At 41.6% G+C, this 60,948-nt stretch overlaps 1 protein-coding gene across 1 annotated transcript; it reads left to right on the forward strand.

The window, feature by feature from the left end:
• Positions 1 to 31,827: 31,827 nt before the first annotated feature.
• LOC130131527 (immunoglobulin-like and fibronectin type III domain-containing protein 1) lies at positions 31,828 to 60,490 on the forward strand. The gene is made up of 20 exons (XM_056301243.1): positions 31,828 to 31,960; positions 32,210 to 32,349; positions 32,693 to 32,792; positions 33,374 to 33,455; positions 33,578 to 33,770; positions 33,934 to 34,047; positions 34,175 to 34,343; positions 34,547 to 34,819; positions 35,009 to 35,380; positions 43,777 to 43,892; positions 44,900 to 45,041; positions 45,134 to 45,427; positions 45,631 to 45,933; positions 46,956 to 47,135; positions 47,260 to 47,388; positions 47,492 to 47,571; positions 48,672 to 48,864; positions 50,658 to 50,951; positions 60,063 to 60,383; positions 60,486 to 60,490. Exons 1-20 carry the CDS (start codon positions 31,828 to 31,830, stop codon positions 60,488 to 60,490), a joined length of 3,633 nt encoding a protein of 1,210 aa, XP_056157218.1.
• The last annotated feature ends 458 nt before the right edge of the window (positions 60,491 to 60,948 follow it).

Raw genomic sequence — 60,948 nt, forward strand, 5'->3', positions numbered from 1 at the left:
GATTTTTCCATGGGCATGTTACAGGAGCAAGGATATGACTAGCTGTGATTCACTAGCAAGGACCACGCCACACAAATGTGAGTTTACAGGTTTAATGAATAGAGGAAGTATTGGATGATGGGGAAGAATGATGGAAGTGAGGGTGAGGTTGGATGTGGAGGTTGTCTGATTACGCCAGTCTGGGACATCTTCACATGCGGTGGATGGGGAGTAGGAGACTCAGGGTGGGGGTTAAATCTCAGGTGACGATTTTCCCAAGCTAACTCTTCTTCTTTCGGCTTGTCCCGTTTCTCAGGGGTTGCCACAGCGGATTTTTCCCCTCCATAGCTTTCTGTCTGACACGTCCCTCTCCTGCAGTCCAACACTCCTCATATCCTCATCCATCTTATCACACCATCTTTTCCTTGGACTTCCTCTTTTTCTTTTGCCAGGTATTTCCATGTCTAACACTTTCTTTCCTATATAGTCTATGCCTCCTCTCTGTACATGTCCAAACCATCTCAATCTTGTCTCTCTGTTTCTTATCCATTCCTCTGATCTTGAATGTAGCTCTTAATTTCTCTTCCGGTCTTCTCTTATCACTCCCAAGGACCAAATGCAGCATGTTTATCTCTGCTACCTGTAATGTAGATTCTAGCCTCTCTGTTATTGTCACGGCTTCCAAACCATAGAGCATGACAGGCCTGACTATTGATTTGTATACCTTGCCCTTTACCCTCAACAGCATTATTTTGTCACAAAATACTCAAGTTACTTTTCTCCATGAATTCCACCCAGATTGTTATTTTCTTGACTTCCTTCTCACTGCCACCTTCTGTCTGTATTGTCGATCCTAAGTACTTGAATTTGTTTGCTTCTGGGACATCTTCTCCTCCTAAGATCAATACTGGACTTTCTACTTGTCTATACACAGGTACTCTGTCTTTGTTCTGTTGAGCTTTAGTCCTCTGATCTTTAGTGCTTCTCTCCAATCGTCAAGATCTCTTGCCAAACTTTACTTGTCCTCGTTTGCCAGCATGATATTATCAGGAAAAAGTCATGGTCCCGGGTGGCTATTTCTTAAGATGTTCTGTGAGGCTGTCCATCAGTATCACAAACAAGAAAGGGCTCAATGCCAATCCTTGATGCGGTCCTACCTTTACCTCAAACGCACTTGTTGTTCTCACTGCACATCAAACTATGGTTGTACAGTGCCTGTGCATGTCCTGAATTATGCTGATGGGATTTTCTGCCACTCCCTTCGCCCTTAGGGAATACCACAGCTGCTCTCTTGGTATTCTGGCATATGCCTTCTCCACATCAATAAATACACAGTACAACTCTTTGTCTTTCAATGTGTCTTTATGCAGGCTCAATAATCCAAGTAAATCAAATCAATTTTATTTTTGTAGCCCAATATTACAAATTATAAATGTGCCTCAGTGGGCTTAACAGCAACACAACATCCTGACCTTAGACCCTCTCATTGGATAAGGAACAACTCCCTAAAAAAACCCTTTAACAGGGAGGAAAAACAGGAAGAAACCTCAGGGAGAGCAACAGAGGAGGGATCTCTCTCCCAAGACGGACAAAGTGCAATGAATGTTGTGTTTACACAATTTACACAATACAACATTGAAAGAGGATAACACAATCATAATGGACTTATAAAATGTATGAAGAATATGATGCACAGGATGCCAAGCAGTGTTCAGACACCAGCGAAACAGTCCAGGACCCAAGCCATGCGACCAGCATCATCATGTAAAAAAAAAAAAATTATATGGATTTATAAAAAAAAATGTAATGAGGGGAATGGCAGGCAGCGTCCAAGTGGTGACCACCATCACCACGGAGATCTGGGAGGAAAACCAACTGCATGTGCACACAAGAGAGACTCACATGGCACCATTTGCACACAGAAAAAGAGGAGAAGACATCGTTCACAGAGAGAGAAAAGACATGTGAGAGAAGAGAACAGTTTGCAATAGTCATTAGTCATAATCAACAGTGGTTAGTAAATTCAGTGAGACAGAAAACCGACCCGCCATGCAGTACAGGTAATGAAGCACTCAACTTAAAGGGCAACTAATTGTAAGCTAAGGCAAAAAGATGAGTTTTAAGTTTGGATTTAAAGGACTCTGAAGACTCTGATTGTCTGATGGTAGCAGGCAGGTTATTCCACAAGAATGGAGCCCGATAGGAAAAGGTCCTGCCACCAGCTGACTTCTTTTTAACTTTTGGTACATACAGGAGCCCTGTGTTTTGAGAGAGAAGCGCTTAAGATGGAATGTATGGTTTAATGAGATCAGACGAGGCAAGCCCGTTTAGGATTTTATAAGTCAGCAGAAGCACCTTGTATTCTGATCTAACATGGATAGGAAGCCAATGAAGAGAGGCAAGAATTTGTGTAACATGGTCAAATTTCCTAGATTTAGTTAGGATTCTAGCAGCAGCATTCTGAGGCATCTGAAGACTTTTAGTACTAGAATGTGGCAGACCTGAAAACAGAACATTACAGTAATCAAGTCTGGATGAAACAAATGCATGAATTAGAGTCTCTGCGTCAGCCATGGAGAGAAAAGACCGAATTTTAGCTATGTTACATAAGTGAAAAAAGGCAGTGTTGGTGATTTCTTTAATGTGCTTATCAAAGGAAAGGCTGGGATCAAACGTAACACCAAGATTTTTGGCTGCCACACTTTGTGAAACCAGAGTTGTCGATTTTCATCGTTACTTGATCAAATTGGTGCCTGTGTCTAGCAGGGCCAATGACCAGCATCTCTGTTTTATCCTAATTTAAAAGCAGAAAGTTAAGTGCCATCCAGTTTTTCACAGTAGCTAAGTAGGCCTCTAAGTTAGTTATTTGAGTATGATCATCAGCACTTATAGGCACATACAGCTACATATCATCAGCACAGCAATGGAAATGTATTCCATAACTGCATATAATTTGGCCAAGAGGTGTAATGTAAAGAGAAAAAGTTAGAGGGCCAAGAACTGAGTCCTGAAGCACACCATATTTAACGTCAGAAATTTTTGATATAGTATTACTATAGCAGACACAATATGTTCTTCTAGATAAATAGGACTTAAGCCAAGACAGAGCTAAGCCAGAGACACCAAAATTACAATTTAATCTATCTAATTGTATACAGTGATCAACGGTGTCAAAGCCTGCACTGAGGTCCAGTAGTGGAAGCACAGAAGTGGAATCAGAATCCATAGCTAGTAATAGATTGTTTACCACTGGTCAGAGCAGTTTCAGTGGAGTGACGGGGCCTGAAAGCCGATTGAAAAGGTTAATATAGATGGTTTTCTTTTATATTGGTCAAAAGTTGTTGATACACACCTCTTTCTAGTAATCTTTCTAGTAGGTAAGAAAATCCAGAAGGTTGAAACTCTTTCCAATAGGTAAGAAAATCAAAGAAGGTTGAATCAGTTCATCTGGATACAACATTTATTTACAGATAGGTTTCATCACTCATCTAAGTGACTGCTTCAGTCTAAACTAACTACAGGTATCCCCACTCTTATAAACAATGCAGTTGCATAACGACCGAAACCAATGACCAGTTTCATATGCAAATATGGGCAAGACCATTAACTAGAGTTTCAATGGCCATGTGATGAGTGATGAAACGTATCTGTCAATTAAAATTGTATCTAGATGAACTGATTCAACCTACTTTGATGTCCTTCAATGTATTTTTCAGCTAAGATCCTTAGTGCAAATATTGCATCTGTGGTACTTCTGCCAGGCATGGATCCAAATTGTTCTTTCCCTATAGTCACTCCCTTCCTAAGTCTTACTTAGGTCACTCTCTCCTATATCGTCATTGTATCTCCCATCATTTGATCCCTCTGTAGTTGCTGCAACTGAGATTCTCAAAGTGCTTGCCTGCCTGCTTCTGTTAGTCCTTCCCGCTGATCTATCCCAATCTAGTGGCAATCTATCTCCCAACAGCTCTCTTGCCTTCATCTTAAAACTTTCTTTACAAGGTTCTACTTTCAGCTTCCACCATTGAATTTTTCCTTACTGCTGGTCTTTGTACTCTAAATTTGCTTCTTGTCTTTATTTGGCAGATCAGTGGTTTATGTTGCTTTGTCACACACTCGCTTGGTATTGCCTTGCAATTCACAGCTTCCCTCAAGTGGCGCTTTCTGCATAAAATGTATTCTATCTGTGTCGTGCTGTCACCACTCTTTTATGCTGCTGTGTGATCTTCCATCTTTTTTAAATATGTATTAACTATAACCATACAATTCCTTGTCACAAAATCAACTATTGACTCCCCACCTGCAGTTCTCATTCCAAACCAGATTTTTCCCATGACATCCTCATCACCACCATTTCCTTCTCCCACATGTCAATTCAAGTCAGCTCCAATAAAAACTCTTTCGTCCCCTGGTATTCCTGCCATTACATTATACATTGTACAGTTGTATCCAGAAATTCACCTTTTCTTTCTAATCACAATCTAGCTGTGGTGCATATGAACTTATTATATTTGCCAGATGTCCATAAAAATCCAACCTCATCTAAATCAGCCTGTCCGATTCCCTCTTTACTTCTACGACTTTCTGTTGTGGCTCTCTGTCTAGGACTATTGCCGCGCCATTCCTTTTATTGTCTGTCCAATGGTAGTATATCGTATAATCTCCTCCAATCTCTCTTGCCTTACTTCTTTCAAATTTGTTTCCTGAACACACATCACTTGTTTTCTTCTTCTGTTCATAATGTCTGCTATTTCTCTCCCTCTGCTTATCACTGTCCCAACATTAAGTGTGGTCATTCTAAAGGATTTCTTCTTCAGTTGTCTCTTCTCTCTTTTCTGTCTTGCTTGTAATCCTCCTCTCCTCCATCTTTTCCTATGCTCCCTAACAAGTCAAGTCAATTTTATTTGTATAGCCCAATATCACAAATTATAAATTTGCCTCAGTGGCAGTCACAGCAACACAACATCCTGTCCTTAGACCCTCTCATCAGATAAGGAACAACTCCCTAAAGAAGAAAAAAAAACCTTTAACAGGCGCACAGTTTCAATCAGTACCCTGTGAGGGCACAGCACCAATGGCAGTCGTTGTTAGCGCGGAACTCGGCCGACCCGATATGTCATTCCTGGTCTTATCAATCCGCATAATGATTTGTCAGAATTTTATGTTGGATACCCTTCCTGACACAACAAATAAACCTATGGACTGGAGCAGAGGTAGAGCACTGGATGCCATCCCAGTATTCATTATTCATGGGGTTGCCCCCATGCCTGTTACTGACTCTCGAGCTGACTATATACCCCCAAAAAGTTGGATTATATGGAGCTCGAGAGAATGGAGACAGTATTGGATGGGTTGACCAGGTATAAGAAGGCTTACCAGGTGACTAGGCATGGCCCTGCTCCAGAACCATAGTTAACAAGTTAACTTCATTAACATCAAGGATAACTCTTCAATTACAAATGATTGTCTCTATGGAAAATCATGACTGCAGTTTCATGTTCTCCATAAGTCTCCTATAGAGGCATACATAAAAAAAAAACACACATTCAAAAAAGTATATGGAAGCATTTTCTTTACAATAACACATCTGGATAGATCTATTACAAAATTGGTAATCAGTTTGTTTTTGCCTAATCGCACTATGTAAGCACAATTTAAATATCACTGACTTTTAGTTATGTATTCTTTTTACATATGGCCTACTGAATTTGCCAGTTGAGAGAAGACAATAGTTGACTGTGAATACTATTAAGGAGAATTCTAATGATTCCCCTTTAACACTTTATGTATGTGAAGAAGATGGAAGTTTTCAAATATATATTGGAGTAGCTGGCGTTGTCTACTGCTCATCTCACTAAACTGCTGGATGGATTTGTGGCAGCATGGCTCAGGAGGAAATGCGGGTTGCCGAGTAATCGAAAGATTCCTGGTTCAAGCCCAGGCTCCTCCAAAGAGCTTGTCAAAGTGTCCTTGAGCAAGACACTGAACCTCTAACTGCTCCTGATGAGCAAGTAGGTGCTTTGCATGGCAGCACCCACCATCAGTGTATGAATGTGTGTGAATGGGTGAATGTGAGCGTGCCTCAAGCTACGCCTGAGCCATGCTGCAGTGATCATCAGCGATCACTCAAAGCGAGTATAACTGTCCTCTCCATTGGGTTGTCTTGTTGGTCTTCAGATGGCTGTACAAGCCGATCTGTGATCCACATACTTTGGTTCAGTGTACACAGGGGAAAGTGTTGGTGGTGGTGGTTGAGCCTTTTTCTCTCTCTCCTTGTGATGCTATCACTTTTTCTGTGCGGCACAGTGGAGTTCCATTTCATGACATGCAACTCCTTCCTGCATGGATTTCTTCCAGGAGTGCCTATCCAGTGCAATGTGTTCTCAGTTGCTTGATGTGATGTTGAATTTCTTCAGATTGGTCTTGATATTGTGCTTGAAATGTTTATTTTGCCCGCCGGGAGCTCACTGACCTTCCTTCAGCTGGGAGTAAAGTTTTGGGAGACGTATGTTGGACATGCAGTTGACATGGCCTGTCCATCAGAGTTGGTGCTACATTATTTTGGTGGTGATGCTAGTCATGTTGGCTTCTTCCAGAACGCTGATGTTGGTGGGTCTGTCCTTCCAGCTGATCCTCAGGATTTTTCATGGTATTGCTCCAGGCCTCTCAAGTACCTGTTGTAGGTGGTCCACGAATTTGCTCCATACAGCAGGGTGGGGAGAACAACAGCTCTGTAGACCAGGAGATTTGTTTGGGCCTTTAGGCCTCGGTCTTCAAAGACTTTTCCTCAATCTGGTGTAAGCACCACTGGCACAACTCAGGCAGTGGTTGACCTCAGAGTAAATGTCAGCTTTTGAAGAGAGAAAGCCTCCGAGGTAGGGGAAGTGATCAACATTTTCAAGAATTTTTTTGCCACTTTTATGGTGGGCTGGGTAAATGGCTGGTTGGGTGGAGGTTGATATATGACCTGGGTCTTCTTGATGTTTAATGCTAGACTCAGGGCTCTGTATGCCTTGGCAAAATCATTCAGAATGTCCTGGAGGTCTTCTGCGGAATATGCTGCTATGGTGCTGTCATCTGCGTATTGCAGATGATGGTGGTGTTGCAGACTTGGCTCTTGGCCATGAAGCTATTAAGGGTGAAGAGCCTGTTGTCAGTTCTGTGTAGGACTGGGATCCCCCATGGCAGCTCTTCACTTGCTCACCCCACTTCGGGAAGGGGTTAGAAAAGGTGCCCTAAAGATAGCCTGCCTCAAACCTTCTGACTGGATTACCATGTCCAGAGGGATCACCACATGTGGCCAGAAACATAGAAACATGAACTTTGCAGCCTGGAATGTGTGCACACCAATGAATAGTGACAGACCAGAGAGGAAAACCATGATCATCACTCGAGAACTGAAGAAATGCTGGCTTGACAAAGCTGCCCTTTCTGAAACCTGATGGGCAGACGAAGGACAACTGGAAGAGGAGAAGGGTGGCTATACTTTCTTCTGGAAAGGAAAAGCTGCTGATGAGCCCAGGATCCATAGCGTTGGATTTGTCATCAGGAACCAGATTATCAGCCACCTGTCTGAACTTCCTGTGCGGATTATTGAGTGCCTCATGACCATCCGTCTGGTGCTTGCCAACAGCCAGATGGCAACAGTTGTGAATGCTTATGCCCCTACTTTAGTCTCTGAAGAGGAAGTAAAAGAGATCACTTACACCTGCTTAGATGAGACACTGTCAAGAATCCCCAAGGAGGATAAGAATATTCTCCTTGGAAAGACTTCAATGCCAGAGTTGGCAGGGATCAACACCTATAGAAGAGTGCTATGGGAAGGAAGGAAGGCACCGAGAACATCAACTCCAATGGAGTTCTGCTTCTTAGCAAATGTGCTCAGTACGACCTCACCATCACTAATACTGTTTTGCCAGAAAAACAAATTTAAGGTGTCTTGGAGATACCCCCACTCCAAACAGTGGCATCTCCTTGATTATGTCATTGTATGAACCAGGGACCGCCGTGACATGAAAATCACGAGGGCCATGATCGATGCAGATGTCTGCTGGACAGATCATCGCCTCATCTGCTCCACAATGTTCATCAAACTCAAGAGGAAAGGAGGGTTCAAAAGAAGCAGATCCGGCCAAGACTGAACTTTGAAAGCCTGAATGAAACTGCCACCCAGCAGCGACTTCAGGCCTCTCTTGGGGAAACCCTCCAACAAGAATATCCTGATGACATTGAGGAGCACTGGAGCCTACTCAAATACACCATCATCAACACCTGCAAAACCAATCTTGGGTACAAGTCCAGAAAACACCAGGACTGGTTTGATGAGAATTACATAGAGATAGAACAGCTCATCTCCAAGAAAAGGAAAGCCTTTTGTGCCTGGCAAAATGATGTAACCTGCAAGGCTCAACGAGTGGCTCACTCCAGAGCCAAGGCAGACATCCAGAGATGGGTGAGGGGGCTTAAGAACTCTTGGTGGACAGAAAAGTATCTGGAAATCCAGCAACTGGGAGACTCGGGTGACACCAGAGGCTTTGTCAGTGCTACTAAGGCTGTCTACGGTCCAAGCAACCATGGCTTAAACTCCCTGCACTCAAAGGATGGACAGGAGCTGCTGAAGGACAAGGAGTCAATTAATGTCTGATAGAAGGAGCACTTCCAGGAACTCATCAACCCCAACAGCACAGCTAAACCAGACATTGCCAGCCACATTCCTCAGAGTCCCATTAGAGAAGACATTGGGGAACCTCCCACCATGACAGAGGTTCAAGATACCATCAGGAGCCTTAAGAACAACAAGGCCGCTGGTCCAGATGGTATCCCAGCTGAGAGCTTAAAGGGAGGTGGACCAGAGCTCCTGTACCACATCCATAATAATAATCATCATCATCATTACATTTATTTAGTACTTTTCTAAACACCCAACGCGCTTCACATTGAAGGGGGTAACTCACTTCAATCACCACCAATGTGTAGCACCCACCTTGGCGATGCACGGCAGCCATTTTGTGCCAGAACGCTCACCACACATCAGCTTGAGGAGCAGAGGGAGGAATCATTGAGCCAATTACGTGGGGGGATGATTAGGTGGCCAGATGGAGACAGCCAGGTTGGGAATTTTGCCAGGACACCGGAGAACCCCCTACTCTTTGCAACAAGTGCCATGGGATCTTTAATGACCACAGTGAGTCAGGACTTCGATTTAACGTCTCATCTGAAGGACAGCATCTCCTTACAGCGCAGTGTCCCCATCACTGCTCTAGGGCATTGGGATTTGATATTTCTTGTTTTTATTAGGATCAGAGGGAAGACTGCGAACTGGCCCACCAACACCACTTCCGGCAGCAACTCAGTTTCCCAGAGGGTCTCCCATCTAAGTACTAGCCAAGCCCATAACTGCTTAGCTTCCGTCATTTGGCAGAACCAGGGTACATGTTGGTATGGCTGTCGGCATACTTATGAACCCCTGAAACAAGAACCAGGCAATGGTTAAAAGAAAATGGTGATAGATTGTCTGAAGCTGTTAGAACAGGACAATGACTATTGACAGAATTTTGTACCATAGATTATACCCAGGGGAGGCTACACCTAGCCTGTATGGTTTACCTAAGATACATCAACAGAATGTGCCATTACGGCCTATTGCTTGTATGATTAGCTCAGTGACTCATAACATCTCTAAGTTTCTGGCATCTATTCTTAACCCATTGGGAAGTAGTAATTCACATCACATTCAGAACACTATGGATTTTGTTGATAAGGCGAGGGAGATTATTATGGAGGGGATGAAACAATGGTTACTTATGGTGTTACTTCTTTCTTCATGTGCATTCCTATTGATGAAGCAGTGGAGGTAGTCTCTAGGAAATTACAAAATGATCCCACCCTTAGAAATAGGACCACCCTTAACACTGACCAAATGTGTCTGCTCCTGAAGCTGTGTTTTCAGTCCACGTACTTCACATACAGGGGGCAGTCCTACAGGCAGAAGCATGGGTGTGCTATGGGTTCCCCAGTTTCACCTATAGTGGCCAACTTGTATATGGAGGAAGTGGAAAAAAGCGCTCTGATGTCCTATCCAGGGACATCACCTAGCCATTGTTCAAATTTGTAGATGACACCTGGGTTAAAATTAAATCTCAGGACATACCACATTTCACTGACCACATTAACCCGGTGGACAACCACATCAAGTTCACCAGGGGGGATGTGAAAAATGACAGGTTAGCCTTCTTAGACTGTGAAATTGTAATTGGTGGCCCTGTGATAAGCTAGTAGCAGAGCCAGGGTACATGTCACATTTGGCATTGTCAGGGTACATGTTTGTATGGCTGCTGGCAACATCCATGCCCTCCTCCTCAAGATGTGGGAAAGAGGTACAGCAGACATGATATTTACAGCACACCAGCTCCTGAAAAAAATGAAGCGAGCAAAAGCAGTCTTTGTACATGGCTTTCATAGACCTGACAAAGGCCTTTAACTCAGTAGACCACCAGGCTCTGTGGCGCATACTATCAAGATATGGCTACCCGGAAAACTACAAACCCCAATTCCTGTGAAGTTGGGACATTGTGTAAAACATAAATAAAAACAGAATACAATGATTTGCAAATTCTTTTCGACCTATATTCAATTGAATACACTACAAAGACAAGATATTTAATGTTCAAACTGATAAACTTTGTTTTTTTTGCAAATATTCACTCATCTTGAATTTGATGCCTGCAACACGTTCCAAAAAAGCTGGGACAGGGGCATGTTTACCACTGTGTTACATCACCTTTCCTTTTAACAACACTCAATAAGCGTTTGGGAACTGAGGCCACTAATTGTTGAAGCTTTGTAGGTGGAATTCTTTCCCATTCTTGCTTGATGTACGACTTCAGTTGCTCAACAGTCCGGGGTCTCCGTTGTCGTATTTTGCGCTTCATAATTCGCCACACATTTTCAATGGGAGACAGGTCTGGACTGCAGGCAGGCCAGTCCAGTACCCGCACTCTTTTTCTATGAAGCCACGCTGTTGTAACACGTGCAGAATGTGGCTTGGCATTGCCTTGCTGAAATAAGCAGGGACGTCCCTGAAAAAGACGTCGCTTGGATGGCAGCATATGTTGCTCCAAAACCTGTATGTACCTTTCAGCATTAATGGTGCCTTCACAGATGTGCAAGCTACCCATGCCATGGGCACTAACACACCCTCATACCATCACAGACACTGGCTTTTGAACTTTGCGCTAACAATCTGGATGGTCCTTTTCCTCTTTAGCCCAGAGGACACGACGTCCATGATTTCCAAAAACAATTTGAAATGTGGACTTGTCAGACCACAGCACACTTCTCCACTTTGCGTCAGTCCATCTCAGATGAGCTCGGGCCCAGAGAATCCAGCGGCATTTCTGGGTGTTATTGATATATGGCTTTCGCTTTGCATGGTAGAGTTTTAACTTGCACTTGTAGATGTAGCGAAGAACTGTTAACTGACAATGGTTTTCCGAAGTGTTTCTGAGTCCACGTGGTAATATCCTTTACAGAATGATGTCAGTTTTTAATGCAGTGCCGCCTGAGGGATCGAAAGTCACGGGCATTCAATGTTGGTTTTCAGCCCTGCCGCTTATGTGCAGAGATTTCTCCGGATTCTCTGAAACTTTTGATGATATTATGAACTGTAGATGATGAAATCCCTAAATTCCTTGCAATTGTACGTTGAGAAACGTTCTTAAACTGTTAGACCATTTACTCATGCAGTTGTTCACAAAGTGGTTAACCTCGCCCCATACTTGCTTGTGAACGACTGAGCCTTTTGGGGATGCTCCTTTTATACCCAATCATGACACCTACCTATTTCCAGTTAACCTGTTCACCTGTAGAATGTTCCAAACAGGTGTTTTTCTGAGCATTCCTCAACTTTCCCAGTCTTTTGTTGCCCCTGTCCCAGCTTCTTTGGAATGTGTTGCAGGCATCAAATTCAAAATGAGTGAATATTTGCAAAAAACAATAAAGTTTATCAGTTTGAACATTAAATATCTTGTCTTTGTAGTGTATTCAATTGAATATAGGTGGAAAAGGATTTGCAAATCATTGTATTCTGTTTTTACTCACATTTTACACAATGTCCCAACTTCGTTGGAATTGGGGTTTGTACATCAGATTATTGAAGCTTCTGCTTGACGACATGTCAGTCACAGTGCTCAGCAACAGCAGCTCTGAGTCAGAGCCCTTCACTGTGCAAACAAGGGTCAAACAGGGATACATCATCGCACCCACCTTGTTTGCCATCTTTATTGCTACCATACTCCACCTCAATGGATCCTAAAGAAGCTGCTCAGTCGTGGGTGCAGCTACCGAAGGGTTTTTTCTGCCTCGTTCCAAGAGCCCAGTGACTGAATCTAGCACCCACTGCCTGATGTACAGGCTCATGACTAGGCGCTTCCAGATCCCACAATCCTGCCCCTGTCGCCACTTGCCATAGGACTTAATCCAAGATGTTATGGTGAATTTCCTTTATGGAGGGCGCCTGTGCGTGACTTTGTTTAACGTGGGGAGACTGGTGCACAGACAGGTCCTTGACAGGTCTGGATCCAGTGGCATGGAGTCCAGGATGACTGAGCACCCATTTCTGCTGCATTCTTCATCTGCCTTCCCAGCTGTTGTGATGCTTCCGTAAAGTCAGCCATCATCCTCCATCTGTTCCACCACTGAAGTCTTGGTTGGATTGCTCTCTGTCAGGGTCCTCCCCCTTGACCTTACCGACATGACTGACCCTACCAGGAGCATAGCTCCAGCCAGCATTGCTCTCAGGATCTCAGGACCATGCAAGCTTCTCCACCATGGCAAGGTGACAATCCATGGAGAAGGTTCAGCTAAAACTGAAATAGATAGTGAAAATGATAGCCATATTGCTATATTACCAGAAACAATACATTACATCACTTTACATTACATCACTATAGTTTCAATGTTTATATCTGTAGAATATATCACAGACATGAAAAAATATAAATATTATTGATTTGCAATTTGTAATGAATAATATACAAATGTATAATTTATAATAATAAAAATGTATAATGAAATGTATTATGAAATTAAATGAAATATTCAATTATTAATGGCCATTATCAAAGGCAAACGCATGATCATATGAAAAAACAGATTTTGTTAATATTATGTTCAGTTTGAGTGTCTATCTGTTAACAGTAAAACCGAGCAGAATAACAAAGGAAAGGGCAACTTTGATTGACAATACTTTTACAAATGCAATTGATGGAAAGATAAAAAGTGGTCTATTAGTGACTGATGTAAGTGATCATTTGCCTGTCTTTACAGTGTTAGAAATTAACAAGTTAAAATTCGGAGCAAATAGGCAGACAAACAATTTGATTAGAATAAAATCACCAGAGGCAATTATAGCTCCTAAGGCAGAACTTTTGAATCATGATTGGCAGGAAGTTTATGTAAAGGATACTAATGAAGCACATGATGCATTTTTGGACACATTCTTGACAATTTATGACCAGCATTGTCCATTGAAAGAGTAACAGACAAAATTCTAAAAAGAGGGGAAAACCATGGTTCACAAAGGGGTTGGAAAAAGCTTGCAAAAAGAAAAATAGGCTATATAGGGAATTTATAAAACATCGAACAAAGGAAAAGGAGGACAAGTACAAAAAAAATTATAAAACAGATTAACATTTATTATGCGATCTCAACAAAAAGACTATTATAATCAGCTGTTGCAAAAGCATAAATATAATATTAAGGATACCTGGAGTGTGCTTAGTGACATGATTAAAAGTGGTAGTAAAAGGAATTTCCCATCATATTTTGTAAGAAAAAAAAGATAATTAAATTATTGAAAATACAGAGGACATTGTAACGAGTTTAATGATTTTTTTTTTTTAAATTTACGTAGGCCCAAATTTGGCAAAGGAAATTAACCTCCCTCCCTACAGATGAAGACAGTGATTTTGATTTTGTGTTTGACAACAGAAATTCAATGTTCCTGGGTGGAGTCTGTGAGAGTGATGTGGTAGAGGTGGTTCGCAAGTTAAGAATAAAAAAAATCCACTGATGGTTATACTATTGATATGTCACTAATAAAAGAGGAAATTGACTGTGTCCTCAAACTATTACTTATATACAGTGCATCCGGAAAGTATTCACACCCCTTCACTTTCCCCACATTTTGTTATGTTACAGCCTTATTCCAAAATAGATTAAATTCCTTTTTTTTCTCATCAATCTACACACAATACCCCATAATGACAAAGTGAAAAAGGTTTTGTAGAAATTTTTGCAGGGGAAAGTGAAGGGGTGTGAATACTTTCCGGATGCACTGTATGTAATAAACCCTTTCAAACAGGTATTTTTCCTGATAAAATGAAAATGACTAAGGGGGTTCCAATCTATAACAATGTTGACAAACATGTTGTATCAAATTAGTGACAAACATAGTATCAAACACATATTGTATCAAATTATCTATGTGATACAATATGTTTGTCCATTTTCTAAAATACCTGAAACATTATTTGTAAATAGACTTGATGACTATATTGACAAATATTAGTTATTGAGGGACCATCAATATGAGTTTAGGAGCAACCGATCGACATCTTTAGCAGTGATGAATTTCGTCGAAAATATAGCAACAGCAGTAGATAAGAAACAAAACACTGTAGGTGTTTTTATTGATTTACGTAAAGCATTTTACACAATCGATCATTCCTTACTCTTGAAGAAATTGGAGCGCTATGCTATAAGAGGTGTTACACAACGCTGGTTAAGAAGTTATTTAAATAATATTTTTCAATATGTGAATATTGAAAACACTGAATCAATTCTAAGAGTAATTTGTAGTGTTCCACAAGGTTAAGTATTGGGACCTAAGTTATTTATACTTCATTTAAATGATATTTCTATGGTATCTAATATGTTGAAATTTGTTACGTTTGCTGATGATACAAATGTATTTTGTTCTGGGGAGGATACGAAAGAATTGCTGAAAACAGTAGAAAGGGAATTGAAAATGTTAAATGGGTTGATATCAATAAGTTATCACTAAATGAAAATAAAACAAAGTGTATGGTGTCCGGTGGTTTTAGGGTTAATTGTGAAATAAAACTGAAGTTAAATGGAGTTGAAATTGAAAGAGTATTTGAAACAAAATTCTCTGGCTTGATTATAGATCATAAACTGTTGGAAACCACATATAGAATATATTAAACAGAAATTATCTAAATCTATTGTTATTTTTTACAAAACAAGGGATCTGCTGAATAGGAAATGTTTGCATATTGTTCATTGATAATGCCATATCTGTCATACTGTGTTGAGGTTTGGGGAAATGTTTATAAAACAAATATAAACTCTATATTTAAACATCAGGAAAGAGCTATTAGAATAATAAATAAAGTGTGTTACTATTAATCTACTAATCTGTTATTTATCTGGTCTTGCACCTTAAAATTCTTAGATATTGTGTATTTAAAAACATTGGAAACACTTTATCGAGCTAGAAGTAAAAGCCTTCCTGTTTGTATCCAACAACTTTTTAAATTAAGAGAAGGAAACTATAATTTAAGATTTAAGAGGGTTGTGTATTTTTGAAACATGTAAAGTGAGAACCAATGTAAAATACAGATGTGTTTCAGTTTTGGGAGTCAAGCTATGGAATGGTCTTAATGATGAGTTGAAATTGTGTAGCTCGCTGTTGAGTTTCAGAAAAGCTTTAAAATGTAAAATAATTAAGTATTACAACTTAGTATAAATTTTTATTTTTTTCTTACTTTTGTAACTCTGATATTCTAGGTTAATTTAAGGCAGTATAGGATAGGCAACAATAAGCCTTGGGCTTCAGCCTATTCCTTTTTCGGTCATTGATTGTTTGAGTTTTGTTGTGTGAAATGGACTGATGTAAAAATGTACGATGAGGTTTTGTTTTTTTTTTCTGTCGCATTTGAACACAAATGTATGACCGAAATAAATCATTCATTCAAACTCAATGTAGAAGGAGCGGGCTGGCAGTAGCAGCGCCACAGCAGCAATGCTGCCTGTGTGGACACCACACACATGTGAGCCACAGCAATTCAGTGAGGTTGAGGTAAGTGGTCTGGACCAGGCCTAAGAATATGACCCTTATGCGATCCCTTTAAAACTACCCGCTAGTATTTGAATCACATGATGAATGATGAATCAAATATGACCCAGTGTGTGATTCAATTACTAAACTGCCCTTTAGTAATTTAATAACACGCTCGGTCATATTTGATTCAGTTATTCTGCCCTTCTGAGATGAGAGGAGATGAGATGAGTTGAGGTGAGATGAGATGAGAGAAATTTAATCGTCCTCAAGGAGGGACTGCTATGTAAACTTCGGAAAATCTATTTCAGAAACAATATTGATACGATACGCAACATAAGACCTACAGAGCAATAAGATTATCCACTTTTTAAGATAAGTAACCTGAGCTATACAGTATATTATACAGTAAATTAATTAAATCATTTAATCGGGTAATCCACAGATTACACCTGTAGGAGTTCGCCAGGACTGCCTATACACCCAACATACACATTACATTTCCATGTGATATCAACCAGACTCATTACTACCATTAAACTGTTATGATGAATGGTTAAATTGTGCTCTGCAGCATTAAATATTAACATATTTAGACAAGGCATAAAATGTCGTTTTTAAAACATAGGTTTAACTCTTGCAACCGTTAACTCCCCACTTACATCATAGAGTTACACAAATTGAGACATCAGCAACAGCAAAAACCCTCCTATATGGATGTCAGTGGAAGAGGATCTTTTCAAACAGGGCATTGCATCCTAATGTGTGTCTATTTGGGGTCAGTGACCTGAAAACAATTTGGAACCTCTGGTGTGACGTACACTGTCAAGCTGTATGCTTGTAATAAATTAAATATTAAATATGTTTGTGCTTTTGACTTTTTTGTGACTCCTAACTTTGCAATACAGATGCTCATGTCAACAAATGCTAATGCCGCTGGGCATCAGAATGAGATGCAAATTCAATGCTTTCTGTGCTTAGGCTTCAAATCCAATGAAAATAAGGTTATGTCTCCTGAAGACATATTCATACATTTTTCGGCATGAGTCAACAATTAATTCTCTGAGGTCCGCCAGGAAAGCTTGTAACCATCTTTGACCTTGTGTCCTCCCCTTGCTGGAGGGCTGTCGTTTAAGTCAGAGACAAAAAGGCAGTTCCCTTCTTGGCTGGCACCATGTCTGAGAATTGAGGAGCTTGCTGAAGTGACTGGTATTCCTGGACATGTATTAGCCTCTACACCAAGGAGGCAGCACTTGAATATCAGATCAAGCTACAGACCCCTTAGAGAGAGAGGATCAGCAGACTGTAAAGGTAAGTCCATTGTTCATCTCAGCTACAGCACCAGGCTCAGTTGGAAGTGTTACATAGAGAAAGTTAAGGTCTCTGCTACAGTATTTGTCCTTAGACTGATTAAGCTGTGCAGTGATAACCACGCCAAAGATAAAATTGTTTTGAGCAGTTCCCTGTTGAATAGGGTATTGCTAATAAAGGTGGTTGAGTTTTCCTGTTTTTGAAGGTAAACTGATGCATAGCTCACTCTGTTTATCAATGTAAAATAGTAGAATGTTTCTACATATCCTATGTGTACTGCTAACCAGTATGTCAAATTTTCTGTAAGTGTACACTATCAAGGTTTGAATAAGGGTGAGTGATATGAGCAAATTAATCTAATTTATACTAAAATGGGTTTTACGTTTACACAGAAGTGGACAATAGTCGCTTAAGTATCTTGAAAATGAAATTCGCATTCAAATTGATTTTATATTATAAACTAATGGGTGTTATTATTATGATGAGTAAATGAAGTTGCTACTCATTTGTCATTATGCATAATCAGTGCTCTAAAAATTAAAATAGATGTGGCTGGATAATTTCAAGCCTTTGAGAATCATTCAGACTTCATCTTAAAACTCAAATTATTCAGTGTAGCTGAAGATGGCATGATTTCACAATTCACTATGCATTTTTAATCTTATGCAAAAATTCTCAAACATGACGAGTGGTCTAGTTGAGAAAATAGTTACAACATTATCTGATGGCGGTTACACCAGTCATTTATCATTGCTGGCTTAACTACTCAGAAAATACCCATCATATCCTGACAAGTGTAGTAAAGCCATTCCTGAAAGATTTGATTACATTCAGGTGTATGTGTTTATTTTTATTTTTCCTGTGCAAAATACAACCAATTTATATTTGTTCAATAACTTGTCTAATTCAAACTACCAAAGATGTTTCAAAAGCTAAAAGGAAAAACACAGTACTAACATAGCCCAAACCTAGCAAAACGACCATCCTCAGCTATCACACTTAGTGCCATCAAGCCCTCAGATAGCCACAAACCTTCTGAACATGCCTTTAGGAGTGTCTTGTATTTAATCATTTTTATGATGTGCTCAGTCACAGGGTTAACTGTCCCGTGCTGCGTTTCAGCACTGGCCAAATAAGCAGGTGGTAGCATTAACATTAGCTTGCAAGGCAAGCTACACAGTCTCATAAAACATAACCCTTACAGACCATTTACTAAGTGTACTGTCCGTTACCATGTACAAACAGCTTCTTTTAAACTTTCTCCACGCAGCCCAAAAGAATGCAACCCTTCATGCCTGTTTACACTTAATTTTTTCTGTGTTGCAAAGAACTGTATTCACATCCTAAAACTTCAGCAGAGTTCAGCAGACTACTGCATGACGTGTAGTGGGAAAACTTGTTAAAATTACAAATTGCATCAATATTTTGTCTTTTTGCATATAGATATTCTGCTATCACGTCTAGCCTTAAATCTATAGTGATGTTTGACACTGAAGCTTATTGACAGCACGTAAATATTCAGTGGTCAAATGGTTGACTTTGTTTAACTACTGCTTAAAACGTGTTTTTTTTTTTGCAGTTCGTGGTGGAAATAGGTGCACAGTAAGCACAAGCAAACAGTTTTCCACAAGATAAATCAGCTATTTTGAGCAGGCTATAGTAAGACTTACTCATCATGCTACATGTGATTTATGGCCATAGGTGATTGGATGATCACAGTTCTATCTGGCATCCGACCGACCATGTGACAATCTGACTTACTCATCTTTCAGCAGCTCGGGTCCCTATCGTCTGTATATGTTACACTGGGTCTGCTTCAGATGTCACTCAAATTAAATTATAAAGTATAGTTGACAGGTCAATCATTTGTCAGACATATCAGAAATAAGGCGTTAAGGTTTAGTAAGCTTGTTGTACTCAATTTCTCATATCGCTAACGACTCATGACACATGAGCGCCACAGAGTACACACTCACTATATTTGAATGAATTAGACATTTTGTGATCATATTTTACATCAGATTCGAAACACTGGAGCAAAATATTTAGAACAGCCTTGTGGGACAGTCACGGTGGTAAAAAGTGAAATAAAAGACAAATAAGTGCTAGCATTAATCAGTAACGTGTTGGTGCTGAGGTGACCTGAAGTTCAGCTATCATAGTAATCAATACGAGAAGTCGGGAACCAAAGAACTGGAATTTGAAACTGTTATAGGTAAACTAGTCTATAGAACTTGAATGCGTTATTCAGTTTTAATACACCTAAGTTAATTAAAGGTCCAGTCTGTGATTTAATTTGATCATATAAGCTCAAGGCTTATTTACATACATATTTAAAGACTTGAAGTTTTAGATTGAAAATAAACATTTTGAGATACATATATACATTACGTTACATGGCATTACATGACATTACATTATCGATATACATCACAGATATACATTAGATGTATAGGTGGTTTATTATGTAACGAAATGTAATTGGTCGGCGGCATGGTGGCGCAGTGGTTAGCGCAGTCACCTCACAGCAAGAAGGTCCTGGGTTTGAGCCCCAAGGTAGTCCAACCTTGGGGGTCGTCCTCTGGGTGGGGTTTGTCCCCATGTCTGCATGGGTTTCCTCCGGGTGCTCCGGTTTCCTTCCACAGTCCAAAGACATGTCGGTTAGGAGAATCGGCCATACTAAATTGTCCCTAGGTGTGTGTGTGTGTGTGTGTGTGTGTGTGTGTGTGTGTGTGTGTGTGTGTGTGTGTGTGTGTGTGTGTTGGCCCTGTGCCTGCCGCCATAGGCTCCTGCATCCCCGCAACCCTGAGTAAGGATAAGCGGTTTGGACAATGAGTGAATAAACATTTTGTGTCTCTCTCAATTGATCATAACTGAAAATATAGGCCTGTTTTGCTCCAACATATACAAACGTTACCAGTGCAAACAAACATTTCGCAGCATCAAAAAATATTAAAAACAGATTTAGTTTTTTTGCTCAGTGTCAGCCCTTGTATTAACATACCTGCTATTCAGTTTGGGAGTCACAGTGGGTTCCAAGCTGGTGTTTTGGTTGTGGGGTAACCCTTTGGTTTACATTTCAATTAGGGTTTATACCAGCCTTTTCCAACCCTGGGGTTGCAATGGGGTCACCTGAAATTTCTGGTAATTGATCAATATAAATAATAGTTATTGTTATAATAATAAAAACACCACATACAATTTAAAACAACTAGATGTATAAATATTTACTTGCAACATAGTATTACTAACTATAACATGATCGAAAAACAAATTTTAGAAAAAATTGCCTGTGTTTTGAATGTCTGGGGTCACTAGAGGTTTGTGACATCAAAGTGGGGTCACGAGCCAAAGAAGGTTGGGAACCACTGGTTTACACCTTTAAACTTTTCCTTTAAACAAACCATCATACCATCATTGGTAATACTTTACGATAAGGGTATATGAATTCATGCATGACTTGTGCATTACTTCAAGTATTAATATCCTGCAAATCATCAGGAATGAACATGAGTTCAAAGTCTTTCATTCATGACTTCATGCATGGATACATTAAGTAAAGCCTCAACTAAGGTGATTACATCAACATGAATTATGGTTTATTAAACATGATCATGATGTATTCTTTATTCGTAAAAAAATCAGACCACTGGACCAAACCCAACCTACAACAGCACAAAGGACACCATGAAATCATTACCAAGGATTATCTTAGTTAATGCTTTAATTAATGTGTTGTTCATGCATGAGTTCATGAATGAAAGACATTGAACTCATGTTAATTCCTGATGATTCATGAGATATTAATGCATGAAGTCATGCATGAATTCATGATAATTCATGTACCCTTACCGTTAAGTGTTACCCAGTTGTTACTTGATGGTGGTGGGGGATTCCATTCTTATGGTTGAATTAGTAGAGTCAAGTCAGGACATCTCAATGAATCAAATGTTAGGGCCTTTAAAATATTTTGAGTTTTCAGTACACGTGTGGCACACGAGTCCGCAAACCTTCAAACTAATGCAATGCATCCAGTAGTTCTTGATGTTGCACTGGAAGACTGGATACTCATTCATATCTTTCTTGCATACTGTGTCCAATAATACTCAGCAATTATACCAAAAGATTGCAAAGTTTACTGTTATTTTATAAGTTTCAACCTTTGAGCCTTGTAGTATCACTGGATAGAGCGAGGCTGATTCCGTACATACCATTCCACATTTCTTACGTACAATTTGATTCATTCAAGCTTTTGAGCTTTGCAGTGTGCAGCAGTGCAAGTCAAGTCACTACATTCACTATGTTACAATTCAGTATGGATCACACATAACATTTAATTCCCATCATCTTGAAAATGATTTGGTCGAATGTGATTAGGTTGTTCATTTTCCCAAAACTACTTCATGACAATGTCATGAGTTTTGAGCTGAAAATTATTTTCTTAGCCTGGGACAGTCCCGCGGGATGTTCTCGTCCCATTTTCTGTCTTTAATTCAGTAGACAGAGAATCTATCCCTGCTCCAATGGAGAATGATTTAGAGAGATATCAATTGCTGCTACAGTATTTAGTGCAGGCTAGTTCATCTACATGTTGATGGCTTGCTGCAGCAGATGGATGTCAACAGTTTTTCTCATTAAGGGTCAACCAGGGTCAAGATTAAACAACTTGTTGGGGTCAGGTCAAGGTTAGATAAAGGGTTGCAAGTCATGTCTTGCAAAGTGCAATTCTGTAAAAAAGTTGGCATGAGTATAAAGATTTATGCTAAAAGTCAAATGGATGCCAAAATTTTATTGCATGTGCACAGTGAGGTTCACAAAAGTTTCACGACTTGTAACTGTACATCAACATGTGTGCATAGGTACAAAAAGACTTCCACAAAAAAATGCATGACCTATTTTTGTTTGGATGTTTGTTTGTTTTTTGCTTGACCTTTCAATAAGCCAATTAAGTGAGGGGATCAGAACTGGCAACCTTGCAGTTCAGACCACATTGATCCCTGACTTGATATGAAATGATATGTAACATCCAGCGTTCCCATTGGCCAGTTAGATAGCTGTGTGAAAACTGTGCCAAAACCCCTCATATTGTGTATGATGTTGACTTGTGCCTGTAATGTAATACGCGCATCAGTTTTATACAAAGTCACAAAGATTGATGTGCAATGCAATTGAACAAAATATGTATTTTATAGATTCACAAATTTGGAATTATTTGCTCAGATCACTTATACTCATTCACCAATGTTCATGTACAAGTAGAGCCATTTTAATACTGTAACGTGCAAGAATAAGTAGACATGTTAGCCCTTGGCTAACGGATCGGACCTTTTAGTCGACTGGTTAACGTTGTCACCCGCGGTGCGGGAGATACGGGTTCGCGCCTCAGCTGTGGCGACGGTTCCCGGGCTGCCCCCCCCCCCAATCGCTGCATTGGTGTCAGAAGTGGGATGGGGAGACCGTGAGGTCATCAGAAGCGCGTGTGCCCAGCGGCGTGAGGGAGCTGATATGCCCGCGCGCTTCCCGAAAGAGGGGGGTAGTGTAACGTGCAAGAATAAGTAGACACGTTAGCCCTTGGCCTAACGGGTCGGACGCTTTAGACTGGTTAACGTTGTCGCCCGCGGTGCGGGAGATATGGGTTCGCGTCCCGGCTGTGGCGACGCTTCCTGGGCTGCCCCCGAGTCGCTACAATACATTCTCAAATACTGATATAAATCTACAAGTTGAGGAACGTTTGTGAACCTCATTGGGCATTTCCAGAAAACTTTTGGTATCCATTTGAGCCCACATGTATCCTTAGCGAAACTATCACGGCGTCCGGGTGGCGCAGTGGTATAATCCGTTGCCTACCAACATGGGGGTCGCTTGTTCGAATCACCGTGTTACCTCCGGTTTGGTCGGGGGTCCGTCCCTACAAACACAATTGGCTGTGTTTGCGGGTGGGAAGCCGGATGTGGGTATGTGTCCTTGTCGCTGCACTAGCGCCTCCTCTGGTCGGTCGGTCGGTCGGGGTCAGTTACTTTAATGCATCCCATAAATGATGGGAAAGCACCTTGAATGGACAGTATATTCAACATGGCACTCTTTCTACATGCTTCTATGTGTGTGTAAAATTGTGGCACTCCTTCTACATGCACTCTTTCTACATGTTTGTTTGTGTAAAATTGAACATCAGCGAGTTTGTTCCAAACACTTCTACTTTTCCTGGTAAGACCGGATGTGTCACCTTTGACCCAGTTCACTTACAATCTGAATGTCTGCAGTTTGAATATGATAGATTTGTTTTGAAAATTTTAAGTTTTTTAAAATCTGACGTTTTAAATATATAGTTACAAATTGTTGGATTTCAACAGCTAAATTCATCTCTAAAGAAATTCAAAACTAAAACTTCATTATCTAAAAATTTAAATGATTGAAATACACCACCGAAAAAATTCTGATATACTAAATTAACATTTAAACTCTATTGATAGCTGTCTTCCTCCATAGTGTTCCCACTAATATACACTACCGTTCAAAAGTTTGGGATCACCCAAACAATTTCGTGTTTTCCATGAAAAGTCACACTTATTCACCACCATATGTTGTGAAATGAATAGAAAATAGAGTCAAGACATTGACAAGGTTAGAAATAATGATTTGTATTTGAAATAAGATTTTTTTTACATCAAACTTTGCTTTCGTCAAAGAATCCTCCATTTGCAGCAATTACAGCATTGCAGACCTTTGGCATTCTAGCTGTTAATTTGTTGAGGTAATCTGGAGAAATTGCACCCCACGCTTCCAGAAGCAGCTCCCACAAGTTGGATTGGTTGGATGGGCACTTCTTGCGTACCATACGGTCAAGCTGCTCCCACAACAGCTCAATGGGGTTCAGATCTGGTGACTGCGCTGGCCACGCCATTACCGATAGAATACCAGCTGCCTGCTTCTGCTCTAAATAGTTCTTGCACAATTTGGAGGTGTGTTTAGGGTCATTGTCCTGTTGTAGGATGAAATTGGCTCCAATCAAGCGCTGTCCACTGGGTATGGCATGGCGTTGCAAAATGGAGTGATAGCCTTCCTTATTCAGAATCCCTTTTACCCTGTACAAATCTCCCACCTTACCAGCACCAAAGCAACCCCAGACCATCACATTACCTCCACCATGCTTAACAGATGGCGTCAGGCATTCTTCCAGCATCTTTTCATTTGTTCTGCGTCTCACAAACGTTCTTCTTTGTGATCCAAACACCTCAAACTTGGATTCATCCGTCCACAACACTTTTTTCCAGTCTTCCTCTGTCCAATGTCTGTGTTCTTTTGCCCATCTTAATCTTTTTCTTTTATTGGTCAGTCTCAGATATGGCTTTTTCTTTGCCACTCTGCCCTGAAGCCCAGAATCCCGCAGCCGCCTCTTCACTGTAGATGTTGACACTGGTGTTTTGCGGGTACTATTTAATGAAGATGCCAGTTGGGGACCTGTGAGGCGTCTGTTTCTCAAACTAGAGACTCTAATGTACTTATCTTCTTGCTCAGTTGTGCAACGCGGCCTCCCACTTCTTTTTCTACTCTGGTTAGAGCCTGTTTGTGCTGTCCTCTGAAGGGAGTAGTACACACCGGTGTAGGAAATCTTTAATTTCTTAGCAATTTCTCGCATGGAATAGCCTTCATTTCTAAGAACAAGAATAGACTGTCGAGTTTCAGATGAAAGTTCTCTTTTTCTGGCCATTTTGAGCGTTTAATTGACCCCACAAATGTGATGCTCCAGAAACTCAATCTGCTCAAAGGAAGGTCAGTTTTGTAGCTTCTGTAACGAGCTAAACTGTTTTCAGATGTGTGAACATGATTGCACAAGGGTTTTCTAATCATCAATTAGCCTTCTGAGCCAATGAGCAAACACATTGTACCATTAGAACACTGGAGTGATAGTTGCTTGAAATGGGCCTCTATACACCTATGTAGATATTGCACCAAAAACCAGACATTTGCAGCTAGAATAGTCATTTACCACATTAGCAATGTATAGAGTGTATTTCTTTAAAGTTAAGACTAGTTTAAAGTTATCTTCATTGAAAAGTACAGTGCTTTTCCTTCAAAAATATGGACATTTCAATGTGATCCCAAACTTTTGAACGGTAGTGTATATATATATATATATATATATATATATATATATATATATATATATATATATATGAAACAACAATTTCCTCTGACAGGGCTCTTGACATGATTGCATGTTGACAACAAGTAAACTGTAAATGTGTGTAAATTGTAAACACAGTTCATCTTATATATACCATGTAGCAATTTTACATATATATCAAAATATGGATTTTGATGACTAGCCCTATAGTGGGGTGGTCAAATACCAGCTTTACTATACACATATTTATAGTGGGGTTTTACAATAGAAACACAAGACAGAGGAGATAATAACTAATACATAGTTTACATGCTGACAGGCCATGTGGTGTTGCTAACTGATGGGTTTCGATGACAGCCACTCAGCACTAATGCCTGTTAACACCAGCTGAGCTCTGGAAGTTTCAAAGCTAATTTACTGTGAATTAGTGTTGATATCTTGTTGTTAATTATGTTTGGAGTATAGATTAAAAGAGCAGCAAAGCATATCAATGTCACCAATCCAGAGCGGGGGAAAAATAGGTTGCAGGTTCATTGGCTCTGGACACCACACTGTATCAGAAATCTCTTATTAAACAGAGTGAACTAATTTCATGTAGTAAATTTGTACTCGTTTGGATACAAATAAAAAAAAGTTTCGAAAAAAATAATTGCCCGTTAGCCATCACAGTTCCTGCATTGAATTTCAGCCACTGCACATTCAATTTGAGAGAAACAGTTCAGATATGTGTTGAAGTGATTATGCTATGAACGCCACTAGCTATCAATAAGTTCGTCACCCGGGCTGCATAGTAATGAAGTATCTGTTTGGAATGCAGTAGCATTTCCCAATGCACACAGTTCATGAATTTTCCTCTTTTTGAACAAACTCATGTTCAAAGTTACTTGACACCAGTGTATCACACCTAGATGCACACTGGCAATACCTAGTGAACAAGCTAGTGTTGCTAACTGCATACTGAAATCATCCAGCTTGGCTCATCAAATAGACATGTATAATGGATTGTATTCAAATCAAATTGCAAAATCTTCAATTGCACTCATTCAAATAGGTCTTGAATTGCTCATGTTTATAATGCACATTTGCTGGCAACATTGAAACGTTCATGAAACAGTCATTTGACATTTCATCTTTAAAGTCATGACCTGCATTAAGGTTTACAATATTTAAAGGTTCATCTCAAAAGTTGAAAATGCAAATACATTGAAACATTGTATTGATGATGAACTAATTTGTTAGATTTCACTGTCAGTCTCAGAAATAACTATTGCCTCACCTTCAGAGAATGACTGAATTTGATGTTGACCTAGTGGGGCTAGTAAGGAAATGCACTTTTGTTTGAATTGCGAGCATGAAAATCCAACTGCAACAAGTGGGGCTGTTTCACCCATTCCACATTGAATTAACATTTGAATTTTGTCTACCATTGAGCAGGGCAAGCATTAAAAATGCAAATGCAATAACATCATTGAATTCAAATGTCATTACGCTCGTAGCGTTGCATTATTGAATGAGAAAATATTTCATGATTATTTCATTACGTTTGGATTTTCATATTTGAAGCCACATTGTCAGTCTTAATGCTGGCCGTCTTGATGTATGCTCAGTAATCCAGGTAAGGAAACCACAGAAAGTTGAATCAGTTCATCTGGACACAACGTTTATTGAGAGAAACGTTTCATCACTCATCTAAGTGACCTCTTCAGTCTCAATTGACTGCAGGTATCCCCACCCTTACTTCTGTGATTAATGCTGGATATGACTAAAAATTAAATGACAAACGGCTATTTCATCAACATTTTGATATTATAAGCAAGTATGTATTGTAAACATGAATACTTAAATGCAGCTGTATTTAATGCAACTGAGTTAACAGAAGCCTATGTGCTGGAAATAAATGAGTTTTGGATCCAACTACAGTCAAAGTTCAGCCATTTTTCTCACAATATCGGCAGGCCAATCTGAAACTTTAACTTAGTGAGGATCTCAACAAGTGCAGCTAAAACACAAACCATGTCAACAGCGCATTCCTCTAACAGACATATTGCCCACATATTTCAAAGGCTGAAGCCAAATGTTGAAAGACACCATCAGGCTGGGGCCAGGCTGTGAGGAAAAGCTATGCGGTTAGAGTTTCTTGGTGTCTGATGTGACATACAGCAATGAAATAATGTTATAATAATGTTATCATGGTCACACCGACAGCTTCAGCTTCTCAAAACCTGAAAAGACTTTCCAACTTTTGTGATGAAAAAAGTGAGTGAGGCTCCAGCTAGGGCATGCTAGGCTTACTAAACAAATAGTAGCATTTCTGTAAATCCCCTAAGCCCCTGTAACATCCATTCCATTACAATTATGTCTTTCATCAGTCTATTTCTGTACAGTGACGCTCATCACTCTTACTTTAGCAAACCATCTGGGTAATGAAAGACTGCTGCTCCACCAGAGACCCCCGCTTTGAATGGATATGACAGACCATAAAAAGAAATGCCTCTGCTGATATGAAATCAGTGAAAAATCATAGGGGAGTCAAAGTCCACATGCCTAGAACTAATGCGTGATGGGCAAAACCTTAAATTAGTCAAGTTTCCCTGTACAGCAGATGAAATAACCAGGCAAGCATGAAATGGTACTCTCCAAATTAAATTTTATGATGATCTTATTTTTGGAGATCCTAAGTGATCAAGCATCAGTGAAGACCGGGGTGCAGGATGACATGCAGCCACAGATGGTCATGTATTTCATTTCCTCACTACACGTGGACCTTAAAAAAGTTTGCAGTTAAATCTTAGCAAATGACAGGTCATGAGAAATAAAGATATATGTTCCCATACCAAGACACTCTTTATACACTCGGATAAACAAACCAATAAATTATCTACAGCTGATTAATGATGATAATAACAATAATAAATATCAATAAAGTCATAGTAGCTTTTTTAATAATATCAACCTGAGGATACTATTTTTCCATTCAACTGTGTAGTCATTGTGTATAAATACAATGCCCAACATCTTTCAAATGTTGGAAAGTTTATTATAATATGATCCTCCAACAATTTGATATTTAAAAGCAAATACAGACATTACCTACCAGTTTTTGTCTGGTCATTCTTAGGTTAAAAAATACAACATTCACAATATTCTTGCCATGTGAGTTATCAGTGAAGAAAACATGGTGTTTGTTTCTGCTTCCATTTATTACAGCCGAGGAAACATTGGCGAGTCCATCCAGCAAGCAAAGTTAAAATGTTGAAAGGGTACAAAGAGACGGATGGGACAGTCTCAGGCCAAGGTAAGCAGTGAAGTGTAATCTAATCTGCTTCCACGTCCACAGATGTCACTCACACGCCACCTCAGATATCAGAAAGCATCCAGCGTGTACGGTGTCGGTTGCTTTGATTAAAGTCTTATTTTGTTAACATTAGACTTGCTCAGCAATGCTTTCCAATGCTGGTATTCCTTTTGCAAGATAAAAATCCCATCCCAGAACTTCATATGCAAAATGAAGCTCTGTTTGCACAATTAAGGCAACCTCATTTTGGCAAATAAAACAATGACCCTTGAGCAATAAATTTATGCAGCTGCTAGGTCGATCTTTGGTTCCCTAAAGGTGTTTGAAACCCAAAACTCTTTTTTTTCAGCTGTTAATGTGTTCATGATTTTTTTTAATATAAAACATGTTTATCCATATTGCAATCTTGACTATAATCTGCATAATTTTGTTTTCCCACGATCGTCTGTGGGAAAGCCTGGTTTCTTGTCGCCAACTAGTGGTTGAAAACATGGTCTGAACTGTGACTTTTTGAGTTAGAGACGTCATCAAGTTACCACCACCCATGCCAGTTTGCATGCCTTCCAAGTGTACTTCACTGCCCCTCCCAAGCCCCACGAAGGGTTGCTGCTTTAAAAAATGTGGAGCGGGTGGAGACAGGCATTTTATGTCCCCTTCATCCAAGAAACATGTTACATGCAGTGGTTCAAAGACATGTCTCACATCAGTTTGGAAAAGAAAGAGAAAAAAGATTGAGAGAAATTGGAGGGGGAAAAAAACAAAGCTTTGGACCTCCAGCCTATGCAAGAAAAGGCGAAGCACAAACCATCCTCAGTCAATGTGTGACATCTTTGAAAAACTGCTCAGCTCCCCTCCAAGTGTAAATAAAAACTGACTGAACGGTGCTGATAAGAGGGAAATAATTTCTGTAAAATGCTGTGAAAAAATGAATACATCTTAAACATACTAGATAATATTTGCGTATTTATGTGCCTGTCTGTTACTTCAAATAACCTAGCTACCTCTTACAAAGTGACAGATTTTTCACAAGGACTTAATACTTTCAGCATTTGGCTATTTTATTATTTTTTGTCTTGGTTGTCTGTTTAATGTATTATTTTTTCTTTTTCTTTTTTTTCAAAATTTCAGAGTTAAACATATTCACTATTTATTCAAGAATATCTGAACTGCTTATGTCAACCAGATATTCACAACAGTAAAACAGGCAAACAAATACTCATAGCTCTGCATACAATTAACTTTTAGATGGTATACCCTATGGACTATTGTAAATACAAAGAAGGTATCACTGGGACAAAGAAATAAATTCTGGACACTCAGATCAAAAATCTGGTGTCTGTGCACATGATCGATACAAATGCAGAAGACAATAGAATACTGTATACAAGGCTTGCTTCATTTATTGTTTAGGACACATGCGTCCACATGTTGATTCAACCTGATAAGAGACTATCAGACTGCTAATGTAGCACAAAGTCACTAAGGGGTATCTCGCTGGCTATGTCATTAGCACTGTTGTCTCACAGAAAGAGGGTCCTGGGTTTGATTCCAGCCCATCTGTGGGAAGTTTGCATGTTCTCTCCATGTCTATGTGGGTTTCCTCCCACAGTCTGAAGATGTGCATGTTAAATTAATTGGATTATCAGGGTGTCTGGGTAGTGTGGTGGTCCATTCCGTTGCCTACCAACATGGGGATCGTCGGTTCGAATCCCCATGTTACCTCCGGCTTGGTCAGGCGTCCTTACAGACACAATTGGCCATGTCTGTGGGTGGGAAGCCGGATGTGGGTATGTATCCTGGTCGCTGCACTAGCACCTCCTCTGATTGGTCAGGGCACCTGTTCAGGGGGAGGGGGAGCTGGGGGGAATAGTGTGATCCTACCATGTGCTATGCCCTCCTGGCGAAACTCCTCAATGTCAGGTGAAAAGAAGCGGCTGGCAACTCCACATGTATCGGAGGAGGCATGTGGTAGTCTGCAGCCCGCCCCGGATTGGCAGAGGGGGAGGGGCAGTGACTGCGATGGCTCGGAAGAGGTAGGTAATTGGCTGGATACAATTGCGGAGAAAAAGGGCGATAAAAAACCCCCCAAAATAATTGGATTATCTAGATTGCGCATAAGTGTGGATGATGTGTAGTGACTATGTGTGAACCCTACAATGGACTGGTGGACTGTCCAGGGCTTCTCTCTGCATATTGTCTGAGACCTGCTTAAACTTCAGCAACCCTGAAATGGATTAAGAAAATGGATGGCTAGATAGTAAGTTAGAAGAATCAGTCAGCACCCATTCAGTTTATCCACTGGACTTTTCTGGGCAATCATCAACACATGATCTGATTTTTCATGTTTTTACCCATTAGTTTATCATTGAAGTCCGAACCATCGTACAGGCCTTATACCCTGCTGACATGTGCTGTTTATGCTCTTAGCCTTAGATTCTGCTTCTGGGAATTTTGATGATAAAGAGGGTAGGTTTGGTTAACAACAACCATGTTAAATTTTGCACCTGCTGACCAAGGCATGAAGAATTGATGTCTGGAAGTACTGAAGTAACAAAGTGTACAGATATACACTTTCAGCATCAAATTTGCTAAGCTAATGGCCAGTTTTGCTTTTTTTAAAAATCTAAGCCAATATTGAAATAAAAGATCTCTGAACACAGCAAACTCTACAGTATCAAAAAGGATAAGAATTGAAAATTAAAACACAGAAGACAGAGAATGGTGAGGATACTGTAGGCTTTGGCATGGCTTTCTAGCCTACTGACCCCCCCACCCCAAATCAAAGAAATCAAGCAAAAAAGGAAAAAACATCATATACCATCTCCAATACATCTTACCCCATGCACTACACTATTTAACCAAAATCCAACATCACCTTCCCTCCTTCCCCAATCACAATAAAAGGGCTCCCCTCCACAAATCCACTAATAAACTCTTCTTCTCCAACATAACTATACAACATATTAACATCTCATCTTGTCTACATTAATGCTGTATTTCACCTCAAAGTTACTGTAGCCAATAATTTATGTTCTAATGTTTTCAGTGGAGATCAAGATGAGATCGAAGGTCCCCGGGGTTATGATCTCCCAGTTTGTTGAGACACTGCCAGAGGGAAGGAGCCACCCAGACTTCACCCGCAAGCCCATTGCCCTGACCATCCAGGAAGGTAGGCATGGTAACAAATGAATGACAGTAAACAAAAATAACACTTAATATTCTGTGACATTCTCTAGACTCCAAGATCAAAAGCTGAAATGAGAAGAGGATTCAATCAGGGAAGGGCAATGGCAGCAGAGCTCTTGTTTTCCAGATGTAGACTCTGGCATCTGTGTTAAACAGCACTGATCAAGCTCAAAGATTAGCCTACATTTAAAGTTCGTGTTTTGAAGTTTTCCGTGTATCCCTTTGTTTATAGGCAAACTGGCATTTTTTAAAGCCATTGTCATTGGAGACCCGAAGCCATCTATAACATGGAGCAGAAATAATGGAGATGTGTCCGATACTTCGAGATATCAAGCCAAATACGACCCAAATTCTAATGAACATACTTTTGAGGCAAGTCATATGACCTATCAAATGCCTGCATGATGCTACATGACACACTGAATTAAAGGAGTTTTCAAAAATAGCACCCCCCCCCCCCACACACACACACACAGAGTAGCAGTGCTCATTAGATTCAGTTTTGGGAAAGGGAGAGCATCCACTGATGCAATGACAACTTTGTGACATTTTATTTCAGTTATTTTAATCTGTCATTCCAGGAAGTCTCAGTTATTTCTCTTGCCATCCACTAACTTTTCATGATAGTAGTTAGACTTCATGATAGTAGTTAGAAAAAGGTAATGGATAGACTTGTATCTCTGCACAACTTATCCAATACTTTTCTTTTTTCCAGATGCCAAATGTTTCATCTGACCAAGCAGACATGTATAAATGCTTTGCCACAAATGAGTACGGAAGAGCAATGGTCACAGTTATGCTCAATGTTATCGAAGGTAAGACTAATTTGCATATTATATATGAAAAATCTCAATATATCAGCGATCACCCATTAACCAGAGTTGAACAATTTCTGTACAATCAAATTCATACATTTCCAGTTTCAAATCAAAACAAAAAAGGCTAGCAACTATAATTGTCTTCTGGCGATCATAATGCCTGCATTGAATTTCAGCAGGCACACGTTCACTCTGACAGAAGCAGTTAGTTCACAGATGTGTGATTGTTATGAGCACCATGCTACCTATCAGTATTGTCATCAGTTGTCCTCAGAGAGACTGGAGCCAATTCAGTGTTTTAAAGAGGGAAAACCGAAAAACAAAAAAACAAAAAAACAAAAACAAACAATTGGCTTTTGTCCTTGAATATAACAGCTACAATAATGAACTTTGCCTCCCTAAAAAAATGGGATCCTCACACACAGGAGCCAGATGGCAGGTGTCCAAAACTGAGGTGCCTCCTGTTAGCAGGACAAATCAAGAACAGTTCAGTTGTATAACATGATCTACTAATGAACTGTAAGAAGTGGGCAGGTTAATAAAGCATCTTCTTTTTTCCTCTTTCACTTTTTTTTCAGTTCTCTATAAAAAAGGCAGAGCCCAGCAACAAGCAGAAGCTCCAGATATCGATTTTAAAGCTATACTTGCAAAGAGGAGAAGGTGCTATACTTTATTGTATAACTCCACAGTCTTGTTAGCATGTCTTTGCCTGAGTCTGCGTGACTTTACATCCATGTATTATGAAGGATATGAAACTGTTGGATCCCCGTTCTGTTTTCCAGTAAAGTTCGTCCTAAATCCGAGCAACCTGAGAGAAAAAAGGGAGAGCTAGACCCTAAATTCTGGGAGATCTTACTTAGTGCTGACAAAAAAGACTATGAGAGAATCTGTGCAGAGTTTGGAGTCACAGACTTCCGCTGGATGCTTAAGAAACTCAACGAGATGAAGAAGGAAAGGCAGGAAGAACAAGCAGAGGTTTGCCATTTTGTGATTTTTGTGCTATTAATTTAAAATATTTTAGATTTCAACTGGTAGTGGGAGGAAACACTGTATCTAAATTCTTTCATTTGAAAGAAGAAAAACATTTTTACACTGGTGTTCAGTTTTCCCCTGTACCTGACTCTTGCTTTTGTCCCAGTTCATCAAAAGCCTGTCTAACCTGAAACAAATGAGCATGAAGGCAGATAACACTGCTTCCTTTGAACTTGACATGGATCTCATTGACCCAAATAGCAGAATATTTCTGTACAAGGTATGTCAAATAATTAAATCTGTGACACAGCAATATTGTTTGTTATAGCAATTAGAGTATTTACATATTTGAATGAACAGTATCTGTACCTCTAAAGGAAACCTGTCATTTTATATTTCCCCCACAGGATGGTGAGATGATTCAATACACAAGGGATGTGGGAGGAGAAATGAAGCACAGCCTTGAGGAAGTGGGGAAGAAGTATACATTTAACATTAAAGGCCTTTTACCAGATGATGCAGGACTATACCAGTTGGATGTTGAAGATGTGAACATATTCTCCACTGACTTCAAAAGTGAGCTCACACCAGCACACCATATATCCATATCCTTATCGTCAAAGTTAACTGAAGGTACACGAGATCACATTTTTAAACTGTTATTACAGTCATTAGCCTCATACAGTGCATACCCAATCATAATCAGAGAAGAGAGCATGTGAGGCTATGGTTCAAATCCCATATTGATTAATAAACATCATTGATTACTTTATTTTTAGTTCCCATGGTGGATTTCTTGGTCAAAATCCAGGAGGTGAAGGCAATGGAGAGAGAAGATGCTGTGTTTGAGTGTGTGCTTTCAAACCCTTTCTCCAAGATCTTGTGGTTTGGCAAGAATTTGCCCCTGGAACAAGGGGATAAGTATGACATTGAGGTTTCAGAAGACAAGCTCATTCACAAGCTGGTGATCAAAGATTGCTTGGTAGTGGACAAAGGAATTTACTCTGCTTGTGCAGGAATAAAATCTTGCAATGCATGGCTCATTGTTGAAGGTAAGTTGTTACAGAATAGTCAAAGAGAAGATTTGCACAGCAAATAGTTGATAATAATCAAACGTGTTTACTAATGTTTGGACACATGATGACAATGGTCAATGATGAAGTAAATGCAATTTTGCACGCTTTTTGCCTTTATGTAATGATATGGTGCAATAATTGTGCAACTTCATTTTATCCATTCAGCTGACAAAGATGCGCAAAAAGGCAAAAAGACAGCAAGAAAAGCTACAAAGGCAGGGGGATCTGGAGTAGAACTGCAAAAAATTGCCCAAGAGCAACATATGAAACTGGAAAAGGAAAGAGAGGAAAGGAAAGCGCAGATAAACGCTGCAAAAGAAACGGCTTCTGCTGCAGCACCACCGTCAACTCCTGAAGGTGATGCTGCACGAGCAGTACCCCCCTCAACCACTGGAGGTAGCACTGCACCTGCAGTGCCCCCTTCAACCACTGGAGGTGGCACTTCAACTTCTGGAGTTACTGCAGCTGCTCCTGCAACTGGAGGAGCCCCCAGTGAATCTGCAACTGCACCCAAAGCACCTAAGGACACCGGACAAGGTAAGCACCAACCGTAGGCTTACGACATGCTAGATTCCCACATAAAGACAAAGCCTGGTCCTAGACCACTGGCCTCCAAGGAAATGCTATCAGCAGAAATGTGGATGCAGATTTTCAGATCAATTAAACACTTTTAACCTGAGAAGTAGGGGATTTGTGGAATCAACTTGTATAGTATTATGCTGGAATGAAAACCAGCATACATACATACATGCGTATGGCGTAAGTGACACAAGGCTGGAGACCACTGAACATTTCAAATTGAAAAAAAAACAAAAAAACAAAAAAACGAATGAGTTAACACCTGATCCTTATGGAATTCAAGGAAACTGGAAAAATGTTTAAGCACAACATAATTTTAGATATTGAATAAAACATTACTTAAGGCTGTCATCTGCATATCAGAAAGTGCAAGCACAGCTCTTTCTGATATGCAGAAACAGCTGTGCATGCACTTTCTGATATAATATGTTTTTCACTTTCATAACAGTCCGTATTGTCTTTCCAAGTATGTTGCCTTCCAAGTATTTAATATACAATACAAGTGCATAGATATCATGATTAATTTATGTTAACAATTATGTATTTGTTTCACACAAAACACTGTCAACAGTTTGAATTCTATAGTATGTATTTAAAATATTTGATGTCAAAAATACAATGACTTGTTTCTTAAGTGGTCGTGGTCACTGATTGATCTTGATGATTAATAGGAATGTCAAAAGTTGATGGAGCAGCAGTGAGTATAGGAGGTTTGGATCAACAGGGGGTGGATGTGGTTAGCGGTGGTAAGAATCTTTGACAACCGTGTTAACCTCTGCATGGTTACAACATTGAATATCACAAGCCATTTGAAATACAATGGCTTCAGTAGCTTGCGTGCTAACTCATACAGTAACTGAGATAGCATAGATCTGTACACTGCAAGCCTATTAAAACAGGAAAATGTTTGTGAATAGATAACTGACTGCAAAAAAAAAGCCTTAGTAGTGGTCTCCACTACAGCCTCCACTTCAGTGAAACTCCTTCATACTAGGGGGTCTTACAATCCATCGATCTGGATCAATGTATTGTTTCTATGATCAACAATCCAATAGAATACATGCAAAGTGAAAACATTGATCCATATTATCATCTTTAGGATATGCGTAAGCTGTAAAATTTTTAAAGTTCAATATCTCGGAACCAATGAGCACACAGATAGAACCTTTTTATCCAAAGTAATGAAGCATAGATGTGCATGGATTATGTTCACAATTGGAAGGTCATCAAGGGCTCTTTAAGTTAACTGATAAAAAATATTTGTGCTTAAACATGAGAAATGTAGCACTTTACAGTGAACAACAGGAGGTGTATATGTATTCTTTTTATCAAAAAGAATAATTGTTTTTAATTTAAATGTCTGGAAGAGCTCAGTAATAAAATTGTCAAATCATATTTTAGTTGCTTTTTGTGAGTTGATATAAATGTAACTGATGGTGTTAAATCGGCATATGATATTGTCTCATATGGATCACAGGCCCCTGAATTGAATCAAATCTAAATCTTATTGTAAAGTTCCACTTACGAATCGGAGACAAGAGTAGAATTCCCAAATCGTTTGGTTTATTAATTCACTCAAACAGCACCAAGATAACACACCGAGGTGCAGCAATGTCTCACTCATAAACGAAAACAAAACCACACCCGAAAAACTACGCGTGTGGGAGGAGTCCGCGAAGGCTATGGAGGAGGACTTTCGGTTGGCCTCAAGGAAGTTCTGGTAAACTATCCGGCGACTCAGGAAGGGGAAGCAGGGCTTGACTCAGGCTGTGTTCAGCCGGGGAGGGGAACTGTTGACCTGGACTGGGGATGTTGTCGAGCGGTGGAAAGAACACTTCGAGAAGCTCCTGAACCCAACTAACATGTCCTCAGTGGAGGAGGTAGAGTCTGAAGACTCAGGGGAAGCCCCACCCATATCCCTGGCAGAGGTCTCTGAGGTACTTAAAAAGCTCCTTGGTGGTAAGGCGCCGGGTGTGGATGAGATTCGCCCTCAGATCCTGAAGGCTCTGGACATTGTTGGGCAGTCTTGGTTGACACGCCTCTTCAGTGTTGTGTGGAGGTCGGGGACAGTACATGTGAAATGGCACACTGGGGTGGAGGTTCCCATATTCAAAAAGAGGGACCGGAGGGTGTGCTCCAATTATCGGGGCATCACATTGCCCAACCTCCCTGGGACAGTCTACTCTAGGGTTCTTGAAGGGAGGCTCCGACTGATTGTCAAACCTCAGATCCAGGAGGAACAATGGATTCTGTCCTGGCCGTGGAACAACGGACCAACTCTTTACCCTTGCGGAAGTGCTGAGGGGGGCATGGGAGTTTGACCAGCCAGTCTACATGTGTTTTGTGGACTTGAGGAAGGCTTACGACCGTGTACCCCGGGGCACTCTGTGGGAGGTACTGCGGGAGTATGGGGTACCGGGGCAGTTGTTACAAGCTATGCGGTCCTTGTATAACCAAAGTGAGAGCTGTGTCCGCATTCTTGGCACAAAGTCAAACACGTTTTCGGTGAGTGTCAGACTCCGCCAAGGTTGTCCCTTGTCTCCAATTCTGTTTGTGATATTCATGGACACAATCTCAAGGCGCAGCCAAGGTGAGGAGTATGTCCGTTTTGGGAACCTCAGAATTACATCTCTGCTCTTCGCAGATGATGTAGTTTTGTTGGCTTCATCAGAACGTGACCTCCAGCATGCAGTGGTGCGGTTTGCAGCTGAGTGTGAAATGGCTGGGATGAGAGTCAGCACCTCCAAGTCTGAGGCTATGGTTCTCTACCGGAAAATGGTGGATTGCTCCCTCCGGGTTGGGGATGAGTTGTTGCCTCAAGTGAAGGAGTTCCAAGTATCTCGGGGTCTTGTTCACGAGTGAGGGTAGGAGATTGAGAGGCAGCTTGGTGCAGCATGAGCAGTAATGCAGATGTTGTACCGGACCGTTGTGGCGAAGAAGAAGCTGAGCCGGGAGGCAAAGCTCTCAATTTACCAGTCAATCTTTGTTCCAATCCTCAACTATGGTCATGAGCTTTGGGTAGTGACCGAACTGGACTGGAGGTCTTCCTTGGGGGCAGAGCGAAGGTCGAGCATGACCCAAGGGAGGCGATCGACCCAGTTGCTGTCCGTGACGCTGGCATGAAGAGTGGCTTTCATAGACCGATGAAACCGCTCACAAAGTCCGTTGCCCTATGGGTTGTACGCTGTGGTGCGGTGGAGCTTCACCCCTGGCCCCTCCGTGACTGCAGTCCAGAGCTCCGACGTGAACTGCGGGCCACTGTCAGAGGTGAAGTCAGTCAGCGTGCCAAACGGGCCACCCAGGACCCGGGCTACCTCAGTAGACGTGGTCGATGACAGGGGAACAGCTTCTGGCCACTTGGTGGTCCTGTCCACCATAGTGAGAAGGTGAGTGAACCTGTGGGAGGGGGGCAGGGGGCCCACAAGGTCCACATTCACATGGTCAAAACACCTCTCGGGCTACAGGAATGGTGCCAAGGGGGGCTTTGGTATGATGGTGCACTTTGGAATGCTGGCACGCCACGCAGGAGTCAGCCCAGGCCTTGATGTCCTTCCTGAGGCCGGACCAGACGAACTTGGCCCCCACCAGCTTAGTGGACGCCTTCACACTTGGGTAGGAAAGGCCATGGATAATGTCAAAAACACGGCGCTGCCAGCCGGTGGACACCATGGGGCGGGGCTGGACCGTGGAAACATTGCAGAGGAGCGTGTCATTGGCGCTGTCAAACACCACATCCTCCAACCGCAGCCCCGTAGCGGCCATCTCATAGGCCTGCATGTCAGCATCAGTGGCTCGGTCTGCAGCCATGGCAGCGTAATCAAGTCCCAAGTGAACGGACCCTGCCACCACCCGGGAGAGGCAGTCAACGACCAAGTTGTCCTTGCCAGCCACGTGCCGGATGTCCATGGTAAACTCCGAGATGGCAGAGAGCTGACGCTGTTGGCGCCAGCAAAGCAGCATTGGCCGGCGCAGCAGCATTGGCCAGCCCAGCCTTGGCATCGTTGAAAGCTTCGTCCGTCCCCGCGGACGAGTCTACATCGCCAATGGCTTCCTTGCCCCACAGGGCCTCGTATAAGGGCAGCATGCGGTGAGCTGCGCGGGGAATGAACCTGTTATAAAAGTTCAGCCATGCCCAGGAACTCCTGCAGGGACTTCACAGTGCGGGAGCGTGGAAAACTGGCGACGGCGTCCACTCTGGCAGGAAGCGGAACGGCTTCCTGCGGGGAGACGCTGTGGCCGAGGAAGTCGATGGACAGGCTAAACTGGCACTTAGCTGGGTTGACTATGAGTCCATGCGCACTGAGTCGCTCGAACAACTGCCGGAGCTGCGTCAGGTGCTCCTCCGCGGATGCGCTGGCCACGAGAATGTCATCCAAGTAAACAAACAAGAACGGCATATCCCGTAGCACAGAGTCCATCAGCCGCTGGAACGTCTGCGCTGCCCCCTTGAGACCAAAGGGCATCCACATGAACTCGAAGGGTCCAAATGGCGTGATGACCGCTGTCTTGGGCACGTCCTGAGGGTGGACCGGTACCTGGTGGTAGCCCCGCACCAAATCTACTTTGGAAAAGATGGTGGCCCCCACCAGATGGGCGGAGAAGTCCTGTATGTGCGGGACGGGGTACTGGTCAGGGGTTGTGCTGTGTTCAGGCGATGAAAATCACCGCAGGGGCGCCAACCACCGTCAGCCTTAGAAACCATGTGCAGGGGGGAGGCCCACAGGCTGTCCGAGTGGCGCACGATGTCGAGGCGTTCCATGGTGGCAACTCCTCCCTGGCGATCGCGAGTTTAGCAGAGTCGAGATGCCGAGCACGTGCGTAGACCGGGGGGCCGTCGGTGGCAATATGGTGCTCCACGCCATGCTTGGCCACCGCTGATGGGAATGTAGGTGTGGTGAGGTCAGGGAACTCTGCGAGCAGTCGTTGATATGTCTCTCCGGCGGCGAGTATGTTTGACAGGCCGAGCGTCCCTGCACCTCCCAGTGTGCACGGGTATGTAGCGAAAGAGACAGCATCGATCAAGCGACAGTTCGTAACATCCACCTTCAGCCTGAAGGCGCACAGGAAGTCCGCGCCCAGAAAGGGAACCGACACCGCAGCCATAACGAAGTCCCAGCCGAAACGCCGCCCGCCGAAACACACCTCCACATACCTGGTGCCGTAGGTACGTATGGGCGTGCCGTTCGCGGCATCCATCGGGGGGCCTTGTCCGCCGGCCATGGTGTCCGCGGCCGATGCAGGCAGGATGCTACGCTGAGCGCCCGAATCGACCAGCGGCCGCCGGCCAGATAAGGCGTCCTTGATAAACAACTGCCTGCTGTTCTCGTCGGCGCTCATAGCTGCTATTGAGCGCCGGCCCTGGCGTTTCCCTGGACGCTGAAGCTGCATGGCGGGCGACACTGCTTGGCCCTGGCACCAAACCTGTTGTGGTAATAACACAGCCCGCTATCACGCTGGCGGCGGGCAGCCACCGCAGCCGCGGTGCCCGCTGCGTCCTCCAGAGGCGGGGGCGAGGTCTGGGTGGGGAGCATCGCATGAACGAACTACTGCCGGTTGGCGAGGAAAATCCTGTCCGCTTCCGCACCCAGAGCGCGGTAGTCTTTGGTGGAGGAGAGGGGGGGCTGTCTAGCGCTGTGCGCACAGGCGCTGGGAGCTGCCGTAGAAAAATATGGGTGAAAATGTAGGAGGGATCCGCCGAGCCCAAAACGGCCAACATTTTCTCCAGCAGCTCAGGTTTGCTATCGCCGAGTCCGTTGAGTGACAACAGGCGATCCGCCTTCTCCATCTCCGACACCTCGAAGAGCCCCATAGCTCGGGCCGTCGTCCGGGCATCCAACGCCGCCACCACATGGAAATACCTCGTAACGTCCCGTGTTATTCCTCCCAGCTCGAACTGGGCTTCAATGTGCTGAAACCATGGCCGGGGACTGTGCTGCCAAAAGTCGGGCAACTGCACCGTTGCTGCTGAGATGCTAGCGCTAACATGAGCCATACCGTTAGCATCACTCGGAGCCGGAGCGGTGTCGTCATCGTCTTGGGTCAACATATTCGTTGTCAACGTGCGGGGTCACCAATGTGGGAGTGCAGCAATGAGGAGACGGAGAGATCGAGTCGAGTATATTCCGTTTACTCGCCACACAAAACAACACAGATAGAGCACAATATCTCGTGGCAAACAGCTAACCGCTAGGCTGCAGAAAGCATGGCTCCACTTCCTGGAAAACCTCAGCAGTGCCTACGTCAGCACTCTGAGCGTCTGCCTTAAAGGAATAGCAGCCCCTGGTGAATATATCCTCAATTGTGTATCACCACACTGTATTATTTTTGGACTAGGTCCCTCCATGATTGCTGCCTCTGCATTGGCCCCTGCTAGCCTGTCGCGTCCTAACAGGATGCCAGGTTTGCGCATTGCTCTCGAAATCACCCAATCATGTTTCAAAAACAAAACATAAGTTCTCAATATCTAGAAACAATCAGATATTTCATTTAAAAAAAAAGTCAAGTCCCTCTGAGCCATCTGCCTCAAGTCTAAGTCAAGTCTCAAGTCATGAATACCAAGTCAATGTCAAGTTGAGTCTTTTACCAGTGTGTTAGTCAAGCAAGTCTCAAGTCCACAAATTTGCGACTCGAGTCCCCTCACCTCTGCATCGCAACATATGGAATCAGATTCTTCACTACATAAAATTAGATTTTCATTACAGGTTACTCAAGTCTGAATGAAATAAATGCCATATGGTCTGTGAAAAAAATAGTACTGCCAGGCAATACTTGTTTGAAAAGTAGTATTGCCATGGCAGTACTACTTGTTTGAGAAGTTGTGTTGCCTTGGCAACCCTGGTAATACTGGCGGTAGAGGCCTGTGCTGCAGCATCCTGTACAGATTTGGAGAGTGAACATTTGATTCTACCTTGCCTAATACAGTATTTATTCATCTGTCAAGAGTTGAGGAAAATAGATGGACACAGATGACTGTAAACAAAGAACTCACAATCTTAACTTACACGATGTCTGCATATTTTACCAAACTTAATAGCAATCATAAAGCAATTAAATTATCTACTTTGAAAGAAACCATATGAATATCCCTAATATAGCACTATTCATCCATCGGGGTTGAGAACAATTTAAATGTCACCATCTAAACACATTTACAAATTTAACCAAACGAAATAGCAAGCACAAATAAATCAAATCATAGGGAGATGTAATTTTAATTTAATGTAATATACACAAAATGAGTATAATATATGGACTACATATTAACAAAAATCTATAAAGACTACTCACAAATATATTTGATCACGGATTGTGAATAGTTGATATACGATGTAATACTAGTAGTTTTTAGTTAAATATAGTACAGCAGCAGTGGTAAGAGAGACTTCACGTTAAACTGATAAATATGTATATTATAAGAATGTGGGAGGAATCATGTGTATCATTCACATAATATTTTTTGGTGTTTGGTTTGCTGAAAGGCTAAATAGGAGTGCAAGTCCATGCAGGCAAAACTCCGGATGAACAATGTGCAGTAGCAAGAGGTGGTACGGAAGATTGCTGAATTACAACAATAATAATACTAAAGAACTTGGAATATCTTTAGAAAAGTTTTCTAAATTTCTCACTTATCTATTATTATTAAATATCAATTAAATTACCAAATACCCCTTCACATGATTTTATTGTTTATAGCATGGTTTAATGTTGTTATCTCATGTAGCTCTTATCATAAATGCAATAACCTTCACTTAAGGGGAAAGTTGGAAACAAATACATCAACAACCATTGATTGGCAGTGTATGCCAGGGAATTTATATTATTGCGATCCCATGGTCCACAAGGATGCTTACATAGAGGACATTATTTGTGTGCAGTCTGTAATGCCACCATTTGTGTTTGCTCCTTATTGTGCTTGCTCTGTCCTGTCATGAGCTTACATTTTAAGATCTATCGATCATAAGCCTCAGAACTAGATCACAATCCTGATACTGGATTCGTGTGTTTTGTCACCACAAAGGAAATGTACACTGCTCTAAAACCTGTAGATGCTGGCTGACATAGATACAGTTGTAATCCATATTCTTGATTTTACTAACTTCTCATATTGTGCTTAAAGGTAAAACCTGAACAGTTAATTTTCTTCAGTGTGCACTACACTTAAGGTAATATATTACCTATCAGAATATATTAACATTGTTAAATCATTTTTACTATTCAATGGCAGAGAACTACATTGTGTTGGCATTTCTATTATCTTAAGTTATTTGTATCTGTATCAATCTAGTCATCAGCTGTTACTTCTTCTGCATAAAGATGTTAAAGTGGAAAGTAATTGTAGGTTTCATTTTACATAGAACATGGAATTGCCTGTGGACTCTCTGATACATACGCTATTCGTGGCCAGCCAGATGAACTCACTGTTAAGATGAACTCCCATTGTGATGGAGACTGGTTCAAGGATGGAGAGCCGGTGAGCCTTTCTTAAACTCTGTAGTCAAAATTACAATTTAGATTTCTTCTCTTTCCTTTTTTTTAAATTGGCATTGTATTTATGACTTGTAGCTGTGTGAAACAATAAAATAAGCCTGGATTTCTTGGCATCTTTGGCAATTTAATTACATTACCACAAAATGGTAATGTAATGTAATGGCAGTGGGTTTTCTCCGGGTGCTCCAGTTTCCTGCACCATCAAAAGTAACATGCATGTTAGGGTTAATACTCCTGTCTGTACCCCTGACCAAGGCAATGGGAAAAGAACTGGAGTTGGTGCTCAGGCACAGCATGAAGGAGGCAGCCCACTGCTTCAAGCTACACAGATCACAGCTAGGATGGGTTAATTTCCAGTAACTGAATTTCTCCAAGGGGATTAAGAAAGGAGGGGTATGGTGGTGCAGTGATTAGTGCAGTTGCCTCACAGCAAGAAGGTCCTGGGTTCAAACCCCAGGGTTGTCCAAACTTGGGGGTTATCCCAGGCCATCCTCTGTGTGGAGTTTGCATGTTCTCCCTATGTCTGTGTGGGTTTCCTTCGGGTGCTCTGGTTTCTTCCCACAGTCCAAAGACATGTAGGTCAGGTGAATCGGCCATACTAAACTGTCCCAAGGTACAAATGTGTCGGGCCTGTGATAGCCTGGCAGCCTGTCCAGGATGTCTCCCCACCTGCCACCCAATGACTGCTGGGATAGGCTCCAGCATCTGGCGACCCCAGTTGGGATAAGTGGCTTGGATAATAGATGGAATACATGGATTACCAGAAATACCATGGTCAAATTGCTAGTGCCATCTCATATACACTTGGTATATTATGAGTCTGCATGCAGAGAAGGGTCATATGTGGATTACAAGTGTTTGACAGAGAAATAATAGCAGGAAGGTTTTGTTTTCTTCCTTTCCTCAATATATTGAATATTTTATGCATACATTTTATAATGAAAAGCAAAAATACCCATGTTTTTAAGGTTGAATGATTTATCTTACCAGTTAACCTCCAAAGACGGACGCAGCATAGCCAAAGATGGAAATGTTCACAAGCTGACAATTGAGAGCTGTGCATATGATGACGCTGGACTGTATCGGTTTGTGTCAGGGGAACACAGCACAGAAGGAAATGTCACAGTTGGAGGTATAAATCAATCCTGATCCATTCAAAATACCAGTTAAAGCTACACATTAGCTTCAACATCCTTAACAGGCCATACTCTTGGTGTTTCATAGATGTGCCGGAGTTTGACCCTGATGATCTTCACAAGTTCTCGAAACCTGTGATTGTAAGGGTGGGCCAAAATGCCACTTTCAAGATGCCCTTCTCACCTCAGGAGTCTTTGGTGATCAAGTGGTTTAAGGATGGTGCTGAAGTGAAGGACGGTGGAGGAGTTAAAATTGTGAAGGAGCAAAACCTCTGCCGATTACTGTTCAGAGACTGCCTGCGGACAGACACGGGAGAAATCAAGATCCAACTCAAAAACCCATTTGGCGCTGTGGAGGCCACATCTCAACTAATTGTCATTGGTATGATAACAATGGGAGAAAATCTGATGAGGAAAGTGAAAAATATAACAAGTCCAAACCTGAACATCTCCATTACTTTGATGGTGCAAGAATCCCCTAATCTTCTGGTCCACAGCTGTTGTTTAAATATGTAAGCTTAGACTGGTTCCCGTGGTGGTTAATGTCTCTCTAATATATATTTGGTACCATGTTTTTAATTACAGATAGACCAGGTCCCCCTGATGGACCAGTGGAGATTGTGGAAACCTCCTCTTCTATGATTGAAATGAAGTGGAACCCTCCTAAAGACGACGGTGGTTCTGCTGTCACCAATTATATCATAGAGAGAAAGCAGGCAGGTCAGAGCCTGTGGACAAAGCTTGGGGACGTCTCAGCTGACAAGACCACCTTTAGAGACAGGAATGTGGCTCACACCAAGAAATACAACTACCGAATCTACGCCCAAAATCCCGAGGGTCTGAGTGACGCACTTGAGACAGCAGAAAGCATTATGGCAGGCATAATGAGTAAGCCAAGGAAGAAAAAAAACAAAAAAACAAACCAACATCTCATATTCCCCAGTGTATCTCACATTAATTTCTTTCATGCCGTTTATAATAAATGAAAATGCCCCTGAGCCAGTTTTTATGGCGCTTCAAATCATTTATCAAACCTGAATTATTATTCTTCAATTAGGCAGTGGAGAAAGCCCACTCTCTTCAAGCATTCTGCATCTGGGTCATTAAGTTTCTGTGACTCCAAGAAGGAACGTTTTTGATAAAAATCCTGCGGTACTTGCAAATAAACAGAAATATGGGGCAGGCAGTTTTATCATTGTAGCTGCTAAGAGGGTGCAAATTATATCGCGGCCTTCCAGGGAGCTCACTTATTGTACTGGGGGATGGGTCTCAGAGAGGACTTGTAATGAGTCATTGATAATAAAACATCCATGATGTAAGCACTCATACTCGTATATATATATATATATACATATATACACTCACACACACAAACACACACACACACACACACACACACACATTTATTTATTTATTTATGTTATTTTTTTTATCAGCAGATCTGTGCCTCACAGACAAATATTGAAACAAACATCACCAACATGGCCAAATGGAATATAGCATGATAATTTCCTGGCAAACAAGTGATGGATAGGTCAAATGTGAAGACCACACAGCAATAAAGTAGTCTGTAACCCACAGATACATGAGCCTGATAAATATAAACTTCAAAATAGTCAGTTTATTAATGCACCACAGTTTGAACAGTGACTGTAGGAATGGCACAGCTGTATCTTCATACTCGTCCTCATTAAACTCAAGAATTTTTAATTTGAGAATACATGTGCAACATAATTACTATAGAAAATAAAGAAGTACACACATAAAGACTGGTAATAAGAAAAAAATATATATATATAAAAATCATGGCTGCTACTGTATCATATGAAGCCCAGAGATTAACAGTCACTAAAGTTTTCAGAAAACCCTATACAGAAAACACTGACATTTGACTTGCTGTTGTCACTTAGTACTCTCTGGTCCACCTGGAGCCCCCAAGATAGCCAGTACATCTAAGACCTGCATCAACTTAACCTGGACCCCTCCAGTGGATGACAAAGGCATACCAATTATTGGTTACCAGGTGGAGAAACGCAAGAAGGACACAAATCAGTGGATCGCCTTGAACACAGTGAATGAGCCGATTGAAGGTCTGTCAGAACAACTGGCTGCCCTTGGTTTGCCATAATTTTAATGAGGAATCAAGGAATGTGATCCTATGTGAATGTTTCAATGTTGCTGTTTTTTCTACATTTACATGTGCTTCACCTTCAGGTGAAAACTATGCGGTTAAAGCTGTCACTGAAGGAGCAGAATATGAATTCAGGATTTCAGGCATCAATGAGTCCGGTGCTGGTGAGCCAAGCCCCCCATCAGAGATGGTGTGTGCAAAGAATCCTAACAGTAAGTCACAGAGGTCTCAGAGATCTTACCATTTAGTTTAATTATCTCGGGGGGTGTTGGCAATTGATGTTTCGTATTTCACTTTGTACCTGTTTCTATCCAGTGAGACCATGTTTTAGAAATCCAGAGGACTTCATTGTTGTAAGGGCGGGAAATTCTCTGCGTGTCAAAATAAATTTTGAGGTATGGATCAGACACTGACAAATTATTTCTTAACATTCTATCCTATACACTGCTATAGGCCCAAATCTTAATTCAAACATCAAGCAAAGAAAATATTGCATCAGAGATATTTCAATTTTGAAATCGCAAACACACTTCATATTTGTAATTTAGATTTATATTTTTCAAAGAAGGGGCGGCATGGTGGCACAGTGGTTAGCACGGTCACCTCACAGCAAGAAGGTCCTGGGTTCGAGCCCTGGGGTAGTCCAACCTTGGTGGGTCATCCCGGGTTGTCCTCTGTGTGGAGTTTGCATGTTCTCCCCCTGTCTGTGAGGGTTTCCCCTGGGGGCTCCAGTTTCCTCCCACAGTCCAAAGACATGTAAGTCAGGTGAATTGGCCATACTAAATTATCCCTAGGTATGAACGGGTGTGTGGATATGTGTTGGCCCTGTGATGGCCTGGCGGCCTGTCCAGGGTGTCTCCCCGCCTGCTGCCCAATGACTGCTGGAATAGGTTCCAGCATCCCCGTGACCCTGAGAGCAGGATAAGTGGTTCAGATAATGGATGGATGGATTGATTTTTCAAAGAGGCGGCATGGTGGTGCAGTGGTTAGCGCGGTCACCTCACAGCAAGGTCCTGGGTTCGAACCCCGAGATTGTCCAATCTTGGGGGTCATCCCAGGTTGTCCTCTGTGTAGAGTTTGCATGTTATTCCCGTGTCTGTGTGGGTTTCCTCCGGGTGCTCTGGTTTCTTCCCACAGTCCAAAGATATGTAGGTCAGGTGAATCGGCCATATTAAATTGTCCCTAGGTGTGACTGTGTGTGTGTGTGTGCGTGTGTGTGTGTGTGTGTGTGTGTCGGCCCTGTGATGGCCTGGCGGCCTGTCCAGGGTGTCTCCCGCCTGCCGCTCAATGACTGCTGGGATAGGCTCCAGCATCCCGTGACCCCAATTTGGATAAGAGGTTTGGATAATGGATGGATGTATTTTTCAAAGATCTAAAATGTTTGTTTACATTGATATTATCGAACAAAACCAACACCAAATTTCAATTATGCTTGTTAAACATTTTTGTCTGTTTGTTTCTTTTTTCTCATTGTGTCTGATGTTAATATTTTCAGGCCGAGCCGCAACCACACATCACTTGGCTTAAGGACGATGAACCCTTGTCTCCCTGGATAAATGTAATCAATACAGAAGGAATGTCTCAGCTTGTTATTCCCTCGTCGCAACGCAGTGATTCAGCCATCTACACTATCAAGGCGAAAAACTCTGTTGGCGAAGCTTCCTTTGACATTGAAGTGAGAGTCACAGGTAAGGGCAAAAAGCTTGCCTAAGACCTAACCTGACATGTTGTAGGAGAGATGTGTTGCAATGATATGGGTTGCAATGACAATCAACCTACAATATACTGTATGTCAATTGCAAATTTGCTTTCACACTCAAACCAATTGTATAGAAGAGCTACATTTCACTGGAATATTTTCCCCCCCAATTGTACTTTTTCCAATTACCCCACTCTTCCGAGCCATACCGGTCGCTGCTCCACCCCATCTGCCAGTCCGGGGAGGGCTGTAGACTACCACATGCCTCCTCCAATACATGTGGAGTCACCAGCCGCTTCTTTTCACCTGACAGTGAGGAGTTTTGCCAGGGAGACGTAGCGCGTGGGAGGATCACGCTATTCCCCCTAGTTTCCCCTCTGCCCCGAACAGGTGCCCCGACCGACCAGAGGACGCACTAGTGCAGCAACGAGGACACATACCCACATCTGGCTTCCCACTCGCAGACATGGCCAATTGTGTCTGTAGGGACGCCCGGCCAAGCTGGAGGTAACACGGGGATTCGAACTGGCAATCCCCGTGTTGGTAGGCAACGGAATAGACCGCCACGCCATCCGGACACCATTTCACTAGAATATTTCGATATCAAAGACACAATAAGATATGTAGCCAAGCACCAAAGCGAATCCTAGGGATAGAGCAAGAATGCACTTCCACGCAAAAATTACTATCAGGGGTGCTGAAAAAAAAAAAAAAAAAAAAAAAAAAAAACCCAAAAAACAAGGATATGTGGTTGCAACACAAAAAAGAGTGAAATGTTGTACATCCCAGCAACGAAATTGCAAAAAGAGGTTACTCATTTCTGCTTTATTTGCATGGATTACACTTTACCTATTTGATGTTCAAGTCACTTTTGAATGCCAAATAAATTCAAGTGGAAAGTAAGTAATCCATTTAACCTTAACCTTGACCCTATCATATCAGGTGTGCCCCCACCATTGACATGTTTTCATCTCTTAAGTTTTTGAGCCTACATATCCTGCCTATAATCATGTATTTACTTGTTTGTGCACCATATTTTTTACGTTTTTCTTTTTTTGTTTTATGTGCTATACTCTTAGGTTTCCTCCCACAGTCCAAAGACATGTAGGTCAGGTGAATTTGCTGTACTAAATTGTCCCTAGGTGTGAATGTGTGTGTGCGTGTGCGCGTGCACATGCGTGTGTGCATGCCTGTGTATGTGTGTGTGTGTGTGTGCCCTGTGATGGCCTGGCAGCCTGTCCAGGGTGTCTCCCTGCCTGCCGCCCAATGACTGCTGGGATAGGCTCCAGCATCCAGTGACCCCCATTGGGCTAAGCAGCTTGGATAATGGATGGATGGATGGATTTTCTTTTACCTATGATTTATTCTTTTAGCACTGACTTATCAGAACTTAACTTGTTTTTAAATGTGCAATTTAAATTAATTTGGCTTGATTTGATAAAATGAATGGGTGTGATTTCCAGTTTTAAATATTCAGTTTCTTCTCCCATACATTTTTCTCAACCTTTTGTTTTGTTTGTATTTGTAATATAATAGAAGAGTATGTTTCACTGACACTACCAATGCTCTCAAGCTACATCACTGCTATTAATGTATATAGTTTTGCTGTATTTTAAAAAAAAATATTATTATGCCTATGACATTCCTTTTAATCAGCCTCCAAAGGTTTGTCCATCAGCCACAAATCATATGGTCCCTCCTTGTACCTCACATCATATCACAATAGGAGAGCAGACATTGTTCAGTCCCAACTCACATTTTTTGCATTGTATTGGTTCCTAGATGAACCCAAGCCACCTGGGCCAGTGGAGCTGGAGCAGACAGTTCATGGAAAAGTAGAGGTGTCCTGGGCCCCGTCTCCAGATCAAGAGCTGGACGACCGTCTGTACTATGTGGTGGCTGAATGTGACTCCAACACCAGGGTGTGGAAAAATATTGCAGATCGTCTGTTCAGCAATACATACACAGTCAACATTCTACCTGGGAGAGAATACCACTTTCGTGTCTATGCGAAGAATGACATGGGCCTTTCAGATCCATCTGACTCACCTACATGGGGTATAAATAGCAACAAAGGTGAGTTATTATTGAGGTCTTGTTAAATTATTTTTAAACTGCAACTGTCGGGTCGTTGGCGACTAAACTGGCACCCCCACTTCAACCCTTGGGTTGTTGTGAGGAGGGTGTGTGGACACCCAGCAGGACTACAAACAAAACCTTGTCAAAGGGCGGATGAGTTCCTCTGTGAACCAACAGCCATCCATACCTGGAGAGGAGATAGAGACCACCAGGTACTCCCCCTACTGAAACACAATGATGACTCAACCCAACTCAATCACCATAAATGGTGGAAGAGACGTGTTGAGGCATCAGCTGTGCTCCTATGACCTCCTTAGGTTACAGAACTGATAATGATGATGATTTAAGCTGCACTCCTGAAGATTTACCTGAAAAAAAATCCCTTATTTCCATTTGCTGGTCTATATAAAACTGTTTTCAACATTATATGTTGTAGGGATAACACCTAATTAGCAGTAATGATACTGAGTATTCTTCTGTGTGTCTCTGAAACGGCACTGAACAACAATGGTACATTATAAACCTGTATGTAGGGTTGCTATTCACATCTTCATACACAATGCACCCTATTGACAAACCAGGGAGAAAGTTTTCACTATATTGGATTGTCTGCCAGTGATGTCACTGGTGGAATAAACTCGTGTAGCCAGACCTCTGTCTTCACAAGCTCATGGAGATCTGGAGCAATTCAACAATATTTGGTCAGAAAAGGGCAAAGACACAGTGGACTGTCATCATACAGGAAACCAATAAATTATGCCTGGTGCTAGTGCAAACCCATGTAATGACCGGTGAACAATTCATTTCTTCCATACCAGCAAAATGTTGGCTTGGATGGGAAGACAACCACAAAAACCTCATCGAAAGCATTAGATATTTGCTGCATTTGCAGCAATTTTTTTCATTATCTCTGCCAGGTGGTAGGTAGCCTGGAGGGGATTATGCGTTTGGTCGTGTGTGTGTGTGTGTGTGTGTGTGTGTGTGTGTGTGTGTGTGTGTGTGTGTGTGTGTGTGTGTGTGTGTGTGTGTGTGTGTGTGTGTGTGTCCAGGGCTAATCTCGCAAACTACTGGACCCATCAGCCTAAAATCTTTTGTGCACAGTTATGACTGTGTGATCAAGAACCTCTTGTGGTTCCAGTGATTAAAAACCTTTGGAAAGCGTTTGTTCTTGTTAAGTTTGTTAAGTTAACTTTTGTTGGTGCCTATAATACAGTTAATACGGTAGCCTGCTTTGTTAGTCACTTCTACTGCAGTCTTTATGGTAACCCTCCTGTTAGGAGGAAGGCGCGCTGCTAGTGAAAGGCACTTGTTGAAATGTTCGGTAGGCTGTGGCCACTTGCTGTTGAGAGCGCAAATAAAGTTCAGTTAAATAAGTGCAGTTGTCTTATTTGAAACTAACATTGGTAGCAGAGGATGGTTGCCTCGAATGACTTCAGACAGCCTCCTGGATTTGATGAAAAGAAGCCGTATGAAAACTGGAAAAATGAAGTGGAAATATGGAGACGGGTGACGAACTTGGACAAGAAAAAGCAAGCGTTAGCTGTGGCTCTATCGTTGACAGGTAGAACAAGGGATACTGCTTTTGGAATAAATGTGGATGATCTAAATAAGGATGATGGAATGACCACTTTGATTGGGGAACTTGACAAGGTTTTTTTGAGAGAAGAGAAGGACCGGGCCTATGAAGCCTATTCTGAGTTTGATCGAATATTGAGGGAAAATGGCGTCTCGATGGTGGACATTATTGTTGATTTTAAACAGAAATACAACAGGATCCGTAAATTCGAGATGGTTTTCCCCGACGCTGTTTTGGCGTTTAAACTACTGGATACAGCAGGTCTTGATGTGAAAGACAAGCAACTGGCATTGACTGCATGTGGTAAGCATGCTTTTGATTATATGAAGTCAGCACTGAAAGCATATTCGGAGAAAAACATGAGCAGAAGGCGGGAGCCATTAACGTGAGTCAGGATGCAGCCTACTACACAGATCAAAGAAAACCGCACCCACGAACCCAAAGTGTGCAAGCTAGAGGACCACTCGCAGGCACAAATCCACTTGATAAGTACGGAAGACGAACAAAGTGTGGGATTTGTCAAAGCACATTCCACTGGGTGAAAGACTGCCCACATAAGAAAGAACACGTAAAGATGACAGAAGAAAATAAATGCACAGAAGAACCTGATGAGTTTAATATAACGCTGTTTTCTAAGGAATCCGATACGGAAATATTCATGGTTGGGGCTCTGGGATCAGCTGTCATTGACACGGCATGCACAAGGACTGTTTGTGGTGAAAAATGGCTGAATAACTATGTAGGGGGACTAAATGAGAAAGAAGTACAGAAAATAGTTAACACAGAGAGTAGCAAGCCTTTCAAATTTGGGGATGGGCGAGTTGTACATTCGACAAAAAAGGTCAAGATACCAGCCAAGATAGGAGAAACAAAATGCTGTATAGACACAAAAGTGGTCCCATCTGACATCCCTTTACTGCTGAGTAAAACGTCGCTAAAGAGAGCAGGAGCTGTGCTGAACTTGGAGAACGATACAGCAATAATGTTTCAGCAACCGATAGCTCTGGAGATGACCTCCTTAGGACACTACTGTCTGAACATAATGGATAAAGAGTCCCCACGTGATACATATGAGAATGTGGTCCTGGCCATCACAGAGAATATGACTAAGGAACAAAAACACAAAGCTTTACTGAAACTTCACAAGCAATTCGGACATGCATCAGTTGACAAACTGAAGAAGCTGCTGATAAATGCTGGAAACACTGATGATGAGAGCACTGCTATTCTAGAAGAGATAGTAGGAAAATGTGAGATTTGTCTTAAGTACAGCAAGCCTAAGCCCGAGCCTGCTGTTGGTCTGCCCATGGCCTCCCGATACAATGAGACTGTGGCAGTAGATTTACATGAGATAGAACCGAATGTGTGGTACCTGCACATTATCGATCACTTCACACGCTTCAGTGCGGGTGGCATTGTGACCTCAAAGAAACCAAGTGTGATAGTGAAATGCTTTGGACATTCCTGGATCAGTGTCCATGGTCCACCGGAGCGTCTCTTCAGCGACAATGGCGGCGAGTTCAACAATGAGGAAATAAGAGACATGGCAGAGAACTTCAACATCGAGATAAAGACGACTGCTGGCTATAGTCCATGGAGCAATGGCTTGCTGGAACACCATAACCAAATGCTCACAGAGATAATACTGAATGTAAAACTTGACAACGGAGTTGACTGGAAAACTGCACTGGATTGGGCACTCATGGCAAAGAACACAATGCAGAACGTACATGGCTTCAGCCCACATCAGCTGGTGTTTGGACAGAATCCGAACCTTCCCTCTGTGTTAGTAGATCAGCCACCTGCTTTGGAGGGAACTACTATGAGTACATGGGTGGGACAGCACATAACAGCATTACATGCAGTAAGGAAAGCTTTCACAGAGGCAGAGTGCTCAGAGAGAATCAGAAGAGCTCTACGAAAGCAACTTCGTCCAACAGATGAGAAGTATGAAACTGGGGACAAGGTGTTCTACAAAAGGACAGACTGTGTTGAGTGGAAAGGTCCTGGAGTTGTGACAGGACAAGATGGGATGGTGATCTTTGTACGCCATGGTGGGACCTATGTCAGGGTTCATCATTCTAAGTTGCGGAAGGTTGATAAGAGTGAAGTAGGTGCTAGTGAGGGTCTAGAGCACCCTGGGGAGAATGTTACTGAGGGCAATATGAATGTACCTGTTACTGATAGTGATGTGGATGTTGATAACAATGACAGTGGGAACATACCTGGTACTGATTGTGACATAGATGTTGATATGAACAATGATGGTGAGGCTGGGGGTGTTACAGACAATGATACAGATGTCACTGAGGGTAACAATCATAAGGATAATCAACAGACAGGCATAAGGGTAGGAGCCTCCCTAGGGCTGAAAACAGGTCAAACAATCAGCTTTGTGGATAATGTAACAGGTGCGTCTCACAGAGCTAAAGTGATGGGACGAGCAGGAAAGGCTACAGGAAATAACAGAAACTGGTACAACCTGCAGTACTTAGAACTATCTGACATCGCTGGTACTATGGGGTCAGCTGATCTTACTAAGGTAGACAATCTTCAGGTTAATCCACTGGATAGTGTAGAACTATGCTCTGATATGCAGGAAAATTATGTATTAGTCACAGATGGTGTTTCATTTGATAAGGCTAAACTAGATGAACTAAGTAGCTGGAAGAATGATGGGGTGTTTGAGGAGGTAAAAGATATGGGTCAAAGGCATGTGTCCACTAGATGGGTGTGTACACTGAAAGAAACCCCTGATGGTATAATACCCAAAGCGCGTCTTGTGGCTAGGGGTTTTGAAGAATTCAACACTAAAGATCTACAGGACTCACCTACATGCTCATCAGAGTCCCTCAGACTACTCATGTCAGCTCTATGTCAGAATAAGTGGCATCAAATAACTTATCCAGAACAAAAAGATTCATCGTATTCTGTGGTCAGCTACAAAGGAACAGCTGGCAGACTGTCTGACCAAAAAGGGAGCCTCTTCCCTGGTATTACTCAAGGCACTGAATAATGGACAATGGAAGCTAGATGACTGAGTCTGACTGTTGATAACTGAGCATTTTTTTTTTGTTTTCCTGAAATATTATCCTTGCAGTTTTTGTTTTTAAAAAAGAGGGGAGATTGTTAAGTTTGTTAAGTTTACTTTTGTTGGTGCCTATAATACAGTTAATACGGTAGCCTGTTTTGGTTAGTCACTTCTACTGCAGTCTTTACGGTAACCCTCCTGTTAGGAGGCAGGTGCGCTGCTAGTGAAAGGCACTTGTTGAAATGTTCGGTAGGCTGTGGCCACTTGCTGTTGAGAGCACAAATAAAGTTCAGTTAAATAGGTTGTCTTATTTGAAACTAACAGTTCTCGCTATCGCTGCTCCGTCTCTTCATTCACTCTCATTCACTCAACTAATGCTGATCTCTGCCGCTGCACATATGCACACGGTTGAACAGGCAGCGGCAGTATCGAAACATTATGTATTCGGGTTTGAGTGGTGAAAGTAAATGAGACGTCGATCATATCTCACAAATCATTCACTGCTAATGTCAGCACAGGGGAACTGGAGGAACACTGGATGAACCAAAAATTATCTTCCTTATTCACCTCCCCGCCATGTTTGTTTAACTGACATCATGAGGGGCTTTAGATGCAGAAGTGCCATAGACCCAAATATTAAAACTCCGCCTTAAAATGCAATTTCAAGAGTAGGATTAATCACAGCCACAGCTGGAAATCAACTCACTAGCCATAATAAAACATTTCCCATGGCTGAGTTATGTTTTGTTACTGTTGTTTTATTGCTTTACAATGAATGAAAGTCATTCACCTTCATTAATTTTATATCATGAAAACCGCATCGGTTGAACACATCTGAGGTCTTTTAATAAGGGCCCCTTCTCCCGGTAGGCGAAAAAAGGGGTGGTTTCCTGCCAAGTCTGAGCACCGGAGAAGGGGAGATATGTAGTATGTCTGGTGAAGACCTGCACTCTACTAAGTGCACTCTAGTTTTGACAAGAAACATAAACACAATCTGTTTAGGTCTAAAGTCATCCATTATTGTTGTTAGCGTATCTAAGACAATGAAGGAAAATTGTTTCAACCTAAACAGGGAAACTAAGCACAGTGCCATATCTGGAGGCAGGTGTTTTCAAACTCAGCTGATCGAATTACATATATGAATATGAAGAATGACCCTTTTGTCTTTCTTCTTCTTTGTTTAATGGTGGTTGGCAATCATCTTTAAGCTGCATTACCACCACCTACACTACCGTTCAAAAGTTTGGGATCACCCAAACAATTTCGTGTTTTCCATGAAAAGTCACACTTATTCACCACCATATGTTGTGAAATGAATAGAAAATAGAGTCAAGACATTGACAAGGTTAGAAATAATGATTTGTATTTGAAATAAGATTTTTTTTACATCAAACTTTGCTTTCGTCAAAGAATCCTCCATTTGTAGCAATTACAGCATTGCAGACCTTTGGCATTCTAGCTGTTAATTTGTTGAGGTAATCTGGAGAAATTGCACCCCACGCTTCCAGAAGCAGCTCCCACAAGTTGGATTGGTTGGATGGGCACTTCTTTGAGCAGATTGAGTTTCTGGAGCATCACATTTGTGGGGTCAATTAAACGCTCAAAATGGCCAGAAAAAGAGAACTTTCATCTGAAACTCGACAGTCTATTCTTGTTCTTAGAAATGAAGGCTATTCCATGCGAGAAATTGCTAAGAAATTGAAGATTTCCTACACCGGTGTGTACTACTCCCTTCAGAGGACAGCACAAACAGGCTCTAACAGGTACTATTTAATGAAGATGCCAGTTGGGGACCTGTGAGGCGTCTGTTTCTCAAACTAGAGACTCTAATGTACTTATCTTCTTGCTCAGTTGTGCAACGCGGCCTCCCACTTCTTTTTCTACTCTGGTTAGAGCCTGTTTGTGCTGTCCTCTGAAGGGAGTAGTACACACCGGTGTAGGAAATCTTCAATTTCTTAGCAATTTCTCGCATGGAATAGCCTTCATTTCTAAGAACAAGAATAGACTGTCGAGTTTCAGATGAAAGTTCTCTTTTTCTGGCCATTTTGAGCGTTTAATTGACCCCACAAATGTGATGCTCCAGAAACTCAATCTGCTCAAAGAAGTGCCCATCCAACCAATCCAACTTGTGGGAGCTGCTTCTGGAAGCGTGGGGTGCAATTTCTCCAGATTACCTCAACAAATTAACAGCTAGAATGCCAAAGGTCTGCAATGCTGTAATTGCTGCAAATGGAGGATTCTTTGACGAAAGCAAAGTTTGATGTAAAAAAAATCTTATTTCAAATACAAATCATTATTTCTAACCTTGTCAATGTCTTGACTCTATTTTCTATTCATTTCACAACATATGGTGGTGAATAAGTGTGACTTTTCATGGAAAACACAAAATTGTTTGGGTGATCCCAAACTTTTGAACGGTAGTGTACTTTATCAGAGTGTGTAAGATTATGGCATTAGATCATCTGAATTCTGATTAATATTATCCACCCAAAATGATCCGATTTATGACATTATCCATTCTATAACCCAGACCCAATTGCTTGAGTTAATGTATACTCTTCCTGCAGTGTAATATCTAGGTCTTCTCCAGAAAAGTCCAAAACATTCAAGTATCTTCTAGCAGCATATGTCCTGCAGGCATTTTGCTTGCTCCTTCTCCACTTTACACTCCTCCACTTTACAGTTGTCCTCCCCACACCTCCCACATCTTCTGATTCCCCTACAAACTGCAGCAACATGTTCATATTCTTGACAACATAAAAATCTGAGAGGAGCTCTCTTATATGGCTTCACCCTGTAACTCACATACTCAGGGTACACTCTTTCTGGCAATTCCCCCTTAAATGTCAAACACACAGAATTACTGTCCTCCTTCTCCCCATTACGGAATCTAGTCTTGCCTCACACACACCTGCAACTCCGCAATAAAATACAATTTCAAGAGTAAGATTAATCAGTCACAGCTGGAAATTATCTCAGTACCTACAATAAAACATGTCCCATGCCTGAGCTATGTTGTTTTTTTTTAACCATTGTTTTATTGCTTTACAATGAATGAAAGTCATTCGCCTTCATTCATCTTATATCATGAGAACGTCGACGGATTCTTTTTACCTCTCACAACTGCAACATCCCGAAATGACTCAGCCTCTACTGACAGTGGCACGCCACTTATCACTCCCGTCTTTGCTTTTAATCTGAGTGGGAAGCAAGTCACAGAGATAACTTCTAAATACCTCGATCTTAAGGGCTCTATCTCTCTGACGCTTTGAGATAAAAGCAATAACCATCCCACTTCTAGTTATCCTTGGCGATCTTACATCGCCAAGTTTCCCCCCTACAAACATTCCGACCTCATGTGGGTCCTTGAAAAACCCGTCTTCTCTTACCACGGCTATCATCCCAACAAGATACGTCTCCTCTGTTCTCAATGACTATCTGGAATCACCTGAGCAATTTGATATATTCGTCTTCCTTTCCTTATTTTCAAACCCTCGTGTCCTCATTTACATTTTCAATTTCACTCTCCGACTCCAACACCATCTCCGCCATCAACTCACTCCTGTCCACCATCAGCTTTTCCCATCATGGGCTCGTTCAATCGATTGGCTGCCTTGGGATTTCTGAGGCCTCATTATCGCAGTTTTCTTTTTTTAGACGAGTTTCTGTGTGAGCTTGATTAGACAGGTCTAGCTAGATGTGATATTACTGGCGGACACTTTAATAAACAAATCTGGCAGCCTTTCAAAGACACACAGGTGACACCTCAGTATTATGGCTGCTATTGGATTGTTATCCTTAAAACATTTATAGAGACAATGTTGAAATTGTGATCGTTTCCCTTTAAACAAAAGACAGTCAACAAGATTCTAACTTTAAACCAAACTATGAGCTGCTGTAACTTCTTCATAAGCCTGCCTACAAAACTACTCAGCTAAACCTGTTTTACTTAAAGCTGAAATCTGTGATTTCCCTGGTCTGTTCCTCCTTCTGGCAGTGAGAACTACAAATAAGATATAGCTGCCATTGTCGCTTGTGCACCATCAGCTCAGCAGTAAACAGTTCCTAGTCTTTTAGAAATGGCATTCTTGGACCAAAGCTAACAGACAATCTAAGGCGCATTACAAATTTGATCAAATTATATGGGAACACTGTTCTACTGTAACACTAATTGTAGAATTGGTAGATTACCTGTCTAACAGAAGCATCACCACATCGTCATCATGTTTCCATCCTTTTTCATGCATGAGTAGGAACATATTTGCCACAGCACCAGTGTTCACCCTATCCGGTCAGAAATTTCATCAGTGGTATATGGAGACTGTCTCTGACTGTGATTAAGAGACCAATTAGTATTATGTTACATTACTCCATGGTCCAGACAGATAAAATAACTTATTAATGGAGAAAAATCCCAGATTTCAGCTTTAACAGTGAAGAGAAGGATCAATTACAGTGATTTTTGATCAACTTGTTTATGTTTTCCTTTGTGTAGTTCAAGTGATGTCAGATGGATCTAAACAAATGGATGTCAAATTTGAGAGGCCACCATCTATCTTGGTCCCTCTGAAAGTTCACACACCACCTAAGGGGTATCAGCTCTACATGACTTGTGCAGTGCGGGGATGCCCCACCCCAACTGTAACCTGGTACCTGAATGACATTTGCATCAACTGGGACAAGAACTACTACATCACCAACTCATACGGCATCTGCTCCATGTACATCCTTAGAGTTCGGTCCAAGGACAGTGGCGTGTACAAAGTTGTTGCTGTTAACTCCTTTGGCAAGGCAGAGTGCTCCACTAAACTTGTGGTTAGAGGTAAGGTTTTAATTAAAAGCTGATATTTATTCAGTAGTGTTTGTTTGTATATCCTCTTGAATCCATTAATTAACATTCTTTTCCCTTGTGATTCCTCCACAGATTGAAACAACATAAAGACTTGCTTTGGGCACAGTTTCTCCTTCTCTCACTGGGTTTATTTAGAAAGGAAGTCAGTTGAATGTTTTAGTTTGCTGCACAGGCTGAAAATGAATGTGTGAGAGTTATACAAAGTGCTGGTTAAACCATCTAGTCAAAAGAATTGCTCATCATTGCTAAATTGTTCTTTTTTTGTCTTATTAAAATGTTAATTTGGTTCCACTGCTGTTTCTGTGTGAGTGTTTCCATTTGGAAACAATGGAATTTTTTTTCCTCACACACAAGGCAGTAACTTTAATCAGTAACAAACAAACATGCTAACTAAATGTGTTGTCAAATATAATTGTGATGATTTCAATAAAGTAACAAATTTACATTTTGTGTAGTGTTTTATTTGTCTGTATTATTAGTTCATTTTAGTCTGTTTTAGTAGTCTTGCAATTACACTTGACATGACTAACAACGA

This window comes from Lampris incognitus, chromosome 2, assembly GCF_029633865.1.
Source record: "Lampris incognitus isolate fLamInc1 chromosome 2, fLamInc1.hap2, whole genome shotgun sequence".
Lineage (NCBI taxonomy): Eukaryota > Metazoa > Chordata > Actinopteri > Lampriformes > Lampridae > Lampris > Lampris incognitus.

What these genes read in the sequence shown, in the direction of transcription:
- LOC130131527 (XM_056301243.1), top strand. Translation starts at nt 31,828, where the DNA reads ATGTTTTCAGTGGAGATCAAGATGAGATCGAAGGTCCCCGGGGTTATG. An exon ending in GCAGAATATTTCTGTACAAG is followed by an intron (nt 34,048 to 34,174) that starts GTATGTCAAATA and finishes TTTCCCCCACAG; the next exon opens with GATGGTGAGATGATTCAATA. An exon ending in GTGTGCAAAGAATCCTAACA is followed by an intron (nt 47,389 to 47,491) that starts GTAAGTCACAGA and finishes GTTTCTATCCAG; the next exon opens with TGAGACCATGTTTTAGAAAT.